Genomic DNA, 72,089 nt, shown 5'->3' with positions numbered 1-72,089 from the left:
TTATTTCTATCATATAGAACTTTAAACTTATTTAGCTTTTCAAAACATATTGTGACTCAATAAAGCATATAATAACATTTACTCCACGTTTTTGAATCTTCAATGTTAGTCATTACTAACATTGATTAGTATTTCGATAATGACAAGAATAAATAACATTTATTTAATTCTAGCCAATTACTAGGTGTAGACACCCAAATGTGTCTCCCCAAAACCAAACCTAGTGATGAATACCTTCCATGTCATTTGATTATCGAACGAGGTGAAAGTGTGAAAAGTCTAGTGATGAGAATGTTTTTATTAAAATATCTCTCTTTCTGTTTTTGAAAATATTTCTTCTTACTTTATTTTTGAAAATAGCCAGTCCAATTTGGTTTGGTCCATGATGAAGGTCTAATAATAGTGTAGTTGGTTTAGGCTCGAAAAGAGCTTTCCAATGATATATTACAAGCCCAATTCCGATGAATAATGAGGAAGTTATGGATTAAATTAAATTGGGTTCGAAATGATTTTTACATGTGGCGCAATGATCTAGAGGAGGGCCTATTAATTATTATTCCTAAAGTTGTTAGGATTGATTTTGATCTTCTAGAAGGTTCCTTTTAATTCTAATGGAATTAGGATTAATAATTATATTTTAAAGAGTTTTATTTGGAATAAAATAAGTGTTTTATGATAAACCTGATTTTAATTTGATAAACACGGAATTTGCTGCTTAATTATATTAAGAAGAGGATTTCGTACAAAAGCGCGTTTTATCTTTTAATTAGCGCCAAACGACAAAGCATGTCGCCTGGCGCTGCTCTTGTCGCCTGGCGACAGATTCCAGTTTTATTCAGTATAGAACTTGAACTATTTTCTATTGTTTCCGAACTGTTTTCTTATAAATAGGGGTCGTATCTCATCCATTTTTATCAATATCGATCAACAATAAGTCTCTCTCTCTCTCTCTATTCTTTATCTAAACCTTCCCTCTTACAAAATTCCTCGTACATTAGTTCTAGACACACCTAGCCAAGTTCGAGGTTGCATTCTCCCTAGACGTGAAAGGTTGATAATTTTGGTCCTAAATTCCTATTTCAATTATTTAATTTAATAGTTTGATTTATTATTTTTCCTTGAAGTTACTAACGTGTGTATTTTGTTATTAGAAAGAGATACGAGGTATCGAACTAAGTATTTTAATGGATTATAGACATAGAAATCATGTTTTGATAATTTTGTTAATTCCTATTATCATGTTAGGATGCTTTCTAATGTCATCTATGATGCTTCCTATTTCTTTCCTAATATCATGTTAGTATCATGCTAGGGATAAAACTTTGATTTTTAATGTTTAGTGACATGCTAGGGTTTGTTATTAATTTTGTTAGTATCATTCCTAGGATCTTGCTATTATTATTATGCTTTATTGAGATTATTATGATTATGCTTGTTTATTATGTTGCTTGATATATTGTTGTTATTGCTTGATCACGCCCTCTTGCAGGATTAAAGGGAATTTGTACTTGTAATCACGCTTAATAAAATAATTAATAATCTTGTTTAGGCTAATATGATTATAATTCAGGTGAACGCCAATAATAGATTTGTTGTGCATTAATATTCAACCAACATAGCTTAAGCAGGTTTAGGGTTAATTTATTGGTTGTATGTTAGTCAGAAAGCGCACATGAATATGAGAAGAATAAAGTAGAGGCCTATTTTTAGGGCAGGTTCAATCTCTTTTAGATTGGATTTGTACCTTCATCCCTGAACTTCTAGTCATGGTTCCAGACCTATTAGAGTTAACGATCTCCTGGATCGTTAAGGGGTGTAACCTTCACCTTGTGAACGGTTTACAAGTTCCTAAAACTTGTTGGCGACTCTTTTACTCTAACTTCCTTCTCTTTGGACGCCACCATGCTTAAGTGTATGATCACAGTGGGGCTCAAGTGTGGGATGTTTGAAATATTCCCTACAGTTTTTTGGCGACTCCACTGGGGGCGGATTTCTATTTTAATTCCTAAAATTTATTTTGGCAATGATTTAGAATGAGTGGATGAGACTCGAAAAGTTCTAAGTATTTCATGTGCGTAATTTTGATTAACATTGTGGCATATGCATAAAAAGGTCCGCATTGGAAAGACCATCTGTAATGCGTCAAAAACATAGGATTTTTACACATAGAAAATTAGGGAAATATCTTTCACAACTAAAGTCGAAATAACGCTACGAAAAAAACTGGAAAATTCAAGAACAGAAAGCTGCCGAGGCATGTAGAAATTAGCGCTGAGAAAACAGCGTCAGCGCCAAACGATGGCGCTTTCTCCTGGCGACAGTCTTGTCGTTTGGCGACAGTGCCAATGTCTGGCGATAGACGCTACTTTCTCGCGCCGAATTCTTCCAATATCGAGCCAGAAATCTACCTTCTTGTTTCGACTAGTTTTCTAGTACTGTTTGCTCGGTTTTACTTCCTAATTGAGATTTCCCTTTTTTCTGAAACCCATATGTGTTCTACATATGGCCATAACCCTTTGGGGATTCACGCTCCATCTACCCAATCGAACTCTCCTGGCAATGGAGGGTACATCCGAGTTTGTTGAATTCACCAAACCATGGAAGCGAGTTTAACTCGCTGGGTCCTATCCACTCGAACCAACCCTTCCAAAGGTAAGGCTTCCGCGCGGTGTATTCGGACTCATAACCATGTACCCTTTTTTACTAACCCATATCCTGAAATTTAGAGAACTAAAGCCATGGTTAGGTTGCAAACTCATTGCATCATATCGTGACTATATGACTACTTGTGCATTATTTGTTGTGCATATCTTATATGTGTTTCCACTAACTGTTTGTTTAACTTGTGAATGAGTTTAAATAAACTAATTAATGACTAAAGGACTTTGCTAAATTAATTAATTAATTAACAAATGATTAAAGTCTAATTAAATTGATCAAACTTGACTTAGTACGGCTTTTAGGCTTGTCCCTTTAGAGTAAAATACTAGAAACAGTCTTAGATCGATGTTCTAGTAATGGCGTAGAGATCTGGAATGTGGAGCCATGCGCTAGTGATTAGCGCCAGGCGACAATATTGTCGTTTGGCGCTGACCTTAAGCGTCTGGAGACAGTTCTGTCGTCTGACGACAACCCGTATTTTTGCTCGAGTCCCCGCGATGAGTCTGACTAATCAATTTGCTAAAACGGTTTAATCGATTTATTAATGACAATAATCATGTTCAGTCTTAAATTGAGTCTAGGCACATAGTCTCATGGTCTCACACAAGAGTCAAAGTATGTCACTCACATTCACCAATAAAGCACACACATAATATGTCACATTTTGACCATGTCTAGAGAATGTTGTAAGCGCGTATTTTCCGTCATTTTTTGAGGGGGGTAAGTTGGATATTATAATCCTCCAATTAAACCATACTTGTTTAAACCCTTACTTGATCCTCAAAAAAATCAATAAAGTCAAAGTCAAAATTGAGTCAAGTCATTAAAACAAATAAATGGTTTAATTTACAGCACTTGGTCAAGAAATAAGGAAGGGCGGTTAATCAAAGACAATACATTTGTTCAGATACTCCTTTTTGACAAACCCATCAATCGGAAAAGAAAAGCCAAGAAGATAATGGCGTCTCAAGAAGAAGTTAATGATATCAAGAAGGACGTGGCCAACCTAACTGAATTGATGAATAGCATAGCTCTTCAAGTCAATGACCCTGTGAGGCAACAGCAAATGGAGCTCATGCAAGAAACCTTGAGCAAAATATCCAATGACTAAAGATTCCAGGGCATTAGCTCACAAGGTGTCTCAATGGACAAAGAACTTCTTCCACAGAAGTTCAATTCCAGTGACATCCCTAGGTTCAAGGCAACAGATAATCCTTAGTTCCACTTAAGAGCGTTCGAGACAATAATGAACAATAAGGGGATAGATAAGAAAATTTTTCATTCACTGTTTTCTTTATCACTCGAAACCGTTTGTCAATAATGGTTCTTTTCCCTTGACAAAGAAAAAATATCTACTTGGGATGCCATTGTAAATGCTTTTATTGATAGGTACAAGTGTAATATTCAAATTGAAACTGATCATAGGGAACTTGAGATACTTAAACAAAAAGAGAATGAAGGTTTTACTTCTTTCTTTAATTAGTGGAGGGAAACCTCTGCTAAGATGATTGAAATACCTACTGAAAAGGAATCTGTGAGATTGTTCATAAAGAATCTGTAGGAAAAATATTCTAAACATCTCAAGTATCAAAGCAACTTGAGTACTTTCAAGGTCGTCTATGACATTGGAATTAATATTGAAGATGACCTAGCAAAACTAAAAGCAGCTAACACTAACTCCAACAGTGGCTGGAAAGGAAAGAAGAACGACAATCCTTCTTCTTCCAAAACCACCCACTCAAATAATGTTAGCACCTTTAATCTGAATGAAGTCCTCACCATGAATAATCAAGGACAAAAGAAACCATTTAGGAGAAACTTTACTCCAATTGGTATGAGTTATGACACCGCATTTAACCGTCTTCATGCAAAAGGTCTTATAACTCCAATTGGACCATTTCGGGATCCACCAGTCGAAAAGAGAACGGCTAATTGGAACCCCAATGCACACTTTAAGTACCATCAAGGTAGGGGCCATCTTACTGAGAATTGCTGGAAGCTAAAGGAAGCTATTCAGGACTTGATCGACAACAATAAACTCCCAGTGCCTCCTGCAAGCAAGAAGTCAAGCATCGACAGTGCGCCACTTTCTGACTCCTTGGCTATCTCTGATGAGGAAAGTTGTGTTGATCCCTAATCTTTAATCAAACCAGTCGAAAAAACTCTTGCCCTTGAAGAAGAAGAAGAAGAAGTATTCTTCGACGCCATGAGTGAATTGTCCCCAATGCAACGACTGCCCACTAAAGAAGATAGGTTGATCCTCGTATATTCGGTAGAGAGAATGATAGGCATGTGTAGAAGAGTCCTTGAATGCACAGAACAAGAACAAAATAAACATGTCAATAGAGAAGTAACACCTATAAAGACTATTATGAAGAAACCATTAACAGGGTAAAGTCGTATCCCCTAATCAAAAGTAATTCCTAAAACCACTAACTAAATATAGATAGGGAAGTAGGGTCGAATCCACAGGGAAACAAGTCTTTCTATTCCTAACTAATTATTATAATCTAAATTATCAAGGTAACCAATATTGTTATTGTAAAAAGGAATTAAACTACGGAGATCAAGTTCAGGGAGAAAAACAATAATAAGAAGGCCTAGGGTCACAGGTTCACCAATAATTAATATTCTGGGATAAAAAATGACAATCAATAATAAACATTGCACAAATAACATGATTAATAGGCTCTCGCAATTTATAAATCAACATAGATCTAACAGGCTCTCGCAATTTACTAGATATAAGTTCCCATTGAAAATAGCCTTTAATATTAAATTAACATCTGCTCGATTCATCAATTCAATATTGCTAAACATTCACAATCAAATTACATCTGCTCGATTCATAATCCAATTGCAAAGAATTAAAACAATTCAATAAGAAATTATCATGCAATATCAATAATCAATAATAACAAATTATCCCTTCATATTAATTATGGATCCCCATAAACCCTATAATTAAACTACTCAGACATAATTAAATCTAAACTAAACGAAGCAATAAAAGCAGTCATGATAGAGTAAAGAAATAAAATAAATAACTGAGATTAAAAGAGAAGAAATCGTTACCAAAGTTAAAAGGAACAAGAGTTGTAGACAGAGAAAATAATACTAAGAGTTTAAGAGAAGAGAGAAAGAGAAAAGTTAGAGAGAGAAAAGAGAGAGTAAGGAAAGGGAGAAAAGAATTCCCCCCCTAAATTCGCTTAACAAAAGCGTATTTATACTAAGCTAGAAAATCCTAAGTTAAAACAAATTAAACGACGCTTAAAACGTCCTCCAGAAACACGCGCCCGATCGGGCGAGGCACCGCCCGATCGGGCGCGCCTTTTTGATCGGACGAAGGGCTGCTGCGATATAAGTCTTCTTTGCCCGATCGGGCGCGCTATCGGGCAGATCATCGGGCGGACACCTTTGGGCCGCTTGGACTCCTCGTTTGGGCTCGTAACTTGGCCCAAACCAAATATTCTCTTTGGGGCTTAAATCATTCGGTCCAAATGCCTCGTCTTCACACAAGTCGAGCCCTTATTCACCGACTTGATTACTCTAACCGATCTTGGGCTATGAAAGATGGTTGTGCTCCTCCAATGCTCGTAGTTGCTCCATAAAATCCCGGGAAAATGCTCCAAAGGTGCAATTCCCTACAAAACTCAACCAAAACTACGAAAACACTAGAAAACACATATTAGTAATAAAAGTGGCTCTAAAGAGCCAAAAACACTACTAATTATGACCAAGGGACGGGGGTAAAATACTATATAAAATAGACATATCAACCATTCTCTTTTCAAGTAGTCGAAACACCCAAAGGAGCCATAAGTCCTACACTCCAATTAGGACCACCTATGCGAATATGTTCAAAATGCTCTCCAAGAGTGGCAAGATTAAACTTCTCGAACCGAGACCATTTGAATCACTAAAGAGGACGGATAGGTTCTACTGTCCATATCATCAGTCAGGAGGACATACAATAGAACACTGTTTTAAATTTAAGGATTTAATTCAGAAACTAATTGATGATAAAAAGATAGTCCAAATTCCACAAGAGAAAGACGCTACTATTAATGGAGTTTGGGACAGTGACGATGAGGATGTCTACCTTAAGGATATGGAAGAGACCCCACTCTCCACAATATATCCAGTGGACGACATTTGGTATGAAGAAGATTCGCCCTAGATGTCCTCACAATATCCGGGAGAATGCAACCTCCCATTACTGTGAAGCAACCTATTCCTACCACTCAGCAAGTTCCTATACCCATCATAGAAGACAACGATGTTGTCAAGAAATTAAAGAAGACTAAAGACGATATGAACTTATGGAAACTCTTAGCAACATCCCATCAACATAGATTGGCAGAGATGAATGCTTTGGACAAAATAGGAATAGATTCTGAAACCACTCTTGAGGGGTTGGCTAACTTTCTCATGAGTGATCTTCCTAGTCCCATCAATTTGATCACCTTTTTTGACAAGGACCTACCTCCAGAGGGTGATAAACATAACAAAGCATTAAACCTCACAATAATCTGCAAGAGGATGAATGTCCTAATGACCCTTGTAGATAATGAATCAGCAATTAACGTTTATCCACTTCGAACTGTGAGAATGTTAGGGATAAAAGATGAAGATTTGTCTCCGTCTACACAGGGAATAAGAGCCTATCCATAAGGAGAATCAAGGCTATCGAGAATCCCATCATAAATGTGGAGCACGATGAAGACGACGAAGACTTGTGGGGCTTTAACGAAGAGGTCTCATTAATTGAGGAGGATGAAAGGACCCCTCTTCACTACGACCTCCACTCTAACATGACGGTAAATGCTATCCTCAATAAATAGGGATATTTTCCTGGAATGACCCTTGGAAAGAAGAAAGGGATAGCAAAGCAAATGGGACTACCTGGACTCCCTAAATTGGACACTTTTGGACTTGGTTTCGAACCGACTCCGGAATACCTTAAGCGAGCCCGGGAAAAAGAAAATGCGTGTAGGAACGCTCGTACCCAAAAGAAAGAAATCCCAATAGATCATTATTCTCTTACCCTAAATGGACAATTCATAAAAGAGGGAGAGGACCATCAATGCCATGAATTTCCTGAACCTTTTCTCAAGAACGGGATAAGATAAACTGGTTTGAAATATTTTTAGACTGTAACTTTCTAGATGATGTCCCAACTCCCATCCATAAGGAGAAAGAACCCCCATGCTTTGACTTTAATGTCATGGGACTTTTTTTTGGGTATGAAAAGAATGAGCCAACTTATATTGAGGACAATTATTTGCTCATTCAAACGGTACTACAGAGTGATAACTTTGATCCTTTCAAACTTATCACTCCAGCAGAGGGTCTAGTTCAAGGATGGCGAAAGACTGTGAAGGTGACTACTTCAAGTGGAAGAAAGATCTCCATAACAACAGGACAAGGACCAATGTTCGAAGAATCGTCTGAGTTAGAGTCCGAGTCAGAGTCTTCCCCTATCAAGTCTTCTAATTCCTTAGTTATAGCACCTTCTCCTAGTTCTTCTATCTTAGCACCTTTTCCTAAAATAGTTTGTAATCAAGTCCCAACGGACATAACTTTATTTGATGTAATGGTTTCTGAATTCAATAACACGTCCTCTTTTGCTTACTCCTCGTGTCATTCTTTAACCCAAAATGATGAGCATTGCTTGACTAACAATGAAAGTGACAAAGAAATAATTAAAACAATGGAAACACTTGAAAACAAAACACCGATAATTAAAGATACAGAAACGGTTGATATCTCAAAAGATCCAACCATTAAAAGAGAAGTGAAAATCGGACTAACACTTAATAAAGATGAAAGAACCGATTTTATTAATCTATTAAAAGAATTTATCAATATATTCGCTTGGTCATATGAAGATATGCCAGGCATTAATAGAGAAATAGCTTAACACACAATTCCACTAATTCCAGGAATGAAACCTGTAAAACAAAAGTTATGTCGAATGAAACCCGACGTAGCCCTTAAAATAAAAGAAGAAGTACAAAAATGGATAACAGCAGGTTTTATCAGGGTATCCAAATAACAAGACAAATATTATACAATAAATTTAAATGTACTAAAAGACAACTGAAACTTAAACCCTCCAAACACTAAAACCTTACAAATTGAAACTTAAACCCTCTCAGCCCTAAACCCTAAACATCCAAACCCTAAACCCATACAAACCCTCTAAACCCTAAACCCTAAAAACCTTCCAAACCCTAAACCTCTCCATATGCACTTAAACCTAAACCTTTGTAACCCTAAACCCTAAAAACCATTCAAACCCTAAACCTCTCCATAAGCACTTAAACCAAAACCCTTGAAACCCTAAACCCTTATTGACACTTAACCCTTAAATATGATCTTAATCATTTGAATTTAATTCCTATTCAATTATGTGCTTTGTGCTATAATTTATTAAATTATTCTAAGATGTATTGTAAATTGTACATTTAGTAATTGACAATATGTTGTGGAAATAAATCCTATTGTCCTTTATTGACAATTCGGTAAGTTACCCTTGAGGTTTTAATTAACCGAGACAAATTCTTATAAAATTTGAATGGGAGTAACATTCCGGATTAAATAAATCCAGGCGATAAGATGGTTACCTGTTAATTTAATCGTACTCAATTAAATTTTAAAAAATTGCAGTATAAGGTTTAAAGCAACTGTCTACCCGTCTGTTATTGGTACATCATTAGATTCGGGTTAAATTATTAATTGGAATACATTAGGGGTTAAGTGTTAAAATAATAAAAGCAACCGTCTAACCGTTTGTTATTGGTACATCATTAGCCTTTGTGATATTTATTTCTAGTTGTATAATATTAGTTTTATTGAAAAGCAAATCTTAAATTTAAACTAAAAATTACCTAAGACCAAAAATTCTTAATCGTATTGAGTTTTTTTATTTTAAGAATCGTTAGTCCGGGCTAAAATATTAAATGTAATCAAGTTCCGCCTAAGTGACGAAACTACAAGGGAAGTTATCCTACCATACAAAAGTCGACTCATTAGTACTATATCTTGCTACGAGATAATGAAATATCATTATGTACATATATTTAATTTATGTTAAATTTTTATATGCATAACCGAGTAATTAGTATGACTTTATTTATTATCATTATCGAACATTATCATAGTTCCTCATAATTTGAAAAATTACCTTAATTTGTTGTTTTACATTATTATTTTTCTCTAGAATATATGTCTTTATTATTTGCTAACAAAATTGACTATACCTGATTGGTTTTTTATTTGCTTACAAAATTGACTCTTTCTGATTGATTTTTTATGTGCATACAAAATTGATTATACCTGAGTGATTTTTTTGTGTTATCTGAGTGACCTTAGTGTGGGCCATTTCTAAGCTATTTTAGGCATTGCCTAAATACTTCTTATTAGTCTTTGGAAATTCCATTCATACTTTAATTTCAACATATTATGTAGTTTAAGTGGCTTAGCTAGCTAGCTAGCTAGCCTAAGTTATGGGTCTAGATAAGATTTCTTATCCTTAATTTCTAATTAAAGTAGGGTTTATTAGTTTTTATTCTTTTAAAGGGAAAGGTCTTGTTACAACTTACAAATCATAATACAAGTATACAACTAGTGGTGGACCATCAATATTAATAATAATCGTTAAATCAATTAATTTTTATAGTGATTTTTTGTTTTATCTGAGTGATTTTTTTGTTTTATCTGTGTGATTTTTTTGATTTTTATTTTTTTACTGAGTGATTTTTTTGCTTCATTAACATTCCGTTGTTTTTTCATCAAATACATGGACGTTATGTAGCGTGGTTGTGAGTTATAATCCTTTAAAAAAAACAATAAAGTAAACTTTTAATCCTTACCTAATCATGCGAGAGGAATAACATTGAGTTTGAGGAACAACTAATAATTTGTACGTGACACAAAAATCAATTACCTGCCAATCACTTGCTCAAATTCATAGACAACTACATCACAAATTACATCCAACAACATCCCAAAATATTTAATCAACAAACCACATTAAAGCTTCATCAAGTTTGGCTACCAAAATACTACATAAGACACCAACTTTGAGTTCAAACTCCAACCACAATACCTAATAAGATGTGCAAATTGTCCAACCACTACTACGCATAACATTAGCATTAGCATCCTAAGTAGTTAAGTAATATATTACAAACAAAAGACGTGGTGGCAATTATGGAAATTCTCAACCAAATTTTCTGTTTCATACTCCACATACTTCCATCCAAAAGCACATCTCTACCAACGGCCTCAACATCACCCGATCTTGTGTGGGGCTACATACACCTTGTCGTCATTCTTGATTCCAACTTCCCTTATGGTTTCAAGAGTGCATATCATCTGGTCCTCATGATAAAACACCAGATCCGTCGGATCAACAACGAACTTGTCACCCCAGATGTGGAAAAGGCGACACAGCGGGGAGTCCAACTTCCCTTGAACTCTGAGCTTCTTCTTGTTGCGATGTCCAGTGTTCTTCAAGTAGAACCTCTTGGTCTAGTGTACGTGTTCACCACCCCATTCTGCATACAAATGCCATGCCAACAGGAAGTACCATCGAATACTAATGATGAATTAATTTGACATCTAGTCGAATACTAATGATGAATTAAATTGACATCTAACTCTAATTATTTAAAAGTCAAATTACAAATATTACGATATATTAATTCCATATGTAATTCTTAATATCACATAATTTAGACTCCGTCATTAATCAATCTATTGTTAACACGTCATGTTAATTTATTTCATACATACATATGCCATTGTTAATAATTACTGAAAGATATTTTTTGATACGATTAACATCATTTTTATTGTAATTTAATAATTTTGATAGGTAATTTAAAATTGCGGTTTATAAAATATATGTTAAACGATAATAATGATACTTAATTGCTTTTGAGATTTTTTGTTGTAAATTTACCTAAAAAATGTTTAATGATAATGACTAATTTCACTGTTCCATTTACATACTCTAATTATAAATTGCCGCGACCGTTTACAAAGTATAATCATAAATTCGACATCGAATTACATAACAATTTAACAACAAACAGAGGTGTACTATATGTAAATTACACACACATGCACATAATTCATAGATAAGTCATGTTACGAAAGTAATGATAATCTAACAACTCAGACATGAAATAGAGTAAAGCCATATCATCATTCAAATATTCAATTTGTCAATATACTAAAATCAATAAAAAAAATTGCAACATACGAGTCATATAGGTAGACAATGAGAGAAGAGGTTTACCATTCCTTGCACGTATAGGACACTCCCAGTTTCCACACCAAATGGCTCAGGATAGGCAGTGTATGGAACGTAGGTACTTCTATCGTAGAACTTGATTTTGTCATGTGTCACGTCAATGCGAGAAGCGTAATCCTTGTAGATAGCCTCGAAAGTCTGGTGAGTTTGAATGTTGTACATCACACCAACATCACCAAGTGTGTAGCTTCTCACAACGACAGACAGGACCATAGCTTGACCATTTTCAGTAGGTATGGTCTCGTGAAGGTCAACATTTGAACCCTTATCCTCCTTCATGATTGGAATTAGTGGAGGAGGAGGTGCAGCCATGTTATCCCCCACAGTAGGAGCAGTTGGGTGAACTGGAACCCCCTGACTGGGCTCACCTTTAGGCACGAGTGCTACCATAGCAGGTGTGACGCGTAGATTTTCAAGGCGAGTCTTCTTTGGTTCAGGTTGTGGAACTAGCATATCCATCCCGTGGGTGGTTGTGGCCCCCCAGAATTGGCGCCATTTGTTCCATCACCCATTGAGGCAACAGGTGGTGGGTTCTCAACACGAAATGGGATACTCTCAAGTATCTTGACTAGCAAGGCACGTTGACGCTTCATTTTTGAAATTTCTTTTTTAGGTCTTGGTTGAGGGGTTGAGGGATACCAGGACGGCGACGACCACCCTCGCGGTGGTCGTCTCCATCTCCGGCATTGGAGTGTTGAGGATTAAGGTGGCTTGCCATAAAGTCGAGTTAAGAACTTCTAGTGTTGTTAGGGTTTGAAGTTATAGAATTACACAAGTGAAGAAGTTGTTCTTATATAGGGTCAGCCATACCCCATTTACACGTGGCAAAATATAGGAAATTTCAACTAATAATTACTATTTTATTAAGTACTGATATATACCAAAACTTGATATAATTATTTCATCTCTGTGTCAAATATTTTACTAATTTCTTTGCTGAATTCTAATCTAATTTATGTTATACTATATTTATTTGATTTAATTTTATTTATAAAAAATAAATTTTTTATGAATTATAAAATCATACTACCAACTCGGTATTGAGGATTAAAATTTAAGATAGTAGATCACTGGATATTAAATTTATTACATAGTGATATTTCATTATCTCATGGAAAGATATAATAGTAAATTTAGTAGTGATGAGTCGATCTTTGTATGGTTGGATAATTTTCGTCAAGGTTTGATTTAATTTAATAATATGGCCCGACTAACGTTTCTTTTTAAATAATTGTAAAGGGTAAATATTTTTAATATAATATTTTCCATAATATTGATTTTATACATCAAGAAACAAATATCAAAAATTCACTACCACTCTACGTTGTTTAATTTAACACTTAATTCTTACTGTACTCCAATTACCAAATAATAGTTTAACCCTTTAATCGTCCAATCACAAAACTAATTGAGTCGTAGTTGTATGTTAACATCAATAATTGAATTGCATTTGTGACATTATTCAATGCACTTTGTATATTAGATAAATCATTATGTGTACATAGTTTATAACCAAACAGGATTGTATGCTTTTTATAAAATTTTGACTTCACGAATTTTATGATTTTCTTATTCAATGTAATTTAGACTGCAGATGTCGTTGTTTTGGCAAGGGGTGACCATTGTTTTTTTAGTGTAATATTTGTTTGTAATGCATGGTAAGCGTGCCCTTATTTTAAGGATTTTCACCCATGGGATCAGTTGGTTATTGACTAATGGAAATCACACATAACATTGCTACTTTCATGAATCAAATCAAGTTGCTTTATAACCTAAGAAGTCATAGCATGCTATATCTAGCTCATAGGCTTCATCATAGCTCGTAGATGACTTAATCCTATTCATAATGTCTTAGATACACACATCATAGATGAAATGAATTCTTTGGAAACGGGATTAGACCAAAAACTATATTGTTTATATAATAAAGTATACGTATGATAATATCCCTTATTTTTCGAAAATAATTCCAGTAACCCTCTTTTTTATAATTAGTGATCAATATAACTTGTTAATAAAGATCTGTTGTTTTTTTTCAGTAGATCATTATTTTGAACTGATATCATTACTATTTAAAAATTAGTCTAATATCATTATTTGAAGGTTACAATTATTGTTCCCTAATATAATTAGATGATGGTTATAATTATGGTTAGATTTATTCTATTATTTCATTCAATAATCTATTGTCAACTAATATCATTAGATGATGTTTATAATTATGGTTAGATTTATTCTATTATTTCATTAAAAACTCTATTGACAACTAATATGAGCAAAACTCTTACGTATAGTAATTGTTATATTTGCTCCCTTATGTTTTCCCCCAAACATTGCTTACTCAAAATCAGTCATCCAATTTCATTATACGTAGTGAAATTATGTCGTTTAAAATGAGCTATTACTATAATTATAATTCTTGTAGATGATTAAAAATGTTAATAATCCTTTTGTATTTTTGTGAGTTTTCCCCTATTTCATTATACTAGTGCTGTCTAAATATCAATGTATCAAAACATCATTGACTCGACATACCTATAACGGTAAGGTGAGAGTCGGTAACTGATCTTAATGTATCTTACATTTTTCCTTAAATCCGACTAACCTTATCTAACCTAGTACAACAAATGCGCCGAATGACTGTGACTACTGCCCTTTACGGAATCTCTTTGCAAGGATTCTATCAGACAAAGATGATTGGTGTTTCATACAATTGAACATTCATTTATTGATTAGGGTACGACCACTCTTTGGGGTTCAGATAGGGTTGTGTTCTCATCTGTTTATACTTTAACATATCAACTTGGAAAAAATTTGAATTACTATGATATTTTTATTACAATATATATCATTAGAAACATAATATAAAATTCTGAGTCTTTGTTTGGACATTACGATTTTCGATTAAGTCATTAACTTATTCAAATCACTAAAAAATGCAAAGATTTTCTATTACTCATTTTATTATTTCATAAGTATTAAATGGTTAACTACTAATTATTTACTTTCCTCTCTAAAAGATAACAATATTTGTGAAAATTATTGAGTGTAAGTACACTTAAGAGTTAATTAAGTACTAATTTTACACATGTACATTTATTCGTTAATTATTTTCAGTGTACGTACACTTATGAGTTTCATTCTACTAAGAACGTATGATTTTTGTCTTATAAAATTTAAAGGTATGTGTTATTACTACAATGATCATGCCTTGTCAAATCAATTGGTGTATTTGACTGAGTGTACAATTTTTAGCTTAGAGCACCAAAATTAGGATATTGTATACTTTAATCTTTTCATGTTAATTACAGTTTTGTACATTTTATTTTTGTTTTTAGTCTAACCCAAATTTTTTCCATATATAATAAAACATATGGACTATTAGGGGTGCTAATTGAGTTGACCAGGTCGCGAGCGACTCAAACTCGACTCGGTCAACCCTCGGTCAAAAGTGGACTCAAGTTAGCTCGACTTGAATTTGACTGGACTCAAGATGTTAATGAGCAAGAGGTGAGCAAAGCTCTAACTCGACTCGATAAGCTCGTGAGCAACTCAACAATATAATTTTTTAATATAGAATTTACTAACAAAGTTATCATGTTTAAACAAATTTGACACTTATTAAGTTTTAATTTAAATTATAAAAAAATGAAAGAGTAACTCTTTACTAATAAATATATATATATAAAAAATAAAACAATATAAAGTGAATAAAAAAATAAAGACATATAATTATAGAATGGCCAAAACTTTAACGAGCAGATTGTGAGCTACTCGACTCGACTCGAAACTTTAACGAGCGAGCACGAGTCGACCAACTTTTATATGCTGGAAACTTTTGCGAGGACAAGTTGAGCACATGTAAAACAAATTCGAGTCGAGTCGACCACCCCTCAGCTCGTGATCAACTCGCTGGATAAGCACCCCTATTGACTATTGTTAAGGGACAAATATATTGTTAAGGGGCCTGGAAATGAAGGGATGTTTGTATTTTTTACAATACAAACTTTATTAATATTGTATACTGATAAATTTCAAACCAAATTACTCTCATATATTACAAGGGTACTTAAATTTTTTACGGGTTTAATGTATTTATTGGTGTCATGTTCTAAATATAATTAACATTATATTATAGTTACATCATTATTGTACTCTATTATAGTTACGGGTTATTATACTCTATTATAATAACATTATATTATAGTTACATCATTATTATAGTTACAGGTTTAATGTATTTATTTGTTAATACCTCGTACAGTAATGGAAGAACATTTGAGTTATTATGGGAGAACATATACGTTCTACTGCTAGCTCATTTTTACAAATGTCACAAAACAACAGTTCGATTTATTCAATTTTCAAGTTAAAAATAGTACTTGTGCAGTCTAAGGTGTAACCTATGATAAATGAGTAGAGTGGGAGTGCATTTGATATGTATTGAGTTGTCAACAATAACATAGTACAACATCCTCGTGAACTATGTTGAACTTCCTTCTAATGGGTAACCCCATCTTCAAGCGACGAACTGAGTACATGTTTGTTTACTTTGTAAATTATCTTTTTGCAGAGAGAATCTCTTAAATAAATCAGCTTTATTTAAACAAAAATGAAGTTACGGATTGCATGTTAAGAGGAGTGTTAGCGTAGTAGTTGTGTTAATGTTTTGTTCTTTTTAAAAACTTGTGTGAGTGAAATATGTTTTAATCAAATTCATTTATATGTATTATCTATTTTTGAGATAACAACAAAAAAAAAAATTAAATTCGTCAGTTGAACGTAGTTAAATAACATCACGAAAATAAAATTACGAATATAAGTAAGACATTGGGTGGTATTTATTTATTAAAATCATATAAGTGTATAATCATATATTAAGGTAAAAATAAAAACAACCCAATATTCTATTCCTCTTATTTTGGACATCACTACTAATGTTACTAAAAATAATTAGATAAAGAGTATTGAAATTTTTGTGATTTTATAAATTTTGCATAATAGTTGCCGTTGCAAAATATGTGTTAACAAATATTGGAATAATAACTCCCCGCCCTAATTAGGGCTGCACATGATCTAGGCCGAGTCGAGTTTTATTTTATAGAAAAAGGTTATGACGGAGTGTTCCTGATTTTAAATGATAAAATAATTAGTAATTTTTACAAATATGAAATCAACGAAAATAGTTAGCTTAACAAACGAGTGTTGACCACACTTTGACCTGCATTGGGTTAAGGGTTAAGGGTTTGGGGAAATGAAGGTTTTAGGGTTAAGGGTTTAGAGAAATGGAGGTTTTAGGTTATGGGTTTGGGGTAATGGAGGTTTTAGGGTTATGGGTTTAGTGGTTGAGGGTTTAGGGTTAAGGGTTACGGATTAGGGGATTATGGTTTAGGGTTTAGGGTTTAGGGTTAAGGGTTAGGGGATTATGGTTTAGGGTTTAGGGTTAGGTGATCATGGTTTAGAGTTTAGGGAAAGGGTTTAGTGTTTAGGGTTTAGGTTTTAGGGTTAGGGGATTATGGTTTAGGGTTTAGGGTTTAGGGGATTATGGTTTAGGGTTTAGGGGATTATGGTTTAGGGTTTAGGGTTTTAGGGTTTGGGGAAATAGAGGGTTTAAGGTTAAGGGTTTAGGGTGCATTATTATTACACTCTTTACCCCAAATTACTTATTAAGATTTAGTCAATTAAAGGGTGAGTTGCTACTAAAAGCGTAGTTGTTACAGAACTCTGTTTCGATTTTGCAATTCAAGATTATGTTATATAGTTCGGATCTTTGACCGGATGTTACGATTTCACAATTACAATTCGGGTTTTCGGTCCAGATCTTTGTTAAGACATCCAAGTATTTTATATGTTACGATCCGACTCTGACATTAGGATCCAAAAACGATAAAACGTTATACTACACGATCGTACAATGTAGCCCAACACATTTCAGACTTAAATTGATACATTTACTTTACTTTCTCAAAATTTGTATAAATTAGGTTATGGGATCGTACAATATATATCGCGTTGCGGGTTAAGTTTCATTATACAAATTCATAGTTGACAAATTTGATTTGCACTAATAGTGTATTGTGACCTTGCGCAAGTCCCTTATATTGATTTGAGTCGAACTCTCGTTATTTATTTGTGACCCGAAATCTCGTTATTTATTTGTATAGCGAAATATTATTTCAAAAATGTGTAATATATTGATTCTTTCTACATATTTTATATCATCGGGATCGATTACATTACTAGTGGCATCTGAATAAAATATTTTGTTTTTAAATATACAGTTTCTGAAACTCAATTCAAAATGTAAATTACAAAAGTATTTTACACCCGTATTATATTTATACCTTGAATTGGAATCAAATATTGAAATATTTTAAATATTTTTTAACTTGTGAAAAATGAACTATGTTAATATGGTTGTTACTTATGTATCCAAATAATGTCAAATATAATTTAATTATGTTTAATTATCGTTAAATATTTTTAATAACCCATTTTTTAAAAAAACCTTTTAATCTTAACTTATACATAAGATGAAGCTTGAGGCTACACTTCGTTTTCATATTTCAAATAAAACGTGATAAAACTCCTAATCAGTTTTCAGTACCTTGAAAACGTGACATCCTTATATTTTCATTAACTTGTACTTTGATAAGGACAAACAACTTTATCAAAATGTACTCATATTTTATGCAACAGTTGTCCTCATTTGTCAGATCAATTTGTTTCATGTAAGGAAGCTCCTTCTACCTTTACCCCTACACAACTCCACCTTAACCTCTCTTTCATTTTCCCTTTCAGAACATCCATGGCTAACGGCCAACCCCCAAAATTTGTGTTAACCGTTGCAAGTGATGCTCGACGCTGAGTACGTGACACAATCCTCCTTCACCCCGATCAACCCCTTATGTACTTCACACCTTTTAGTCCTACAACTATGCCCGAACTTGATTTCAATAGCATTACTTATTACGAAAACCAAAAAGACTTGAATGAAGACAAAAAGGTTGACCCCGACGACATCCGCGCTGAGCTGGTAATGGATGATGTCCATAAGTTTGCTGCTAACAAGGTGTCGCGTATGATGAAGCTTCCCTATGGCAAAACAAAGCCAGCATACCTGCCTCTTTTGTCGGACATCCACGGTTATCTCCAGCACCAAGGTGCTTCGGTATTTGTGAAATGGTTTTACAAACATCACCATTTTGAAGAGGGTGAGGTTGTGCCAAAGGAAATTGTTCCTATCTTCGACCTTGTTCCTACTTTCGACGCAGAGAAAACGTACACATATGCTTACCCAATTTCGGAAAGGCATATTTTCATTGGGGTGAAAACGAATTCAATTCATGTCACCAAGATTGTAGCCCAATTGTCTACATTACACATCTCTATCTTCTCAGGGGTGACTAAAAAAAAGGGGATACATTACCACCATGTCTCAATTTCTGGGGAGGTTCCATGGAGGGGAAAGATCGAGTGTTTCATGAAGGGTCGTACGTGCTTATATGGAATATGAAGGACCTTCTCAGGACATCCTTTGTCCACAATTTTGGGATGTTGTTTGCTAGTTATGAACCAATTCTAGTCATTATCACTAAAGCTTGGCCTAAATATCTTCAATATGGGAGCTGATTCCACAACTACCAGGATAATCAGTATTCATCTAGTGGGCATGGGGCTATAGGTGGTGTTGTGTTATTTTGGACCAAAGCGTCTGAGCCGTATTTCACAAGGCGTAGCTCGTGTTTGACTGGCGATGTTATGGGCGTTAATTATTTTAATATATCGTTACTTAATTAATACATAATTATTTAATATGTTACTTCATATTTACTTTGATTAATTATGTTTATATTCCTCAAAAAAAAAAAAAAAAAATACTTCGAGTCATAAATCGTTACTTAATTAATTATGTTATTATACGGTTACTTACGTTTATTGGTATTTATTATGGTAATAATTGTTTGTCAAATTTATTTCCATTATTATTATGCTGCACAATTAAATTGAGTAAAATTATGACATCCCAAATTATTTCGTTATATCTAATAATGCCAGTGAATTATGACATCACGAGGTTAATGTTGATTAAACGTTGTGAAGTTGATCATATTTAACGTTTGAATTTAATCGTCATTATGATAATTCTTTTTTTTTGGTTTAATTTAAATTATTGTTTATTTATTTGACACTTTTAGAAATATTGCAATAAGTGTTGGGCGAATTTCAGTAGCTTAGTCCAATTTCATTAACTTGGTTGAATTTCATTTGTTTGATCGAATTTCATTTGTTCTTTAATTTACATGTATTAATTACAGCCTGGCATTCACCCCCCTTCTCACGTGTGGGATGGTGTCGAAGAGGTTAATATCAAGGATGTGCATGATCACATACGATCTTAGTTATCTGATTCAGGGCTTGACATGGATCCATCCATCCATGATGAAGGATGGTGCTGAAGGAGTTGGCCTCAATTTGGGGAACTGTGTGAGTAATGTTGTTGGAATGATGATGTTGGTTTAATTTTTCTATTACTGCATTATGAACTTATGTTGGTTAATGTTGTTGTTACTGTTGTTGGTTAATTTCCTTGTTGGTGGACTAATTAATGTATTAGTGTCTTGTGAGGTTATCATGTGAACTTATTTGATAGTTGCTTTGGGCGATTATGTGAACTTGTTATGTTTATGAAGCTTCTATGTTAACTTTTCTACAATTACAAAAGGGCAAGGATCATTACTTACATAATATACGGCTTAATAACCAAACAAAGCAAGAAAAAATCATCAAATGTAAAATTAGAAAGGGCGAGGGCAAAGGCAAAATCACCAAATTGAAAATACTTATTAGCTTTATTCTCCCTTTTATTTACTAATGTCCAACAACCAAGTTTTCAAAAAAAAAAATACAAGACTTATCAGAACATCAAAGAAACACTATTTGTGGTTTTCAAAAAAAAAAAAAAAAAAAAGACACACTATTTGTAACACAATTGAATCATTACTCAATGAAACTTTGAAGCGGTTCAATAGAACTAAACCTTTCTACCATTGATGATGAAAATATCCTCATGAAAAAAGTCCTATTCCCACCATAATAGATTTTAAGCAATCAATTCGCCTTCACGAATTTCATTATCGTTAACAAAAGCTTCCCACCCAAAATCTAAAGAAATGTAATCCCTGGTTTACTCTATGACTTTCAGCAATTGCACAGTCCATATTCGACTATTGCTCCCACATACAACTTCCACTGGACTAGATAAACTGCCTAACATAGAAGTCCAGCTGTCCGGTAACTCCTACAACATGCATTTCAGACATCAACAACAGTTGTGGGCACAAAAAAACACCTAACAGAATTGAATATTGCCTCGACAAATATACAACAATTGATACTATATAGAATATACAAAAAACTGTTGCTTACCAACTTCTCTCGAAATTCATCTTGGAAAGCCACCGAATAGCTAGGCAAATCCTTGTACAAACTCATAATTCCTATAATCAATACATTATATCAATTAGACACATAAAATCTAACAACTTAAAATCCAATTCAATAACAATCAATTACTAATCAATTTTTTTAACATATATGTAATTATGGGAAGCCATAACTATAAAAAATAGAAATAAACAGCACACTGTATAAATATTTCAAAAGAGCAACAATAACTATAAGAAGTACACTTAGATACCTTGGTAGAACACTTTCCTTTAATTACTTTAACAATACAAGCTCTATAGCAAATTGTTGAAAAACTAATCAAAACTTTGCTTATATAGTACATCACTACATTAATTTGTTTTAGGGAGAATTTTGGTAACAACAACAACTATTAAACTTTCCATTGATGAAAACCGACAATATTAAAGTTTACATTGACTATAACTTATAAATGTGATGAGATAGAGTCATCAACTTATAATGTCCACATTATAAGTCAATGGAATCATCAAATGAAATCATCATATTTAGCTAAATGGAAACAATAAGTCATCAAATGGAGTTAATGTTTTCACATTATAAGTCAATGGAGTCATCAAATGAAGTTCACATTAATGTCCATCAAATGGAGTCATCAACTTATAATGCCCACCTTGACTATAACTTACAAGCATTCAATCGGCCAGATATATGAATTGACTTTAACTTATAAACATTGATTGTGACTTGGTCATAAGCATTGACTATAACTTATAATGTCCACAAGAAGCATTAATAGTAAGAAGAGCAATGGGATAAATGTTTGTTAAAGCTATGTTGCATAACAATTAAAAAAGCTTAACATCATTTTCTTAAGAAAGATTTATAAATAGTAGTGACACTAAAAAAGAATTAAGATTGACATTAAAATAGTATGAAGTGAAGAAGATTAATGAATATAATGATACATACTAATATACTTTTAAAAAGTATATAATATTTAACATATGAATTATGATCTAACCCCGTAAAAAAATTTCCTTTTACGCGCTATATATTATTGAAGATTTTCTCCAAAAAACAAAAGAAAAAAAATGAATTACGACCTCTCTGAGATATAAGGTTTATGTCGAAAAGGTATGCAGTTGGACTAATTTGGAAACATTGGGTGCTTGAGTTGGACTAAGTTGGAAATTTATCCAACATTTTATTAGAATCGTTTCAAAATGTAGTTGTATCTTATTATAAGTATCAATTTTTTAAATAGGAGTTAAGTATACAAATTGTCCTTTATGTTTAGGGTTTGTTTGAATTTAGTCCCTAATGTTTAAAATGGTTGAATTTAGTCCCTCAATTACCACTAAGGGTGGTGTAAATGATGACATGGACAAACGTGAGGGAAATGTTTGATGATTTGAATCTGAAACATCAAACTTGAGGGACCTGTAATAGATGACTAGGCAAAACATAAAAGACCTTAACTCATTTATCTGATTTAATTGCTGAGTGGACTAAACTTAAAGGACTTTGGTTGATTTCTTCAGCAAATATAACAAAATAAGTTGCTAAAACATTAAGGACTTAAATAAATGCAAAAAAAAGATTTATAAGCATGAATGTTTTACAAAAAAAAAAAATTAAAAAAAAAATAAAATAAAAATCAGAATTACCTCCTAATAAAATTCATTCTTCATCCGAACCGCATTAATTAGCCTAGACTAAATTAATGATACTCCGTAGTATTGAATTAATAAGCATGAATGTCTTGAAAAAAAAATTCCAAAACAAATTATTTTCAATCCAACATTCAATGTGTTGATCAATGTCTCTTATTCTTAAAAAAAAAAAAAAAACTTTACCACACATACACATATAGTTTTATATTTAGATGATTAATTGATTACTTAGCTAATTATCTGTTGGATTTAAAAATCTAAATCATGAAGTATAAATAAAAATAAGTAGTGATATCTCGTATGCATGACAATACGAGAACAAGACAAGCTAGCTGAGTAAACTTTGTCTTCGATCAATTATAATTTACAAGTCTAAGCTACCTTTCATTTAATAATTGGGCTTAAGGTATAGCAATAAGTACGCATTTAGTTAATTCATTATTTGCCTAAAAAAAAAAGTTAATTCATTATTTCCAAAATTTCAACAATCAATCGATAGCATTAGTGACATTAGTGTAATATTTTATAGCATGCAATTAAAAAAAACAAAGCAAGTGCAATATTAAATAAGCCTAAAATGAGGGCATCATCTTTTATAAAAACAAAATCTAAACATATTCACTACTACAAATACAAGCTATTAAGGCGCTTAAGTAGGGGCGCAATATAAAAATAAAGCTGAAAAATTCAATATCCGTGTAAAATTGAAGCGCAAATTATAAGCACTGCAACATAGCGCTGTTAAAGCTAAAATTAAGGCGCCTTCTTAAATTTTTAATTGAGTGAATTGTTTCAAAACTCCCACTACACCCACCGACCCACAGTCCCACTGGCCACTACCCCCTGATACTACGTGCAAAACCCTAACTTCTGGCCCATAAAATTTCTTCAATCTCTCTAACTTCTGTCCATGTTAATCTCTTCAATAGAGTTTTTGATGAACCCTAGTCTTTGAATTCGTTGTTCGTTTGCTTAATTTTTCTTTGTTCCAATTTTTTTATGAATTTTAATCAATATTTCAACCTATATGTTTGCCGAATGTCTCATTCTTAGGTAAAGTTTTTCTCATTATTATATTTTCCTTTTGTTGAATTAGCACTATTAATTAATTTAAATAATTTTCTTTGTTTCAATTTTGATTGTGACTTTCAATTGATTTTGGCAACCCATCTCATACTCTGATTTTCGCTATATATGTTGCAAAATTTATAACTTTATTCCATAATGATTTGGGTTTGGTTTTAATTAACATGTTGATTCATTTATTTTTCTTCAATTTGGTATTTTTAGTCGAAGCTATATTTCAATACTATTAGCGGCACTTGAAGAACTAACAGTTAATAAGAGAGCGAAAATGTGGTTGAATTGTGGTATATAATTTAATCAGGTATGATTGCTAACTTTTTGTCCTTTAGAAATTCTTTCCCCTGTACATTAATTTTAAAAGAAAATGGGATGTTGTTTGAATGGGTTAGATTGGTTGATTTATAGAGGTAAACAATCCTAAGAATACTGAAAATTTGATGAAGTTAATTGATCTAGAAATTTCAGGTGTTTTAAGAAATTTTAAGGTTTGCTATCCTCAATCCTCATTGCTCTTATTTACAATTGAGGTTTATAGCTAATAATTTTGTGGGCTATAAGTGACTTTTGTTTTTTTGCATATAGTTTCGAATTCTTAATTTTAGGAATATGATCCTTGAGATTAATTTTAGTATATGAAGTTTGAATCTGACTATAGGTTTGTAGACTTGTGTAGGAAATATTCGATTACATATATATATTTCTAGCAATGAATATGAAGGACATGCTCAATTTGGATATTTATCATACGACAATTATAGTGATTTGTTGTGGTTAAACTAAGGCATTTGTTACATAAATGTTAGCCTATAAGTGTAACTTATGCTAGGTAGAATACAACATATGGTAATACAATGGCTAAAAAGGAAGGTATGCATACTATTTGGGAGCAATTGCATTACAATGTGTTTCAGTTAACTTAAGGATAGTAGTTCTTACAAGTTTTCAATGGTATATATTTTCTTAATTTCATTTGTAGTAACTAGTTGAAGTGATGAATTTATCATGCTTGACTTGTCATATGAGACATATGAATCTTGCATTTGTATGGCTGACAGAGTAGTCCAAGTAAGCCCTTCTTTTAAGGTTTTCTTAAGGCTTAATATAGTTCACTACTCCTTAATTATTAAATAGAAGATGGCTAAAACATATATCATTTGATACGAACTCTGTGGTATTTTATCCAGGTCTTCGTGCCCTTGGACCCCTTTTATTAGACTCTGCACCAGAGCACTCATGAAGTCTTGTACTTCTAGGCCAAACACTATAGTATTAGACCCTTTTTATAATGAAAAGCACATATCCCTCACTTTTCTTTTAGTATTGCAAGAGCATACCATTATTATCACTTCCTCTTTGTCAAAAACATATTGTTTGACATGTGATCACCAACTACCTCCCTATGATATGCAATCATTTTTAATATTTGGCCCTCTCTTATACAAGGATGGATCATATCTTCATTTTTCATCTTTGGATTAAAGTAAATATGATGTAAGTTGTGGCTTCTCATAGGTTTTTATTTGTGTATTTTACTAACAGATCGAATCATATGCATGTAACAAACTCTTTTCTTTTGTTGTCTTGTCAGGTTGTTGAAGCTTCTCCCACACCTCCAACAATGACACTTGAATGAATTAGTTAAATCTTCAATTCAAGGTTAGTATGTTTATTTGTGTGTTACATATATTTCATATTGTACTCCTTAGGTACCTCATATATATGATTGTTTTTCATTACATAATTGTAAGGATTATTATTAATTCTAAATTTAGTTGTTGATCACTTTGTTTAACTAATGCAAGGTATACTTTGGCACTTGAAACTTGGAATTTGAAGACAATTTCAAGGCATGTTCTTGTCTATACCTTATAGTGAACTAGTTTTTTTTAGGCGTGAAGTAGACAAATTCTGTACAAATTTAGATGATTGTTTGATTGAATGACTTTTAAGTAATTTAATATTTTTCGATGTACCTTACTGCATGACATTTTGTGATAATAATTCATTTTTGATAAAATTTATAGTATATGCAATTTTATTATGAAAAAACATGTTAACAACACTAAATGCTTGTAATGTTAAAAAGAGTGCCTTATAAGTTGTAGAAAAATGCTCTTATGACGCTAATAGGTGCCATTATAGGGCATAAAGAAGTGCATTATACTAACAATGCAGGCGCTTAAAAGTGCCGCCATAGGTATAGAAAAGTGCACTTCGAACTAGTAAGTAGCGACGCTTATAAGTGCCTCTATAAGTTACTCAAAAGCGCGTCAAGCTTGCAGTGCTTTTTTGGATACTATACAGACGCTTGTAAACTGTGTCGCAATAGAGTCTTGCGGCATCTACTTAAGCGACACTTTTGCTAGCGTTGGTATAGGTGTAGCAACGCTTTTTTGTGCCGCGAGAGCCCTTTTTATAGCGTCGCAATAACCCTTTTCTATACTATTAATTGTATACCATGTCACAAATTATGTTAACAATATATTTTTTAGGCTATAATTGTCAATATTTTTTGAGGAAAGATATGTGAAATCCCTTTACCTTAATTATAATATATAATTACTACATAAAAATATGGAATATACAAAAAAAAAAAAAAAAATTAATTATTTTTGTAAGAGATTTTTTTTCCTTAATTATTAGATTAATTTTTATAAAAGGAAAAAAAAGACAAACCAGTAGCTGACACGTGTCATTGCTGGTGTGTCTTTTAGTATATTGTTATTGATTCTATTTTGCCAAAACAAGGTAATAGAAGATAAAAAAATTATTCTATACACGTAATATATTTTATTAAAAATAAATTATTAAAATAAAAACCACATGTCCTAATTAACATAAACATATATAGGATGAAACAAAATCAATTCACCCTATCCACCCATTAAATCACATGCAAAGGGAGGATCAAAAGCAATTCCCCCTATCCACCCATTTATACAACGTGTAAAGGGAGGATTGAAAATGAAATTTGATTTTGTATTTTTATTTTTTAATTTACTCACTTCCCTTTAAACCAAAACTCTACCTTCCTTCACCCCAGATTTGAAAAATCACTATTTTACTTCCCCTTTGTCGGCCGAGCACAGATCCGGGTAACATCATCTCCGATCAGGTATGTATGACCTCCATTACGTTCCTCATCTATAAATGTAGTTCCAAGACTGTATTATTCTTGTATTTAAAAACTTAATTGTGTTGAATTTTGATAATCAATTTGTTTTTTATGTTAATTGATATCGAGGGTAGCTTTCGTGGTTTATAATGCTTCCTACATTAGTTGCACCTTGTTCTTCAATTATGAGTGTCAATTGCTTGTCGAATTCTTCAAATTTAGTGCACTAATCTCTTGTTTGATGTGCCTGCTTTATTTGAAGATTGCTAGTTATTGTTAATGGAAAATTGGGGGTTAAGAAGGGATAGTTTACCTGAAAATTAAGAAAAGATAAATCAAAAGGATAAATCATAACCCTCTGTTTTTAAAGGGTTTATGGCGATTTGGTATGTTTCTCTTATTCTTTTATTGGTTTAAATACATGAATAAAAAAGGATAAATTGTTTTATATGTACGATAGTTATCTGTTAATTTGGGATCATTAGCCTACAATAAAATATCGAATTACTGTGTTGGCTTGCTCAATTAGAATTTTGTTGGCTTGCTATCTTGAAACTTGCAATATATATTTCTTAATATGGCAAATAAATGGCTTTATTCATCATATGTCAGTAAACTATTAATTAAGTCTTGCTACTGTTGACAAAAATAGCAACAAGATGTGCTTATTGGGGGTGAATGTTGTCCTATATTTGGATTCATTTGGGAAATTGTGCTTCATAGTACCTGTAACATTCGTATTCCTTAGTCCTACCATTTTGAGCTATTAGTAAATCATTATCAATTACCATATTATTATAATAAACTTATTACTTGTTTTTATGTATTGTTAATATTTTGTACATTCACAATGGTGCAAGTGCTATAGGAAAACAATGTCAGCTTGGCGATTTGAATTCACACTCGATACTCATCGAATGTTTACAAATGTGGTGAGTTTTACAAGTGTATTTTTGGATTTGAACATTGGAGATTTATTTTAAGCCTTGCACATTGCTAATACTGAACGGGGCTAATATTAATTGTTACCAGCGTATTCCAAATCGTATGAATAAGGAGGTGCAAGAAATATGGACTAAGAAGGATGTTGTAGATGGTGTGTTATGCCTTCACCACGGTACTGAGACCAAAGTGTACCTCGTGCGGTTTAGACATGTTTTTACGGGTCTAGGGAAGTTCGAAACTTTTTTAAGTGAAGGATGGAGGGAGTTTGTCACCTCAAAAAATTTACGCATGGAAGACCGCATTCAGTTCCTATTAAAGGACAAGGATGAAATGCAGTATCGGGTTAGGATTTGGCGTGACGAGAAAGAAATTACAGTAGTTGACCCTTGTGTAATCATAGAGAATGATGGTTCAATAACTGACGTCGACTCAACGAAGTATGTGCCCATGGAGGTTTTTTATGAACCACCCTTTTTCAAATTCACATTCACCAAATGTTACATGCACAAACCTGGAATCGTAAGTTAATTGATATTATTCTTCTTGGTTGCTTTTATTTGTTAGTGTTTATCTTATCGTATCTAAATTTAATGTTTAATGTGATTCAGAACATTCCGTTAACCTTTTCCCGTGCACATTTCCAAGGTCTTAAAGACCCGATTGCAGTATAACTGTATGTCAGTCGGAGGTGGCGAGCAACAATGCGCATTAAGTTTGACATAAACAATAAGATTGTAACTTGCACCGTCAAGAAAGGAGTTTCGGAAATGATTGCGGGTGAAGGGGTTGAACTCGGTGAAAAGGCTCTAGTTGAGTTAGAAGGTATGGAACCCCCAGTATTAAGCATTACATTCACTTGATCCTTCTAAGTTAACAAGATGGTGTGTTTGTGTAATTCGGCTATTACTCGTCTCAATGGATCATGGGCTTTTGTTTGTGCATATTAAGACATGATCGATTGTTGCAATTGTTATTATTATTAATCTCTAACTTAATGTAAAGAATTCTACTGCTGGTTGGAGGCTCTTGTTTGTGAATTTTAAGACATGATCCTTCCAATTTGTGTTTGACTTATTTGACTTATTTATGGTCTTTCATGCTACTAAATTTGTGTTTGACAACAAATATATGATACTATAGTATATAAGTCCAATAAAACAAACATTTCACAAACCTTATCAAACATCTATATGATAAATTAAGTACAACCTTAATCAATTACATCTTTAACGACATAGCTAATGACAAAAAAATAGAATTCACATGGAAATAAGGATTTCACATGACAACAAACTCTAGAAGGCAATATAACACGTCACAAAAATAAGAACGTACTTGTTAAGTATTTGCCTGAATATCCACCTTGGCTAGTGGACAAAATATTTGGCAACTAAAAAGTTCTTCACATGTGTATTAGAACAAGGACATAAGGTTCAATATTGGTGCATGACCTCGCCCAAAATATCAAAAATTTCCCCCAAAAAATTGTTTCATTTCCCCCTAAAATTTAGTGTTTTCCCGCCAACTGGTAGTATGTTTCTTGAATATGTATAAATCATCAACCACATCACAACCTATGACCCTTTCACTCAAACATTGTTACTGCATCACTGAAAAAAATGGGTAAGAAAAAAATAGCACTCCATGTTAGTATAATTAAACCATTCAACCCTAAATCCTCTACACAAGAGTTGTTACTCCGGCCATGTTCACAAATTGTTAAAACAAAGGGGTTGAAAATGGTACGAGCTTGTACTCCCATATCTTCCATTCAATCAAGGAAACAAAAGGGTGTCCTTGGGGTTATTGACTCCCCGGTGGTTTCAGGGGATGGAAAGGTCACAATAACTTTCCTTGAAGTTGCATCAGTGGCACAAATTATCGCAGGAAATAGGAAGCTGAAGGGGGACCTTTTAGTCATCACTTCTGACAATAAGGTAAGGCCTATACACTTGTCGGACTTATCTGATATGGCTTTGCTACCAATATGGGTTAAGCAATTTGTAAGATGGGTGATCTCTACCCACAGTGGTAAGGAAGGATGTGATTCTGAACATGACATACCGAAATCAGTGATGAGCATGGTAGATCCTCCTTCGGATATACCGGCTGTTGTTGAATGTTGTAATTTGTCATATGGTGATCATCACTTAAGCATCCCAAGTTATAGGAATGATGTTAAAATTTTTACTATTCCATTTCCTATGTTTGTGTCTCAAATTTCTATGGAGTGTAAAACATACTCCTCAAACTTACTAGATGGAAGAGATGTGGAGGTCAGTATCCAAGTGCTTGCAAATGAAGATTTAGGGTTTTGGAATGGAATTGGCGAAAAAGGCATATGTTGCCTAGTTTGGAATTGCCGTCATTTGGGAAGGGAAACATTTCTACGATTAATGAGGTCTACATTAGAAATGCATATGCCTCATTTGATAATTTTAACTGAAACTCGAGTTTCTATTCATATGGCACGGCTTATTTGTGGGTATTTGAAACCGTTCGTTGTGTATGGAATATCACAAACTAACACCGTAGGCGGTATTGCCATGCTCACCTTCTCCAAGCATATGAAGATGAAGTTGATTAGTTCTTTTGCTAATTATTATTGTTGGGGTTTAGATGTCCAGTAGAGTGCTATCAAATACGTCCTATATTTTATGGTTGTAAGCAAGGCTAGTAAATGAAAATGTTCCAGTTTCTAACTTTTGAATTATGTGGTGTAATTGTTTGTAATGGAACTTTAATTGTACTATGCGTTTTTTCATCACGAGTATCTTATGGAGTATCTTATGTTTGCCCTTATTTTTTGGCAATTATAACTTATATTTTCATACAAAAATCATCAAAAAATTATTATTACAATGATTAAAATTTTACAAATAAAAATTTCATACCGAAAACTATGACTTGTGATTTAAAATATTTCACCACATAATTTGAAGCTCTTTCATGATCTTTCATGATATTGAAATATTAATTTAACTTGTAATCTAGGAGATGAGTAATTGATTATCCTTCACTGTTACAATATTAATGTGAAAATTAAATTGGGTATGGGGTACACACGTATTTGGCGGCCCATATAAATAAACAACCGATTATTACACCCAAATGTATAACCAAACATCCAATAGTTTAATGGCCCAGAAATAAGTTTTTTTTTTCCGACCCAATAGAATGATGCTTTTAAATCAATACATCTCACCCATTTAGATTTGAATCGTATATCTCTATATAAGGTCCAGTTTTTCGTCCTTCTAATAGGCCCAATACATTAGACTCATTTCCAATATCCAAATACATATGAAAATTATTTGGGCTAATAAAGCCCATTTATATTTGAGTCTTTTAAACAACCTATTATTCACATCTCACATAAAATGACAAGTTACAGTTAGCCCAACTCACAACAAACTGATGAATGGCCTAGAAAACTACTTGCATCATGTATTCAAGTCTATGCTGCACTTCACATCTTTACTTATGATGACATTGCTGTTGATATCAGTGTAGGATGATACGCCATTGTGGATAGCAGATTCAAGTTCCAACCTGGATATATAAGGGTCAGTAACCTTAGTAAGCAAGTTGGGGATAAACAACAGTAACCAATTAGAACATTAGCAGCACATTTCTAAGTTAAAATAACTTTTGCTTGTGTTATACCTCTTACGCTTACATTTGGGGATCTGTTTTCGTGCACCCTTAATCCTATAACAAACACTACCACTGCCCAATCTCTCAACCTGTCAGAAAAATTTGCAAAAGTCAAAATTAAATGTACTCGATATTAGCAGCAAATTTTAATTTAAGTATAAAGATTTTATCAATCACCACCTTGGATGTGCCTCAGGCCCATTAGTATCCCTTGCCTCCGTAGGATGCATTTCACCGTATGTCACATCAAGAATCTAATAAGCAAACCAAAGACTAATAAGCAACCTCACAATTAATAGACCTAACACTTTTGACATATTTATCCAAAAACAATTTATAGTATCTTACCCCGAGCTGTCCAAAGTCACCACCATTTGGAAGACGATCTTCTCTAATAGCCATACGTATCTCTTCCATGTTCCAAACCTCCATCCTGGGGAAGTAGCCCCAATGGACCGGATGTCTATTTAGTTGATCTAAATACATAACTTGTGCATAACCATAATGCTATAATCAATGCGCTGGGTATAATAAAATAACTTTATGGAAATGTTGTACAAGATAGACTAACCAATCACATACCACAATAAAGATGAGGCAACCAGCGCATCCACTAGCCACGCCAGATGCGTAAAACCACCGTGCAAACATTGCTACACTTTCCATGAGCTTCTTTAACACAAGGGAACACCAATCATATTCAACAGCTCTTGAAGCACACGTTAAAGCGGGCACCAAATCTGCGGCCAACCTCGACGACTGATTAGGGCATATCAACATCTTAAGCGTTAACAACAAGAAAATTGTCTTGAACTCTTCCGCTTGATCTTCCTCCCATTTCCCCTCCAGCCTACCAATCAGGTCACTATTCAATGGATACCCTCATATATGTACTCCCGACCAGTTTTTATTGACTTATTATTCCAAGATTTACCATAAGTCTTCATAATCATTTTGACGTTTTCGGACATATCATTATCCAACGACTTGTATGTCGGGACAGGTAGACCCCCATTAGAAATACCTAACACCCAATGAACCTAGTTTTGAGACAGCTTATAAACTTTCCCATCTAGGCTTGTTAGAGTACAGTTAAAAGGATCAATTCAAGTCATCAACCAATACGCCAACTGTCTTGGAAGGTTCATATAACCACCAATTTTTAATAGCTCTGCAAACCCCATTTCACCAACCCGTCGCCTATGTTGCTTATCAAACTTTTTGCATATTCTCCCAAAAGACTCTATCTGACAACTTGTATTTGTCGGCTAACCATCACCTTACAGGAAATCAAATCAAACAAACTTATGGTTTTATGCAATTTCAACACATAATCAAACAAACTTCTATCCTATATCACATATAATCCACATCAACACATACTAGAAACCAAATCACTTACCCTACTTTGCGCCTTTAAATGTTGCACCAACACTTCACCTTTCCTTTTCACCTCCCCACCAACACTTAAAGAGTCATCCTACAATAAATTGCAACTTTGTTAGCGATTTACTTATTCTGACTAAATCTTTTTTTGAGAACAACATTTCTAAATACCTTGAATATCTTTGGATAAATCTTCTTCATGTGACCTGATATTCCATCCTGACAAAGGCAAATTTATTCTTGTTACTTGATTACACACATTCCCATAAACATTTGAATATAGTTGGATTTATAAACAAATTAATTTGCTGTAGCATAATATGCATATAATGAGTTATACCTCAGAAAAATTTGCAGTTCTGCACCTTTTGCAGTTATGGTTTTTACTCTCCAATGAATCCATTCTTTCTCCCAACCAAAAAATCCTAAAAATTCATATCCAAAATTACAACAAGGTTATTCTATTGATAATTCATATACCATGATCTAGTTCAATCCCAAGTCCTGCCACACTCAAATTCATTTCAAGTCCAACAACATTACTGTGCCTTGACACAATTAACTACACTATCAACATAATATTTCACTCCCAATTGAAACAACACTTACTGCCCCATAATCATCCGTGGAATCCCTTTACACCAATTGAATTGATATCAATAAATTGCGCATTCTAAACTATGAATTGCACAAATTACACACTAAGTACCAGAACAATTAACTAGCCCCTATGAATTCAATTAAAACCAGAATTCAAACACGATACAAACACAATTGAGGCAATATCAAATCAATTAAGCAATCATCATACAATTCAAACACGAGAATCAATAAATTGCGCAATCTAAACTATTGTAGGGAATATTTCAAGCATCCCACACTTGAGCCCCACTGTGATCATACACTTAAGAATGGTGGTGTCCAAAGGGAAGGAAGCTAGAGTAAAAGAGTCGCCAACAAGTTTTAGGAACTTGTAAACCGTTCACATGGTGAAGGTTACACCCCTTCACAATCCATGAGATCACTAACTCCATAGCGGTCTGGAACCATAACTGGATATTCGGGGATGAAGGTACAAATCCAACCTAAAAGAGATTGAACTTGCCCAAAAAATAGGCCTCTACTTTATTCTTCTCATATTCATGTGCGCTTTCTGACTAACATACATCAATATATTAATCCTAAACCTGTTTAGTCCATGTTGGTTGAATATTAATGCACAACAAAACTATTATTGGCGATCACTTGAATTATAATCATATTAGCCTAAACAAGATTATTAATTATCTTATTAAGCGTGATTACAAGTACAAATTCCCTTTAATTCCTGCAAGAAAGGGCGTGATCAAGCATTAACAATAATAATATCAAGCAACATAATAATAATAACAACAAATCATCATAACAATCTCAATCTCATTAAAGCGTATTAGCAAGATCCTAAGCATGACACTAACAAGATTAATAACAAATCCTAGCATGTCACTAAACAATAAAAATTAAAGCTTTAACCCTAACATGATACTAGCATGATAGAAGAAATAAGAAGCAACATAGAAACATACGTAATATTAGGAATCATAAAGACATCCTAACATGATATTAGAAATTAATATAATATAAGCATGCTTTCTAAAGGAATAATTAAGCAATTAAATTACTTACTCGATGCCTCGTATCTCTTTCTAATAACAAAATACACGCGTTAGTAACTTCAAGGAAAATATCAAATCAAACAATTAATTTAAATAATTGAAATAGGGATTTGGGACCAAACCCTCAGAAATTATCAACCTTTCACATCTAGGGCGAAGGCAACTTCGAACTTGGCTAGGTGTGTATAGAACTTGTGAATGCGGAATTTTGTAAAAGGGAAAGGTTTAGAAAGAGGGAGAAGAATAAGCTGCTATTGCTTGAGAAAATTAAGGATGATTATTGATGATTGTCCATGATTAAAAACGGGGAAATACGACCCTATTTATAAACAAAATAGTCCGGAAAAAATAGAAAAGAATCAGAATTTGAATCGAAATAAAACTGGCTCCTGTCGCCAGCGACTGGATCCAGCGCGAAATGACAAGCATCATGCATGGCGACAGGCTCTGTCGTCTGGCGACAGACTTGTCGTTTGGCGCTAATTAAAAGATAAAATGCGCTTTTGTACGGAATCCTTTTCTTAATATAATTAAGCAATTAAACTCCATGTTTATCAGTTTAAATCAGATTTTATCATAATAAAACACTTGTATTATTTCAAATCAAATTCATTATTTTTCTAAAAGATATATATCAATCCTAACTCTATTAGAACTCAAAATAACGTTCTAGACTATTTTAGAAAATTAGAATCAATCCTAATAACTTTAGGAATAATAATTAATGGGCCCTCCACTAGATCATTGGGCCATAAAACCATTTCAGACCTAATTTAGTATTTTGGCCATAATTTCCTCATTATTTATCAGAATTGGGCTTATAATATATCATTTGAAAGCTCTTTGTGAGCTCGACCCAACTACACTATTATTGGACCCTTGTTATGGACTAAGCTAAATTGGACTAGTTATTTTCATAAAATAGAGTAGATTTTCGAAAACAGAAAGAAAGATTTTTATTAAAACGACCGCACCACAAGACTTTTCACACTTTCACCTCATTCGATAATCAAATGACGTGAAAGATATTCATCAATGGGTTTGGTTTTTGGGGAGACACATTTGGGTGTCTACAACTATGAATTGCACAAATTAATTACCTAAGTACCAACAACAATTAAACCGCCAGTATGAATTTGATTTAAACCATAATTCAAAAACGATAAAAACACCAATATCAATTCAATTGCACAATTCAAACACGATAAACAAAAAATTCCACACAGAAAAGAGGAAACACGGCGTAACACGGTGTTCCCGAGACATACCTTTCGAAACCCTACCTATACATTCCACAGTCGCGGCCAATTTAAATGCAGTTATTTACCGGAATTGTAGTCGCCTCCATGTCGATGCCCCGCCACCACCTCCTCATCACTTTATCATCCGTGTACAACAATGTGTAAAGCCTAAGAAATTTCAGACAAATTCCTCAAACAGTTCCCCCAGTTGCAAAATCCTGCTCAAGCTTACTGAAGTAGGAAGGGGTGAGCAACGGGGTCATAATTTTCCAGAACGGGATGTCACATTTCGAATATGGCCGTTTAAATGGCTAAGACTAACGGCGTTAGTTTGAAGTTAAGAGCCATGTTTCATTTTGACGACTTTACCCTTACCCAACCTAGCGAAATAACGTGCATACCCTCTTATAAATAGCCATTTAAATGGCTAAGACTAACGGCGTTAGTTTGAAGTTAAGAGTCATGTTTTATTTTGACGACTTTACCCTTACCCAACCTGGCAAAATGACGCGCATACCCTCTTATAAACACAGGTCGTTTATATGGCTTATGAACGAGTATTTTCTCCACTACAGAGTACAATTTTTGTAAATTAACAACACACATTGTGTTTTTCACCTTCTCGGCTCCTCCCGCCTCCCGGTTCTCTTTTCTCCATTGAAGCGACTACTCTGAATTTTCCGTTGGAAGCGAATTGTGAGCTTTCTCTCCTCCATTGAAGCTTAGGTAAGATGTTTTCTCTTAATCAATGAACATCAGTTTCACAATCTAGTATTATTCCTTAATTTAATTCAATCTAGGGTTCTTCTAAGGTGGATCGAATGTTGAACCATGTTTTAGTTACAAGTATAATTTAATCACTGCACAAAGAAGAATTAAATTTGATAATTGAGTCAAATTTGGTTGCTATGATGCTGCAAAACTCTTAAATGTTAAGACTGAATTATGAATTAGGAATTTTTCTCACTGCCTCTGCCAACATACCCTACTCCAGATTTTGTATAACTCCAGATTTTCACTTTATTATGCCAAAATTTAGGATTTGGGTTCAGTTACAATTGTCTTTGCTGAATTGGGTATTCCTCATACTTACTCTTTGACCACTTTGTTTTCAGCATTTACTAAGTTGGGTCAGGTTAATTATGCCTGCCAACTGCTTGATGAAATGCCTCTGAGAAATGTTAAGCCTTAGAATGCTGTAATTATTTGTTTTTCTGAAATTGGGTATGATGATAATGCATTTGACTTGTTTATGAGAATGAATATGTTGGGTGTGAGCCATGACAATTATGCTTTTGCTTGCGTTCTTATTCCTCCTGCCCTGGCTCAGGGATGGGCCTGATAATGAAGTGTGGATTCCCTTGGTTGATGGGGTTTGGGCGAGGCAAGTCTTTTAAAATTACTGATGCTAATTATTTCTGGGGTGGGATAAATGGCTTTAGCTTTGTTAATTAAAGTTGGCAAGGTGAATTTGTTGCCTTAGGTGTGGACGTATGGTGCAACGACAGTTTCAGTTTGATTTGGAGTTTTACGAGGCCAGGGTTTAACTCTTTGGCTTCAACAAAGCTGGGACTCTAGGAGGTTGGATGTTGGAGTTTAGCTGCTGATCTGATTGCTTTGATTTCAGCAAAATTGAAACACATTTAGTTCCTACTTTATATTCGCTTGGTGATCGATACTATAATGTCTTGGTCATAAGATATGATTTTGTCTTTGGTCCTTTGTTATGGAGGGGAAAAATCTAGGTCATCCCAAAGCTAGATTTCTGTCTTTCATGTTAAAAGAAAAAAAAATATTGCTCTGATGCTGTGCTAATTCATTTAATTGATTTGATGTCTCTGGACTACTGCATGTATATAGCTGGAATGCCTGTAACCTGTAAACAATAAATTTCCTTGGTTCTTGCTATGTTTCAAAATATGTTTCTCTCTATATGTAACTATGTTTACGATCTTGAATTGAAGGCCAAATTCTTAAATTAGGGATTGTTTCTTTTTGTCATCCCCATTTTTGATAGGACTTGATGGGTTATTACTTATTTGTTTGCTTCTTGGATGTTTTGCTAGCAATTGCTAATAAGTTTTCAAATTCACTTGCTTCTTACATGACAAGTCAGCAGTAGTGTAGTGCCAAAAGTAAAGGCTTTTTGATGGGTACTAGCACAATTTGTCTGGGAAATATAGAGATTTCATGCCTTATTTATTTAAGTTTTAAAATCGCAGTGGGTGGAAGCCTTAATGGAAGGTGAAGCGGCTGATGCCAAAGGGGGGACCGAAAGCTTTCCATCAACGGTGTATGGTGATGGTGTATCTGTGCAAGAGTGTCAAAAGATGATCCAGAGAAGCTTGCGAACTCCCATGGTGAAATTTCTGATGGAGAATTTGGAAAAATCAGGGTGTAGCATTGGAGATGGCTTCATAAAAGCTGTTGATTGTAAGCGGAAAATTAGTGGTGGTTATGTTCGTGGTGGAGGGATAATGGTATGTAGCAATTATATGAACATGCAAGATGAGGTCAACCAAGTTCTGATTCATGAGCTCATTCATGCTTATGATGATTGTACAGCAAAAAACTTAAATTGGGCTAATTGTGCTCATCATGCTTGTAGTGAGATTCGCGCTGGCCATTTGAGTGGTGATTGCCACTTCAAACGAGAGCTATTGCGTGGCTATATGAAGCTCCGAGGTCATGAACAAGATTGTGTGAAGAGAAGAGTAATGAAATCAGTGATGGCCAATCCTCACTGCTCTGAAACAGCTGCCAAGGATGCAATGGAAGCTGTATGGGAGACTTGTTACAATGATACACGACCCTTCGATAGAGCTCCTTGAGATACACTAGTTTTCTTATAAGTGGCTTATGTGTAATGTTTGAAGCTGGTTGCACAAAATTTTGTTTCCATAACTTTATAACATTTGTTTACTTTTCTCTGAAACAATCTTGATTGTTGCACGACTTTATAGTGGATCTATTTGATAGGCAGTTCAATTCAAAACAATTATACTGGAATTGTACGGGCATGAATCAAACAAATAAATCTGAAATTTGTTTAGCATGATTTCAATCTTTCATCCATTTGCTTCTCTCCTCCCTTCAAATTTCAATGAAACAGAATCTGCAGCTGGTGCCACTTGTGGTCTCACCTCTTTCGGATATGTATCAATAATTTTCTTGTGAAGTGTTTTGTTCTCTTTTGTTATTGAGAATTAACCTTAAAAAAGATCTGTTATTTGTTAGCTTAGCTATACTGAAATACTGAATTTCTTAAGTGACTCAATGAATGGTCTATGAGCTGCATTGTGAAAAAAATAAATAAAAATCCCCTCAGAAACACAGAATTGCTATATGTGACTATGTGAGTAGGGTAGCTAGTTGGTTACAACGGATATGATATGATTCTTGCAACCCATGCTCAGGTCCGATGGCTATCAGGAAATGTGCACTCCTGCAATAGAAAACCCTGGTTTTCACTATTCTGTAGTTCCGTACCATTTGGTATTTATGTTGGTTTATGTAGTACAATAATGGTGTGAAATTACATGTAGCAGTTCCACGTCCCGTGCTCAACAAATTCAGTCTTCAGGTGCTTGATACCCTTGTGGTAGAAAGTGTTCAGGTGCTTGATACCCTTGTGGTAGAAAGAAGTGAAAGTTAAATGATTATTATGATATAGGACAATAGGAGAGCCATCCCCAAAATCTATTTCAAGGGGAGGAAAACGCATTGTCCTGTATAAACCCCACATCAGCCCTACATATGACCGATGAGGGACTCAAGTCTCATACCTTGCAATGTACGGTCCTATAACATTGGTCCCTCCTTAAGGACCAACGTCCTCATTGGTCACGGCTTGCTTCCTCTAGGCCACCAACTCTGAGGTTGGCTCTGATACTATTCATGTAGGACAGTAGGAGAATTATCCCCAAAAGCTAGCTTAAGGAGAGGAGAGCCTATTGTTCTATATAAACCCCACATTAGCCTCTTATATGACCTATATGGGACTTAAGTCTCATACCTTGCAATGGATAAGTCAATTGTCCTATATAAAACCCACATTAGCCCTCATATGACTGATGTGGGACTTAAGTCCCATATTTTGCAATGGACAGTTCTACAACATATTATCAGTACTGCTTAAAATGTTGTGTATTTATCTATGGACAATGTATTTTACCTTTTTTTTAAAAAAAAAATATGTTAATTTGTAATGACCTTTTTTTTTGACATATTAAAGGTAGTACCTGCTGTCTGTTGACAACTTACCTATTGGTAATTTGTTTCGTGAAAAGAGAGAAATAAATTATTTCAATAAAATTATTTAAAGTTAAAATTGTAAATGTCTGTTGAAAACAATTAAAAATTCTTAAATAAATCTGGTCTACAATAACGTGTGTTTAGTAGGTGTGCTACTGTGCTTAATTATTTTGAAATCACACAAGCTACGGTAATAATTTTCACAAAATTTCTTTCTATCACCTTTTTCACCTCTTGCTTTTTCTCTCTCCTATGAACTTCCCAGCTCCATTTTCTCTCTTCAAAGCTCCATTTTCTCTCTCTTCGAAGCTCGCCCATAAGAGTCTTCTCTCTCTGCACTTTCAAGATCTCTTAACTTCTTCGTTAATGGTGAAAATGAGAGGCGGTGGAACGTCTAAGAGGAAAATTTCCCTTCGTTCTTCAACAAATTAAATTGCGATGATGAACAGCATAATCGTGGTAAAATTTCTTATTTTCGAGTTGGTTGTTGAACTTCTTAAGCTTATTATGTCGTTGTTCTTCTTGAATCGAAGCTCTTTTGGAGTTTTTGCTTGAATTTGTATAGTATTAACGATCTAGGGTTTCAATTTGTTCAATTCATATTTGATTTGTATTTAAGTTGAATTTCGTGTTTAATGTTTATACATTAGCTATTTAATTGGTTTTGATTTCGTATATCATAATTTTTTTCTCTCGTATTTGGTTTAATTTAGAGATCTTTGATATCAATATGTATCTCAACAAATAACGACTCGTGTTTTAGTCAAAATGCCAATTAGTTGAAATAAAGTAACTATGATTCAGAAAAGGTTACTATAATTGGAAAAGGGTGTTTTGCTTAATTACAATCAGGTCGATCACTGTGTGAATAAAAAAATCACCATATGTTACAGTATCTTCCTAATTTTGTGAGATATGATAACTCTTTAAGTAAAATAGGGTTAATATATAGATGGAAAAAAAGTTGTTCAATTTATTTAGGAGTCATTATACTCCAGAACTATTATTCACTTAGCTATACGTTTATATTGACTAGTGTTCATTGGTCATGCTAAAGTTGGCCTTTTATAATTGAATCCTTGTTAGCACTATGAGATTCTCTCTCAGATGGATGGTCAAGGGGAAGGGCAGAGCATTTGTATATAGGTTTACTTTATCAAGTTGGTGAGAGTATATGACTTGATTAATATCTTACCATATTATTAAGACTGATATGTTTAGCTTATTTGAGACCTACTTTAAACTATACTTGCAGAGTTATAATTAGAAGATGAGCTGAATTCAAGTACAGAGTTTCGACATGGAAACCACAAAGCTATTATAGTCTTATTTGGTACGACTTAATTCTACTACGTCTCACTTGAAATCAAGGGATTTTGTTTCTTCCTGTATGATTAGTCGTGCCAAGCGCCAACTTGTCATGTTGTAGGCTAGCAGCTACAAATTGTTTTTAAGCCATATGGGCATGATAAGTGACAATGGTGTGTGTTGGGTTGATTTACTTTGTTTTATTTCTGCTTAGTTTGATTTTAATTGTAGTACAGTATATGCTTTAATGTTTTATACTTTTATGAGATTTGTCGTGTTATATCTTGTTCTTTTGGAAAATTAGTGAAAATTGATTTTTAACTATAAAGCTTATTAGCTCAATTGGTAGAGCAGTGTGCAAATGCATAATGATATAGGTTCGAATCCTACATATGCTATGTAAAGATAAATACAATAATATGTTGTAAAAATACGATAACTATATATGACTATAGTTAAATAAGGGTCACTATATGCATGTCTAAATATGGATTGATAATATTTTTAAATAAGGGTCACTATATATTTAAATAAGGTCACTATATTTAAATAAAGGTCATTATGTATAACTAAGACTATATTTAAATAAGAGTCACTGACTCACTGTATACATGTATAAATATGGGTCACTATATATTTTAGTAAGGGTCACTATATATTTTAATAAGGGTCACTATGTTTAAATAAATGTCACTATATATAACCATGACCATATTTAAATAAGGGTCACTATCTATATAAGAGGTCACTATATATTTAAATAAGGGTCACAAGTCACAACACAATTGAGAACAATGACAACACTTTCTCAGAACTCAAAAGCTCATCACTCACGTCTGTTACATTATTGATTCTTTCACAATAACAGTCCTTTCAATTTTCAAACTCATCATATACGAAACACAATTAATTAGCTATGCATAGTGATCCTTAAGGTAATATAGCAACGTTAATGTTAAAATAGCCATAGAGACTTTTATTAGATTTATAATACTCCGTAGCTTTAATAGTAAAATTAGATCAATTACACAAATGTCTATCATCTTTCTCAGAAAAAAAAATAAAAAGTTGAATCAAATCATCAAGACCACAAAACAATATGTTGAATATCGTCATCCTAAATCTAATTGGATCAACCAAACACAATCAAATAGCATTCGATCACCATCAGTTACAGTAGAAATATCACTCAATTGAAGATTATCGTTATTCGATCCTCTGGGTCATCTTCTTCAAAATCATCAACGTCATAGTGTTCGGGTCCATTGTTTTTGAGATCTTCAATTGTAATTTGCGAATAATCTGAAATATATTGAATATAATCCATACTATTTACTCGATTTTTTTTGGCCAAAGCAAATCAAATTAAAAGCGTAATTGATACCTTTATTGTAATTTGTGTTGATTCAAATTCACGAATTGTTTTGTTGAGATTGATAGCAACAGAAAATTGTTGTTCCATTGATGAATTCAGCAATTCGTGAATTAATTTGTTGAGATCGATTCTTCCATTGATGAATTTTGCAGCTTTAGTGTGCTATGTTTTTCGTATAGGGGTTTATTTTTGGGTGGGAACAAGGTGGGTTGTTTGTATATGGACTGAGAAGTAAAACGGGTTGTCTGTGTTGTTGCTTGCTCGTGAGACCATAAGGTCAACAATAATTTATTGTGGACCAAGTCCACGCAAGATCTTTTAGAAAATAATAGGGCCTAATTTAGAATAATATTTTTTTATTATTATTATTTATAGAAAACTAACTCAAAATAAGTTAAGCAAAACAAGCATTCGTAACGTACTTAGGGGTGAAAGTTCGGTTTTCGGTTTGGTTTTTTGCCCAAACCGAAACCGAACCACTCTAGAAACCACACCGCTGCACTTTACTTTAAAAACCGAACCAAACCAAACCATTATTATTTTAGTGTCATAAAAAAAAAACGAACCAAACCGAATTTTCATATCAAGTACCATAAACATCAAATTTTGCAAAAAAAAACCGAATCAAACCACACCAATCAAAACCGAACCAAACAAAACCAAACCAAACCAATTCATACAAACATAATTAAACAAGTTTTCTAACATGATAAGAAAAAATTGGAATAAAAAGCACCGAAATATCAGAAAAAATTGGACATAAATTAGAAGTTTAGCATAAATTAGTAGAAAAAAAAAAACTCAAACCAAATTAAAAGAATGAAAAAGAGGACATACCTCACATTCCATCAAAAAAATATCGAATTTGGCTTTTAAAGGTCAAATTCGACCCTAGAGTTTTCATGGTCGAATTTGACATGAAAAACCTTTAGTTGATGGTGTTCTAAATCAAAACTTCGAATTTAGTTGACGGTGTTCATAGATGGTGAAGGGGGGCGAATTTGAAAGCAAATTCATGATGTGTTCATTAATGGTGGCGAGGAGAAAGACAAGAAAAAGATTGATGGTGTTCGTAGATAGTGAAGGCGTGAAGCGAAGAAGAGGAGAGGAGAGAGAATGGACGGAATCTGCAAGAGGAGAAGATCAGAAGAGGAAAGGAGAGTGAAAGGGTGGAGAGAGAGAGAGAGAGGCTGAGAGTGTTAGGGTTTTTTTTTTTTTTTTTTTTTGTATTATATACCTAGGGTAATTTAGAGTTGGGCTAGGGTTTAATTGGATTGGGCCTATATTTCAGTGTGGTTTAGTTTTGTTCGATTTATCATTTTCTCAAACCGAAACCGAACCACACACCGAATTTTTTTTTTAAAACCGAAACCGAACCACTTCTGAAAAAAAAACCGAACCAAATTTCTTATTCGGTTCGGTTTTCGATTTGGTTCGATTTTAAACCGAGTTTGTTTCACCCCTAAACGTACTCAAATGTTAAGGGTGTGCATGATGCCAGGACTTGAATCAAACAAGAATGGACAGTACCAAGACCGAGAGTTCCAATTTGATCTTCAATCCTCGAAAAAACATAGTTTTAATTTCGACATATGTAAACCTAAATAATGTCTAGTTCAAATTGGTGACATAATATCTTTTAAAACAATGAAATTCATAATGAATAATTTTCGAAGCTTATAGTTTAGGTGATAAGTTGTTTAATAAATAAACGGATGTGATTCGCAACACTACATCTTTTTTGTTCTCTTATTGTATGTGAGACACATGTATTTGAATCCTAATTTTTTTTTATTGGATAAAATGATTTATCAAAATAATACATTGATAAATTATGTTCAAGAATTCTTCTCTGTCAAGCTATTCAATACTAACGGCCACATACATATATTATAGCCTAGGTATACTTGGAGGCCAAGGCCAAGATATACCACAATATTCTGCAATATCTTTCACAATATACAATATTATCATATATAACAAAATATATTCACCAATATCCCATAATATCTCAATACCCCCCTTAAGTTGGAGCGTACGGATCTCGGACACCCAACTTGTGTAGTAAATTTCGAATTTATCTTTTCCCAAAGCCTTTGTAAAAATGTCGGCCAGTTGAACATTTGTAGACACATATGCCGGCTTGATAGTACCATCAGTAATCGCATCTCTCACAAAATGACAGTCGGCTTCAATATGTTTCGTCCGCTCATGAAAAACTGGGTTCTGCGCTATGTATAGTGCCGATTGACTATCACAATAAAGGTGCATCCCATTCTCATGATAAACACCTAAGTCACAAAGAATTCGTTTCAACCATTTTAATTCACAAGTCACTGCAGTCATCGAACGGTATTTCTGCCTCTGCTGAAAAAAGAGAAATAGTCGGTTGCTTTTTTGGTTTTCTATGACACTGGAGACAAACCAAGAAGCACAAACCAACCACTTAAAGATCGCCTGGAAAGTGGACCACCTGCCCAATCTGAATCACACATCCTTCTAATTGTAAAGCACTATCGGATCTCAATAAAATTTCCTGTCCCGGGCTCTTCTTCAAATATCTAACAACTCGCAGAGCTGCTTCCCAATGATCAATTCTGGGATTTTGCATAAATTGTGATAAGATATGCACAGAGTATGCTAAATCTGGTCTAGTAAGAGACAAATAAATTAGTCAGCCTATGAGCCGTCGATATTTCTCTACATCGCGGAAAAACTCACCCTGTGCCAAAGTCAACCCGTGATTTTGTTCCATAGGGAACTCTACAGGCTTGGCATCTGGTAAACCGGCCTCTGCAATGATATCCAATGCATATTTCCTCTGACAAATAAAAATTCTCTGTGCATTCCGGGCTACCTCTAGTCCCAAAAAATACTTCAACTCTCCAAGATCTTTCATTTTAAGGCAATTTCCCATATATGATTTAAAATTAAGCATAACAGATTTATTGTTGCCTGCAATAATTAAATCATCTACATATACCAACACATTGAGTTGCATTTTACCCTTTTTCAGAGTAAATAAGGAATAATCATAATATGACTGCTTAAAGCCATTAGTTTTCAATGTTGTAGCTAGCTTTGCAAATAGCATCTGGAGCTTGTTTAAGGCCATACAATGATTTCTTCATCCTACAAACTTTTTCAGAATTATTTTTCTCAAAACCAGGGGGAATTTTTATATACACCTCTTCTTCCAAATCTCCATGGAGAAACGCATTATGAACGTCCAATTTTTCACCGCCGCTACTGCAAGAAATGTTCGAACTGTCACCATTTTTGCTACCGGAGCAAATGTCTCATTGTAGTCGAATCCTTCAACCTGATGATGAAAAAAATGACTAATCTTGCTTTCAACCTCTGCAAATTTCCATGCTCATCATATTTTTCTTTGTACACCCACTTGCTCCCGAGTACCTTTTTACCAGGTGGTAATTTCTCTAGCACCCTGCCCTGTTCTTCTAGAGCATGTATCTCATCTGCCATTGCCTTTCTCCAACCCTCGTGTTTCATGGCCTCCCTGAAACTTTTGGGTTCATGTCCTCCTGTAATAGCTGCAATATATTTTCTATGTTTCACAGAAAATCAGCAAGAATCAACATAATGTGTTATTGGATAAACAGTACCTGAGGAAGTTGGCTCGAGTGAACTGAGAGATGTAGATGGACTTTTATTTCGTATGGTGTGAGTCACAAAATCACGAAGTTTAGTAGACGGGAACAACATTATAAAAATGATTCTTGTTAGATTCGTTTCATTATGAACTTTTCAAATATGTAATTTTCATAACTTTTTGTAATAAGAAATTAATGATATTTAGCAATAAGTATAAATAATTAACAGTTCTGATCTGGTTTGATATAAATGTTCTGAATTTATTAAGGAATATGTAATAAATACCTGAAATAAGTTGAAGAGAACATGTGTACTTTTTACTTATTTCAGAAAAAATAAGTTTAGATCAGATCATAAAATTTAAGTTCAGATCAGATCATCGTTTTATGTGCAATTTTTTATCGCTAAATATCTTTAATTTTGTAATAAAAAATTATGAAAATTACATATTAATAAAATACACATTATTACAAATATAATAAGATCGCACTTGAAATATTAATTTCTTATAGATTATCGTATAATTAAGGTCAAAGTTTAGTCAAATCGGACAATCAGATCAATTCATATAAGCAAAAATAAGGTGAATCAAACAAGCCTAAGTAATAGTATCAAGTTGAATAAAATTCCTTAATCTACTAAATGGATAATTTCGATCTTTTCCAACCTAATCCGACCCGATTTATGGCATATGTATAGAATTACTATAGACCCCTCATTCAAATGACTTACTGGTTGCACGAATTAAGTAACCATTATTTGTTTAAATAGTTGTCAAATTTATATTCGGAAAAAAAAATCATAATCTCATTAATTAATTTTGAAAGAAGCACTGTATTTATTTAGTTTTGGAATATAGGAGAAAAAAAAGTGGATGATGTAAAAAATAGTTTAGGCAGAAAATTTTTTAATAAGAAATTGACATGTGTCGTCCCTTAATGATATCAGCATATTTTGTTTTGATAATAGTTAATAGATTTTCACGCTTATAATTTTTGAATTTAGATTTTCTTAGAAAGATAAAATAATTTTGAAAAGATAAAAAAATTAGAAAGAAAATATAATATGATGTCATAAGCAATTTTAGAGGGAAAATTTTCAATGATAAATGACACCTGTACAAAGATGAGGTTAGCGATTTTTACTTTAATTTAATAATAGTTAAGATAGATATATAGATAAACCCCTCATTTATATGAGTTACAAGTGGCCCAACTATTAGTCTACAACTAACTTTTGGAACCCAAAAATTAAAAAAGAACACAGAGAAAGAAAGAAGCATGGTATTTGAAAGGTTTTTCTGGAACATTCCAGCATTCTCTGTACAACTAAGCAGAAAACCAAGCATTTTCCAGAACACACCACTTTAAATAATTAAACCCCTTTCACTTCTCATCTTCCACTGTTGTTGAATCATTTCTCTCGCTTTGTTTATCCTCTGAATTTTCTTAACATTTTATTTTCCGTTTTTCATAGTTTTCAAGTCTCTGTTTCTGCAACAATGAGGTAATTAATTGCCTTTTTTTTTTAAAAAAAAATTTCTAATTTTCACTATTGTCTTTATTCATGTTAAATATGCATGAATTTCTTCTTGTTATTTTTTTTTGTTGAATCATTATTGCTGAGTGGTGCTTTATTTTCTAGAAAGGGCAGTAAAATAAAAAAAAATAACCCAATTACTGCATATTACAAATGTTGTTAGACTCTAAACAAGTGCTTTTAATGTAAAACAATTTCCAATGAAGATTTCTTTGTTTACTTTACTAGAAAAATTGTAGAGGAAAGTTAAAGTAGAGTAAAGCACAGAAATTTTTTGTATAATTTTGTTTGAAAATCGAAACTATTTTCTTTCAAAATAAATGGAGCCTTAGTGAAGTTATAATGGTGGAAATGATTATGTTAAAGCAATTGTGAGCTTTGTGACTTAAGAATTATTAACATTTATTCAGAAATTTTTTGTGAAAAAATGGACTTACTGAATTTCCTGTTCTAAGTTGATTAAAATTTAGAGAATTATATTATGGCTAGTTTGTTAAGTCATAACTTGTGAAGTACTGAAGTATATGATAGTGTTATATGTTTGTATGTACTTTTGTAAGAACAACCCGCTTTCATTACCATGTTAAACTTCATTCCGATCTTGTATTGACGTGAGATTTTGTTATTAAAATTAAGTATGAAATTAATTCCATTACCATCATTATAATTATTTACCAAGCGAACCATTAAGGATTTGATGCAAATTATCCCAAGATTACCATTTTTATTTGGTTTGTACACTTTAATATGATTGCGATAGTGATGGTTGTTTGATTAGAATTGATAGGGTGATAAGAATTAAAAATTGGATACCTTATACCGGACCTTAAATGAGTATAGATCTTATATATGTTTGGTCTAATCATGTGTTTAAATGAAGCGTTGAGCATATTAGGCTCATTCTAATCACCTTGGGTTCTCTTTTAAGAAATATTTTTGTAAAAATTTATAGACAAGAATAATACAACATTAATTTTTCCTATACATCTTATTGGAAAAAGGTTGGTCTACTCTTTGTGTTTATTATCCATTACTTATATAGTATGGAGTATTTCATATACTCATCTTACTCTTATATTATTTTTTTAGTTTTCCTAGTTTTTAGTATATGCTTAGAAGTTAGGTGGTAAAAATTAGGGTAAAAATATTATAGGATTTTTTTTTGTAGAGGTTCCTTACGCACTGTAGGGGCCCGCGCGGGGGGTGGGGGGTAGGGGGGGAGGCCTTCGTTTAGTGTTGTAGGCGGTAACAATGTACATGGTATGGTCCAAAGATTCCTTAAGGAGGGTTAATATAGTGGCCGAATGTATCTTATTTAGTCAATAGCCTATGACTTTTCCTTGTAGTCTTCTTTACTCTAAATTTAAGCTTCTACAATACTTTGTATAAGATAAAAATTTGTATCATTTAAAGGTTGTCTGCAGTTGTCACCTTTGAAGGAATACTTTTGTGGGTTGCGTGTGTGTGCGTGTTGGGGGGGGGGGGGGGGGGGTAGTGTGAAATGTTGTAGGTCATTCTATTGCATCTGACTTCAATGCCGTGCTTAATCTCTGGCACTAATAATGTCAAAACTTTGACAAGCTCTAAAGATGCTAACATGTTTCATAATGTTTGTAGTCGACACCCAACTGTCAAGTGGGCTCAGACGTCTGACAAGATCTATATAACTGTTGAGTTACCTGATGCCAAAGATGTAAAGCTGAAGCTTGAGCCTGATGGAAAGTTCTTCTTTTCAGCTATGAAAGATGGCAATCCTTATGAGGTTGACATTGAGTTGTTGGATAAGATCAATGTAGAGGTATGTTATTTAGCGAGGCTTGTGCTATACTAACAGTGGAATACTGGTGTAGCTGACTCCGGCTTGTAAATTTCGATTTCAGGAGAGCAAATATAACATTGGGTTGAGGCAAATTGTGTATGTTATTCAAAAAGCAGAGAAGAAATGGTGGAGCAGGCTCTTAAAAGAAGAAGGGAAGCCACCGGTTTTCCTCAAGGTTGACTGGGATAAATGGGTTGATGAAGATGAGGAGAATGGTAAGCTTTGTTATTTACTCTAAGCTAATTGTATTACTTGGTATATCTTTAATTCTAATACTCATGGAAACATTTTGTATCTTTGCAACAGAGAAGAGTTTTGACTTCGGTGACATGGATTTCTCGGTAAGTTTTCATGTGTTTAAAGTGTTTCAGTTGTTGCTGTTATTTGTATTTGAAGTCTTATGGAGTGAAATATTAGAAAAATATCTAAACATGGCTCAGAATGTTATAATGCTGTTACATTTGATTAGTAATAGAGAGAATTTCTGCATCATGAATTTTAAGTGCTGCTTTCTAGGTGACAGTTGACAATAAAATTTATGCCTGTTTTTGTTCTTTCATTTCCTTTCTTATGTGGTGTATTTGAAATTGTTGTTGTTGCTGTTGATATTTTCCACTGCTTTGAACTCTCATATAAAAATTTTCCTTCTTATGTGCTAATTTACTGTTTTTTTTTTCAGTAGCTTTTCGAATGCTCTATTGACTTGTATTCTGTCAGACAAGTTATATTTTGCATGAATTAGTTAGTCCATGTAATTGTGGAGTTATAAGTCTATGATTGCTGATAAAAATCGATATTGTGCAGAAATTAGGCGTGGGTGGGGATGATGATTTTGATATGGATGATACAATGGACGAAGAAGGTTAGCATTGGAAGATGGCTTGAACAATTTCTCGGTCATCTTATCAACTTTAATTGATCAATTTGTGGTGTTTTTTCTTGTTTTTCTGCAAATTGTGAAGTTTTGGTGAATTACATGCATGCCCTTGTGTTGCTTTCTGTTTATTTGAACTCTGTATATATGCTTATATATATAGAGTAAGAAGGTGCTTTTTTTTGTCAAGTTAGTAATGATCTTTTGATATGGTAATTGACATTTTTGCATAACATATAGAAGAACCAAAAGAAAGTGAAGAAGCGGGGAAAGATGAATCTGTGGAAGCTGTCGCAATGGATAAAGCAAAGGAAGAACCCGTGGAAACAATGGCTGAAGATGCTAAGGCTTGACTGCATTAGAAACCAGTAGATGCATCTATGTAGATTAACTCTTTATTTTTATTTTTTAGTTTTTGGCGTATAATGGAAAAGAACCTAGGTATTGTTCATGTATGTTTTAATGTCTGTGTAAGAACTGTCAAAGACGACGATGTTATCTGTTGGAGATGGAATTTGAACATAGAACAGATTTTGGAAATACAATTATGTCTACACCATTTGACAAAAGATTGATTTTGTGCTGCCATTACTAGTTCTGTTGATGAAAATACCCTTGAAATTATAAAATTCTGTTTTTCAAGCTTATTGAGACAATGGAAACCCTCTTTCTCAACAATGGGAGACACATGAGAATGAAAGGACTTGGTTTTTAACTGATATAATCTTGCTCAAATGAACTTGTTGCTCCGTATTTTGTCAAGCTTTACTTGTTTTTGTAATTTTGTCCAGCTTATTGTTAATTAAATACAGTATTTGTTTAGAACAACAAGGGTGGTTTCCATTTCTTGCTGTGGGCAAAACTGAATGCTGAAGCTGGGATGAGTCGAATATATCCTAGAAATCACTAATAATCTGCTAAGACATAGCTGCTAGCCTGCAAGTGCCCTTAAATCGAACGGTGTTAATACTATTAATGTTGAAACAAGGGGAGAGTGGTTAAGCAAAATGGTTTCTTCCCCTGGGTAGTCAGATTGAGTTCAGACTGCTGTCATCTGAAACTAATTCACAATAACTCAATGAGCCAGTATTTTATCTAGGCCTAAAAAAGACGTAGCGAGCAAATACATTGTACAAAAACTATATGTGATTTGCTTCTGGCCTTCGGTACCTGTAACTCTGCAAGTATAACCTCTCTCTAGAACAAGGAGATACACTAAGGAAGTGGCATAGGTTAATCTCGAAGATAACCATCAATTCAAAGCGACTTACATCCTATGCTTTGTTTGGATAACAAGGTAGAAGGTTGAAGAACAGGAGACTAGGAGAGAAAGAGGAGAAACGCCAACTTTACTTTCCCTCCAATTTTAAGGAAATGATGATGTTTATTCAAATAAAGAAGGTTATTTCCCACCCTTTGTCCAAATATATTGTGAGTCCATAAATAAACAAAGAAAGCTTATTAGCTGTTCATCATGCTTCAAGCATTTCTGCAATTATGTCAGAAGTTAATCACATTATATTTATATTCTAACCAAACTCGAAAACTAATTTTGTGACATTATTTAATATAAGTGCAGAGACACAACAGCAAGCTAGTCCTTCACAGTAACAAAAACAACCTGCGATTATCCATAATAACGCACATTATAAACACAAATACCAGATAACATACTATTAAAGCTTCACCTTGTTCACAAGAGCCTTAACACAAATATAGGCTACCCAAAATAGACATCAAACTTAGTTCAAACACACATTATAAAGTTTTAACAGATACTTGGACATCTATCCTTATTATTAAACACACCAAAGCTTAAGAGTATTAGATTCACGCACAAACGCAACCTAAAGGTGCATGAGGCCAACACCCTTAGAAGCATGAACTGTGCGAGACTTCCTTGACCAATCCATGGAGCGGAAGTGTAGCATAGGAGAAACTAAGCCCGATCAGATGAAATACATGAAGTTTTTTATGTGAGAGTGAGCTGGATTTTCAACAGGCGGTGATTCTCCTGAACTACGCTGCGCTTCATAATACTCTCGTCCTCTGAAGGCTAACCGATCAGCATAGTAGATTGGAGGAACCAGTGAAACAGGCTTAGAACACTTAGCAAAGGTGAAGCACAGGTGATATATGAACTGCTGCAACTTCTCAGGAGAAAATTTGTGCTCATCCCACAGGACATGGTAGTGAGTTGGTTTGCTGGTACCCATGCTCCCATAGTGACTGCAGAGATAGAAATCAAACTGTGATGGATGAACAATACCTGTATCCACCACCGTGCCAGGACGTATGTTATTTTTATCATCACTTTGGGCCGCTGCTGGAAATAAGCGTGTCAGGTGCCTTTTCCGAGCAACAATAAGTGTTATGGTAGGGTGGTAATCTATTTTCTGCAATTCATCCTTCAGATCCTGAAGCTCTTTATTGAGTACCATATCAAACTGCCCTTCACTGACACCATCACGAAATATCACAAGTTTCTTTGGTTTGACTGTGTTTACGTTTTCATAACATTTTATCAGCTCTAGACATATAGATCCAAACCTTTCAATTTCCTCCAGACGATGTTCCTGATAGCATATTCTGGGAATATATTTGTTTGCAGCTGGCCAATTCATTGAAGCAACAGCAGCAGCTACTGATTTATTCGAGGAATCCGAGGGAGCTGGGTGATTAACATCAGCACCAATAAGCATCACATGGTCTGCAGCTTCACCAAATAAAGAAGGTTGATCATTAAGCTCAACAGTGCTACCCCCCAGCTTAGCATTTATCTTTATGCCAAGATTAGCCAGGTACTGGTCCTGCCCTCTTTTTGCCATCTCAAAAAGGCAACACTGGGTAAGAACTCCTATCATTGTCTCAGAAACCCACTTAATGATCCTATAACCATCATGCTTACGCGCCATCACACATAATACAAGCTGCAGGTTACTTTCATTAGTTTTGTGTGCCTCACGCTGAACCTGTTCCAGAACACGAGTTACTGAGTCTGTGCTTTCCAATTCATCCATGCTAGCCTGTATAGTACACAGAGGATCCTCCATATGCAACCCTAGTGCCTTGCAACGTCTAATAAGATTCTGAACAAAGCACGTCACCGCATATTCTTCCCGAGAATTCCGAAGGTTGAATACCACAACAGCCCAGTGCTTAAGGGATGTGCCTTCAACGACTAAATTTTTAACAAGATCCACTGGCATTTCTCTTTGTCCACATGTATAGCTCTTACATAGCCATCTAGATTTCTCAACTTCAATTTTGGCGGCTCCAGTACCCCCAAAGTCGACTGTTGTCATGCTTGTTGTGACATCAATTCCAAAATTTATTCTAATTTCACTCCTATAAAAATACAGAGAATCATGTCAAAAATAGCATTCATAAAAATGATACAATAAATTTGACTACCCAAAATAAATTTTTTGCATTGGAATAAAGTAGCATTGGCAAGACAACAAGTACATTGGTTATTAAATAATGCAATATAAAAACAGCCCAACAAATGCTCTTTCCGATTTTTGAATACCTTTTCGTAGCAGAGCCAACTTTCAGAGATAGAGGGAGCATTATATAAAATTCAGACAGTAGTGCACATATCCTGTATGTGGGTGCCTCATATGACTAGCATAATCTCTTATCATCGCAAACAAACATGATTAAAATAAGCATTTCATCACATAATGTCCATCTTCGTATCAGAATGTAGGTTCTAAACTTCTCATCAGTTGCATTTCTAAATTTAGTGTTTGACACTCACAGGAGACAGGACACAGTGTCCTAGACACATGCTTGATACCTTCAACCATTAAAGTATTTCAGAAGAAAAAAAAAACTGTTGATAAAATATTACAGAAGTAAGAAGACTAAAACCTTATAGATGGATTGTTACCTATAATTCTAATAATTGTTCACTAAAAAACCTGTAAACAAGTGTGTCAACCAATCAAGAAAAGCACACAGAATAAATGACAGCAGCAAATAGGGATCAGCAAAGTAAATAATCATGTATAATACTCCTACCATTTCTTTTTGTTGTTCTTGCTCTCGCTCTCATTTTAAAGTTCATTGCAAATGGAAGGTAATATTGTGTAAATAAATATTCTCTCCGTCACACAAAAGTTTCCCATTAAGACTAATACAACAACATTTATCTAGATAACATTTGTTGTTTATATTTTCATTTTACATGTCAGTAATAAATAGTGCCAAAAGTCATAGCGAAACTAAAAAGCTCCAGGTACATGTTTCATTTCTCAATGTGATCAATATTTTATATAACATGCATTTCAATATATTCAAGCTTAACTGTGTGCATAACAGACTACGAAAAATGTGAAACAAAAACCATATAGGAGTAACTGCATTAAACAAGGATTATAGCAACATACTCAAGAAGTCCATGCTTTTGTTCTACCATGGTGTCGATTTTACTTTTCCTTTCCCCAGGAAGTAAAACTGACATTTTCTTCAAGTCATGATCAGCTTGTTTGTCCTGTTTGGACAGTTTATCCTTAGGAAACCTCTGGCCTTCAACCAATTCGCAGAGCTCTATGGGAACATAATTTACTCTTTTGCCTTTCCCAAATATTAGGCAGGGTAAGTTCTCATGCTCTATGACTGCCTTACCTTTATGCTTTTCCCTATAATCTTTATCATACTTTTCCCGAAAATATTCAAGAACACTTACAGGTCTTGTAGGTTGCTGACCGCCAGGAGTTCCAACAGTGAAGGTAGTTTCACGGGCACTTTTGTCTGTCAACCCATTTACAACATATATTGATTTATCAGAACGATGGGTCACTCTAACTTTAAGACTTTTCAATGCCTCCTCAATTTCCTTCCCATTTCTACGGAATGTGTTAGGGCCGTTAACACTATCAAACTTCCAGTGACGAAAGTGCTTCGAAAGATATTCTAGTACGTCAATTGAATTATGAAATGCCATAATTGAGTAATCGAAGCATAATGCTAAGCCTTTTGAAGTTAGCTTCAGACTCTGCTGAAACCCATCTGATGGTACTACAACTCCACACCCAAGAGGGTCCTTTGGTTTTTTTTCGTAAAAGCTTTTGCCAATGCTGATCATTTTCCTCCTGGAATTCTCCTTCATGACAACATCCAACCCTTGCAATACTTCACGGGGAAGCTGCGGTTGATTTCCACCAAGATAAGCATTCAATCTAAATAGCTGCAGCTCATTCACAAGCTTGATACTGAGCTTGTATTTGCTGCCCCTCCCGCCATCCTCATGAGAAAGCTCCACTGTATAATTTCCAACTAGCGATGTAGCTGCAGCTGTACTGTATACGTTCTTCTTGCCATCAAAACCATACTTTTCTATGAGATCTGGTTTTTCTGTTTTAAAGAACTTTTCGATAATCAAACTCAGAATAGCCTTTGGTATCTTCACAGGGGAGGCACTGGTAGATGTGACTTCAGGCTTGACATCAATATCATAGTGTTGAATCACAATATTTGAATCAAATTTGACTTCAAAATGATTGGCGAGAAGTTTCACATTGCTTTCCTTTTGTGAGCTACCATTTTCAGGTCGTTTGATAGGCACTTTATCTCCACGATCAGAAGCTCCTTTCGACTCTGACGACTTCTTCCCTGAAGCAATATGATTGATTGAGAATGAAAAACGTATTAACACACTACATTATGAAGCAAAACAAAGCAAGAAAAAAAATAATGGACTGTAAGGCACATGCTCTTTGATTCAGAACATTAACAACCACATTACATAAACCAATTGTCTTCATTTCTTGAATTCTCACAACAATTAGATGCCACACAACTTATATATTGCAATCGAAGAAGAACAAATAAGTCATACCATCAAGAACAACAGCATCTGTAGAATAGTGTAATTACTACTTTTCAGCCAATTTAATCATCATACATAAAACCATAACTGACTACCAAAATAATATAAATCCCATTTTAAAAAAACCCTTAAACTATGTTAACTCACGAAACAGGCTTGTTAAACATCTCACGAAAAGGAGGAGAGTCTAGCCACATACAACCCCGGCAGTTAAAGCTAATTTAAGCCGATGAGGCTAGGCTAATCGTACATTTTTACACTTAGTATCAAGAATTATGCATAAAACACGAAGTAAGAGTTTGAGAAACAGAGGATCTAAGAAGCTAAATGCAATCAACAAAACATATACAACGAATTTCAAAGCAAATAATCCATATACTACTATTCACAAATCACATATCAATATTGTTAAAAATCACCCAGATGATCAACATTCATATTCGTACAAGGTAATAACAACTAATATTCAACCCAAACATCACCAAACGAAAGCAGAAAATCAATCCAACGAAATTTCCAGACAATTTATCAGCATTATATGGTAAATAATGAATAACGATGAAATTATAACATTATTAATTTATTATTATTATATGTTTAATGCAAATCATATAATATCAACAAAACATGTACGATGAATATTTTTCACAAATAATCCATATAAAATTCACAAAATCACACATCAATATTGTTGAAAATCATCCAGATGATCAAAATTCAAATTCGTATAAGATAATAATGGAACTAACTAAAATTCAACCCAAACAACACCATAACAAAAGCAGAAAATCAATCAGACAAAAATTCCAGACAATTTATCAATATTATATGGTAAATAACGCAAATAACGACGACATTATAACATTATTATTAAAATTTCTGTGAATTATAACAACGTTTAAAGAGATATACCAGAACCAGTACCAGGATCAGGAACAAACTTAGCACATTCTCGCAATTTAACAGCAAAAGCATCACCAACATACGCTAGTTGCTTGTTAGAAGAAGAAGAACCCTCGCCAGAATACCTCCTACGAGGCCCCATACTACCACCACTCGCCCGCTGCTGCTGCTGCTGCGGCGGCGGTGGCTGCTGGCAGTACTGCTGCCTCTGCTGCTGCTGCTGGTAATGCGGCGGTTGCTGCGGCCACTGCTGCTGGTAATACGGCGGTTGTTGCGGCCACTGCTGCTGCTGTTGCTGTGGCCGCGGTTGCTGAGGCAGGTGATGCAGGAACTGTGGCCGCGGTTGCTGAGGCTGCTGGTAATGTTGATTAGCACCACCACGACCAAACCCGCCTCTTCCGCCATGAGTAGCGCCTCTGCCTATTCCGCCATGACTACCAGCACCTCCGTCAGTTCCGCCATAGCCAGCACCTCTTCCACCACTACCACGGCCGCCGCCACCTTGAGCACCACCGCCATCTCCTCTTCCACCACGACCACGTCCTCTTCCATAACCACCTTCCATTTTTGTTTTTTTTACACAAACTTTTTTTTTTTGTTTTTTTGGTTTTGAGAAAATTGAAAATGTAAGTGATGAAAATGAGAAGTTCAACTGTTGAGTTTATATATAAGAGAGGAATTCTAGAAGGGTCGGAAGCTCAAATTTGTGATTGTGAATTTACAATGGTGTCCTTTTTTCTTGGCGGTTAAGCTTTTGATAATTTCATTCACCATTTTTATTTTTTTTGGTTTTAATTTTGTGTGCTTTGTATTTGGGAAGAAGAAGAAGGGTGAGTTAAGTCAACGTTTGTTATAGAATTAAAGGATTTGTTGCTGACGTGGAAAGAGAGAGTGTGTGAGGGGAGAAAAGTGACGAAAGCATGGGAGACATGGGGTGTGACGGTTATTAATGGAATATATTTGGAGTTTGTTTTGATTGCGATATGTAATTTTTTTTTTTTTTTTTTTTTTTTTTTTTTTTTTTTTTTTTTTTTTTACTGTAACGGCCGTCTTTGTCCACAACTAGGCACCCATATTTAGAGTTGTCAAAACTTAACCAACCTAAAAAAAACTATCCGTTTCAAATAGTAATCGATCTGATTTTATTCGAGAAATTCAACACCTAAACCCGATCTGTAACCGAACTGAACTCAACCCGAATCCGAACTTGATCCGATCTGAACTTAACTTGACACCGATTTGATCCGACCTGAACTCAACCCAAATCTAATTTGACCCGACCTGAACTCAAACTGGACCGATTTGACCCAATTTGAGCTCAATCCGATCCGAAATTGATCCGGCAAATAACCGATCTAATCCGATTTGTTTTGATCCGAACTAATATTAACCCGACTCGATTTTAACTCTATTTGATTTTTACCCGATTCGAATTTAACCCGACCATAATTAATTATTGACCTTTTTTATTCAAGTTCTTATACTACTATATTTACTAATTATTAATAAGTTAACTTACTACAAAGAAATAATGCGGAGTAACAAGTTTACTTCATGTACATACTAATTATATAAAATTATTTTCTAAGCTTTATATTTGTCTCATCGAAAATTTGCTACAATTAATTTGTAATACTTGAACATTAAACCTCTTCTTTCAACTCGATAAAAAAAAGATACATGAATGACTTGATAATAACCCAATAATAAGGTAAAAACTCAATAATAGCTCTAGTTTAAAAATAACCTTATTTGGATATGAATTGGATCAACTTAATTAAAATCCAGCCAAACACAAAAAGAAATTGACCAATTAATGAATCAAAGGATTAACCTTAATCAAATTGAACTTGACCGAACCGAAATCATCCGACCCAAATTCATCCGAGCCGAACTTAACCCTATTAAACCCGTTTTGAACCCGATCTGAATTTATCCAAACCAAACATGAACCGATCTGAAGTTGACCCGACCCATATTCGACCTGGACTCGATAGGCCATGACCCGAATTTGACCCGACCCGACTCGATCCGAGTAAAAAGAATAATTTTGACCCAAACAGACCCGACCCCGAACAGACCTAACCCAAACTCCATCTGATTATCCGAATTGACACCTCTACCCATATTGGTGGATTCGATTGGATTTTATGCGAGTTGCGGGTTAATAGCGAGTTGGCTGTGCTCCATAATTTTTCGAGATAAAAAGGAGTTAGAGAAAAAAAATGTGAAGAATGTGAGAAGCGCAAAACAAAATGGAAAAAAAATGGAAAATTTAGGAAGCAAGTGAGTTAAATGTGTGTGTTCATGTGATTATGATTTTTTACAAAAATTAGAAGGATTGAGACAATGTTGATTTATTAATATTTTATGTACAAGGGAGTATATATTATGTGCTAAAAATCTTATTTGGGGAATCAAATGTTATTGCAGTTTGGAATTACGACTGTTTTTATATGCATAAATGAGATGGCACGAATTTTGGACAAAATTGTTTGTGAGTGTTAAATGGTGAGGAAAATAGAGAGATTCAATGTGATGAGCAGATAAATAAAGAGAAATCTGGAATGACAACTTTATTTAACTCAATGCACATCTTTTCAATTCCTTACGTTTCTAAAGAGTATTGGGTTTGCGTCAATCCAACGGGGTTAGAACATTCTCACCTCTTAAATTAATATATTACTGGCTAATTTTTACAAATATCTTAATTTTTAAGCTTTGCTATTCATTTTTCAATTATATTATAATCGAATATTATCACCAATATTATTTTTAATCATTATATGTCTACTACAATTTTAATCTTAATCGTTACAAAAGTACATCAACTTTTAAATAATAAAAATTGTATTAAAATAAAATTATAATTTTTAAACATTACAAAAAAGGAAGAAGCCAACATAATTATACTACCTCCATTTTGCCGAGTCTTCCTTAATTACTGTAAGTCTATAACCACACAAACCAAAGAAAATTAGAAATGAGAACTATAATGTGGGTACTTTTGTATTATTAAGGAGAGAGACAGAGAAAAAAATATTAATAAAATAAAATTGGGCCTTATAAAGTGGGGTTGTGGATAATAAAATAAATAAAAAAAAAATTGTCATATAAATGGAATAAATTAAATGTAAGTACTTCGCATAATTTTAAAAAAAACGGATAAAAAGAAAAGTGAGAAAGTCTTAGGAAAATGAAGTTAGTATATGTTGAGTATGCTATCTCTTGACATATATAATTCTTATATTATTTAATTATCTCTTTAAATAGCATATTTGACAATGTTAATATCTAGGTGTATATTTATATTTTTTTTGATAAGAAGAAAAGGGATTTCATTAATAAAGTATAGTCTAACGACACTTACATATAATTCCTAAGAAATCAAGAATTTCAACACAAGCACACACCTTAAAACTAAATACATCGTAGATTTGGTTAATAATCGCCTTAATAAAAAACTTCATGTGAAGCAATACAATCTATGAGTTCACACTGATTCGGCTTGAAATCCACTGATGCGTAGCCGTTTGAGTGAAAATACTCATGTGGTTTTCCGGATTCCTGTAGAGATTATGAAACCCTAAATCTTTAATTCTCACCATATAAACATAAAAAGAAAATAAACTCACGAAAAAAATCATTATCTCAAGGATGAGATCTATTTATTGAAAGCAATTAAAAGGTTTTTGGGGCTTACCACCGGTAATAACACCAGTGGAAGCCCCGGCAAAGATTTACAATTGAGACCAAGAGGAAAGTGATGGTAGAGATGGAGAGAATAGGGAGAAGAAAGAAGGAAAACCTTCAAAAAAAAAAAAGTGAAAAAACCTAGCAATGGAGGCTAGGAAAATCCTCCTAAAGAAGAAACCATAGAAAGAACAAAAAAACCCTCCCAAGGAGAATATTCTCATAGAGTTGACTGTTAGAGCAACACTAATGATTGTAGATAGAAACTTGCTTGCAATTTTCAAAAGTCTCTAGCTACGAATTTGACCAGTCAAGAGTTAAAAATACAATTAGCTTAGGCCTTGTTCTTTTGAGCAACTTCTGGCAGAGCAGAGCAGAGCAGAGCAGATATTATTATTATTATTATTACTGCATTATTATTATTATTATTACTAATATTATTATGAAAATATTAATTATTATTATTAATAAATAATAATAATTATTATTATTAATTATTTATTATTATTATTAAATATTTATTATTTATTATTATTAAATATTAATTATATATTATTATTAAAAATTACTAATTATTATTATCTTTAAATATTACTCCCTCCATCCCAGAAAGAACAACCCTTTTGGGTTGATTTCGCGGGTATTAAGAAAGTTAAATAAAATGAAGTAAAATTATTTGGGAAAGATAAATTTACATGGGGTTTGTAAAAAAGTAGAGAGAGAAATTATTAAAAATACATGAAAAACAAAATTTTATATGGGGAAGCTAATTTTACACAAATATTGTTGTAAATTGGTGGGTATTTTAATGTAAATGGGTCGATCATTTTGGGACTAAAATTAGGCCAAAGGATCGAACTTTTGGGGACTGAGGGAGTATTATTATCTTTAAATATTAGTTTTTATTATAAAAAAAATCAATTATTATTAAAAATACTTATTATTAGTATTATCATTGTTATTATTACTATTATTATTAAATATTAATTATATATATAAATTATATTAATTATTATTGTCATTATAATTATTAATTAGTTATTATAATCAAATATTAATTATTATTATTATAATAATTCAATATTTATTATTATTTTTAAGAAGACAAAGCAGAGCAGCTCTAAAGAACAAGGCCTTAGTCAAGCAAACTTGCTTGAGAAAAAAGTTTACAAAATTTATAAAGATTAATATATTAAAATAATTAAATTTATAAAAGTAATTGAGAAAGTCAAGTTTATTTAGTTAACAAGCTAGTAGCTAATCACTAGGGCACAAAATAACTGTAAAGAAGGTTAGCTTAAGATCATATATGGCATAATTTAACAATTAGCTTACCATTGGAGATGCTCTTACCTTCTTTATCTAAATTAAAGCATTAAGTTTTATTAAAAAGAAAAATAGCATTGTGTCTTTTCACTAAATATAAGTGTAATATATATGAAGTATTCTATAAAAGTATAAAGTTTATTAATACAATACTATAATACCCAATATTTTTATACGTATTTTAATTTAAATAAATATTTTATCAAGTATTTAAATAATTCGAAATGAATTATTTATGGCATTTTAATTATTTATTTTAATAAGTTTTGGAAATATTTTTATAAAAGGAAAGTTTTATAAAAGGAAATTTTTATAAAAGTCAAAGTTTGAATGGGAAAGGGATTAGTAAGGATAGAAAGGGAATTTAAGTCTAGGAGGGTTTCTAGAGAAAAAAGGGGTATAAATATTCAACACATGTTAAACTTTGCCCAGAGTGGAGAATACTCAAGGTAATTTTCTCTCCATTGTCTCTTAGTTTTCTTTTCTTTCTTAATTCCCCTTCCCCTTTTTTTTTACATGGCCGTCACCACCACCACGTACCATCAGCCGACCACCACAGCCACCGGCGCAAGCGCTAGCAACCGCGGCGACACCGGCGGGTGTGGCAGTAACCCAGCCGTGTGTCGTGGTGGCTGTTGCTGCTTGCGGCTTTCCGAAAAAAAAATTATTTTTTTTAATTCTTTTGCTTTAATTCCTTAATCTAATTATTAATTTTTGGTTTTGTGAATTGTGATCATTTTCATGATGTTTGATTAAAGGTAGTATGTAAATAAATTTTCAAATTTGATTTTTAATTAAAAAGCCCCAAGTTGAAAACCTTAGGTTCCTAAATTATTGTAATATTAAAGGAATATGATTTAGGGTGGTTTAAATCTTTGATTTGAGGGTTTTAAAACATAATTACAGCAAGTTTTAATGATTTAATAAAGCTGGAAATTTTGTTAGTAAGCTATAATTGAGTTTCTTAAAGGAGTTTTTGACTACCCATTGATTGGGATTAAAGTAAGGGGTTTTAAATTAATTTTCAGCTTGTTTTAAATAGATTATGAGTGATTTAATGAGGGTATATATTGCTGGAAATTTGTGTGGAGTAGATTTTAATGCCTTGTTATAATTTTTTATTGTAGGAGACTTCCAAGTGAGTGATTTCATATTGTTGTGGCGATTTTAAGAGCGTATTCAAGGTACGTTCGCGTACTTGATATTTATTTGGTGATATAGGAACATGCTATGCTTTGAATAATTGATTCCAAATAGTATCATGATAGATTTTGATTAGAATTTATTATTTGGTTGATGTTGGTGATTAAATTATGAAGCATGAATTATTTGTGATGGATTAGTGAAGGAAAATAATTAATTTGGCATGTTGTATATGAATCACACTTTTATTATTGGCATGATAGTGAGCATGTTTAATTAAACTAAATGTTTAATTTGGTTTGGAATATTAAAAAGGAATTTTATTATAGTTCATATAATTTTTATTGATGCTATAAGCATGAGGAAAGAGCTATTTAAGTGTCTATGTACACGAGGAATCAATTAAATATTGGTGCCTTAGTGCACTTAAGGTGTTTTTAACATCGAGGGATAAGAATTTTGGCACATTATGCGTTTAAGGTGTCTTTGATATCGAGGTAAATTAAAAAGGGTTCAACATTAAATATTATGTGGTCACTAATTATTCAAGAGTTAAATTGTTATGTTTAATTGTTTGAATAATTATAATGTTTGATTGTGTTATGGTTTGAGAGTCATCACTAAGTCTAATAATATGTAAATAACGTAAAGTGAAAGAGATTACGCACTAAAACTCTTGGAATGTATATACCTTGAGTATGAACATATGGGGGGAGTTATGGGGTTTCATATTTAACCATAAATTCTAATGGGAGTACAGAATGCTGTATTTTCCTTTTATTATTATGTGCAGGAATTCCGCCACTTACGAGTAATTCTTTTATAATGGCACGATTAGCTCCCGTGTTAATACCCCTTTATTGGGGCAGGTTAGGGGGAAAACCCGTTTGATCCGTAATCAATGTTAAATGAATCAATTAGTCATTTAATTGAGGGTCATGTTGTATGTTGTATGCTTGTAAACAGGTGCAACAAGGTAAGTTGTGTGATGATAGGTGAAAGCATGTTAGTGTGTTTATTTATGCTTATGTACTCAACATTGCTGATTGTGCGTTTGTATGTTTGTTTGGCCTTGTCTTTACTTTGGTCCTACGATGACCCATTTCTAATGCAGAGTAGTGGGGATAAGTAGAGAGAAGCTATTCAGATGATGAAGCATATTCATGATGGGCATGAGTGAAGAGCGAATCACGTTTAGTTTCCATAAGTTTATAATGTGGCTTATTGCTTTGATTATTTTATTATATTATGCTTGTGAGACTAACTCAAATGTTTCTAAGTTGGTTTGATTTTGAATAAGGGGCTACAATGGTTCCAAGTTGTAGGTTGACTTTGTTTTACTTTGGTTTGACTTTATTTTCATTTGGTTGACTTTTAAAGTCGAATTGTTTTGAGCGTTTCTAAAGATAGTCTTCCGCTGTGTGTCTTTGATAGTTGCTTTAGCCGTTTTCACGGTAGCTATAATGTCTTAGATTTTCCTATTTTGAGTTTTAAAGAGAGCAAAACAGGTATTTTAAAGGAAAAGAATTTCTAGGGTGTTACAAATACACTTTAACAATTACTTACAAAATAAAGATATAGTGTTAAAGTAGTTGGTTATATATACAAAATTTAAACTATATATATATATAAAAAAAAAATAGCGATCAGTGGCAGTTAGTGTAGGTTATGTAATCAGTGGAATGATTGTGATGTCTGATGTGGGTTATGCGGATGCAATTGGTGTCGGTCAATGGTTGGTGACTTAATGTAGTAGGTGGTTGGTGCGGATTGAGAGAATTATATAAGATAGATGAGAAAGAGAATTGGATGTAGGATTGTGGACAAATTATCAAATTCAACTGAAAATCTATAGTAGATTTTCATTTTCAAATAAATGTATTTTCACAAATATAAAAAATAAAAAATAACAATAGGTCGAGGGCTCGGGTTTGGGGTTGAGTCTGATTTGAGTATTTGACCAGCAAATTTACGGGTGGTACGGTTTTGCAGCTCGGATTTGGGGTTGAGTGTTTGACCAGCAAATAACAATAGGTCGACGGCTCGGATTTGGAGATAGTAAAAAATTAACAACTCTAGGTTCAACAAATTGGTCGGAGGAAATAGTATTCGTTGTGCTTGAAAGATTTGATGCAAGTCCAAGTAAAATCTAGGAATTCCCTACATCTTCCACATTTCAATTCCATCTTAACAGACAATAGAAATGGTAATGCTTAAATCAATGCAAGAGAATTACCCCTTAATCGATTCCATCTTCCTCGAATTTTGCGGGTCTCGTGGCATTTTCACTGGTGATATTTTCTTCAATTTTCTCTCTCTTCAAAGTTATAAATTCATTGCTTAATTTGGTTTATTGCTACTAATATTACTAATTGGGTGTATATATAACACTGAAATTTTCCAACTAAACAAAACCCTTTATTAATTTTACCTTTTTAATATCCTTAATTAGTTGGAATTCTCCAATTTGCTGGGATTTTGTATTGCTATACATGTTCTGTGACACCCAGTTGGTTTCTTCAGTTGTTAATGGAATAATGGAGTTAGTAATGTGCTAGAAAAAACTGAAACTTCTGGGACCTGAGGTTTACGGTTTACCCGTTTCTGTATTAATGAAGCTCTGGAATATGTGGGGCTTGAGGTTTTCCAGTTTTTGAAACGTTTCTGTTTCCGAAACCCGAGTCGTTTCCGTGCTACATACTTACAGGCAGTTCATGTTAAAAGTGTATTGCTCTCCGTTTATTTTTTGTTGCAACGTTTTCATTTGTTTGGTCGATGCATAACTTCAACCATTTATAACATTATTTGGCAAATTAAGTAATACAAATAAATTGTAAAAGTTGATAACATAGTATGCATTGAGATGATCTAATAGGAACCCATATGACCATTTTTTTTCTTTGTAAACTATCAAAGATGGTCAAGTATGGTGTGTGAATAGCGAAAAAGTTGTGTTGCCATTGATAATAAACGGGTTGAAAGTGTTGATTAGAATCAGCCGATGTAATAGTTGGAAATTATGTTGCATTACACCTTGTCAACACTTATAAAAATCTTAATTTTGTTATTTGACAAATGCAACTTTCAATTTTTCTACAGTGGAAGATTTCCTAATTTATGATCTGAATTCTTTGATTTCCTTCACTGAAAAGAAACCAAATACAGAGAGATTGAAGAAGGTTTTGCTTCACCACATTAAAATAGCTTATATGCTTCAAACCGATGTGGGTTTTGTGCCTGTCTGTGATAGGATGTAATGTGGGTGTATAGGGAATTGATCAAGTGCTTTCAATAGTTGATGGTCTTCATAGACCCTGGTTGAACGGTGTGGAGTTACTGAAAGATGCTCAGAAAAGTAAACAAACATTCCTTGCTTATGAAGGGTAAGCTTTGAGCCTGAACACTCCCTTGTTATTCATTGTTGAAGAGGATGTTGCTTATTGGGGAGTCCTATTATTGTGTGTTTGTAGGATTGATCCTTTTCTACATGGAGTGCTAAGAGAGGGGTTTGTAACAGAACTAGTTGGACCGTCATCTTCAGGCAAAACACAGGTGAATCTTGCTAGCTTCCAATTTATTCTCAGTTGATTGTCTTGTTATTTTTTATACATTGCTAGGAGATATTTGGATGAGAGTACCTACTGTGAACATGTTGTAAACTTAACATTGGATTTAAACTTACTGCTAATGTTTAGGTATGTCTCCAAGCTGCTGCAACTGTTGCGAAGGAATACGCAAGTGGTGTTGTATTCTTAGACTCAGGAAATTCCTTTTCTGCACCACGAATTGCGCACCTTGTGAATCAGGCTTCGTTTTCTACTTCAAAGCAGGTTTCCTTCTTTTTTTTGTGTGCATTTTTTTGTTTTGGAAAGTTATCTTTTGCAGTTACATGGTTTTGTTTCAGTGTAAGGCTGTTTTTGTATATTATGTTTCCTTGGAATGGTTACTTTCTGCTGTTTCGAATGAGAAATAGGCAATGCCTATGATCTTGTAAAATGAAGGACTCCTTCCATCCTGATATTATTTTTTAATTTTCTTAATGCCAATCCGTATAAAATTGAGGATTTAACTATGATTTCACCAATATACCCGTTTTAATTATTGCGCCATTCACACCCTCTCTTCATGCAGCACTTGTATACTTGATTTAAGTAGATGTTTTTGGATATCTGATCATAAGCCTACCATTCTCTTAGGAAATGCGGTTTTCAAGCATCTCACAACAGTACCTATTTGACAATACTTCGTATGAGGGAATACTGTAGTAAAATTTGATGATCATTATATTTTTTTAGTCAGCATATTTGTGATATCGTTATCATTTGATACTAATTGCTAACATCTCAAACATTTATGATGTATCTAGCAGAAACACAGTGTATGACTGTTAGACAAATTTTAAGCTGATTTGCATCCTACATATGTTTTTATAGCATTGTTCTAGATATACTTGCTAACAGAGCTCAGATTCACTTTGTATTTGCTACCTTCTGGAATCAGTTGATTTTCTCCAACTTTCTTGTATGTACTTGGCTAATATCCTTGTGCTATTCCTCTGCATTAGGTACCAGAGCTCTTGAATTTCTAACATGTATAACATGCATGTATCTTTAGTTTAAAGCAACATATTTTAAATAGGATTACATATATACAAATTGGAGCTGAAATGTTATTGGTTAGTTTGCTTAGAATCTATCCACCTGAGAAAATTCATGATACTTATCAGTAAACTGAGTTAAGATAGAAGTATTAAAATCTGGTGGTTCACCCTGCCATGTGTAATGTTTTCGCATGTTTCTCTTGAAAGACAGACTTTAAAGGGTGGAATCGCGTTGATCCAGAAAGTGAATGAGCTATAGGGAAAATAGGCTGATAGAATGAGCAGATGAATTGGTTTGATTCTTTCAAGTCCAAAGTAACGGCATAGTTACCCCTTAAAGGAATTTGCTGCTAGAAGCACATTACCTGCTAAAATTGCAGCTTTCCCTCTATCTCTGTGTCAGGCCTGTCAGCTTTAGATTCATCTTCTTAATCTCGTCCAAATTTTCCAGGCTCAATGCTTGCCTTATACCTTTGATATTTTTGTTTCATCTGTTGGATAGACTGTCAGTATAGAAAAGTGTTATTTTTTCATATAAGACCTGAAAATCATTAGTCTTATTCTGGCTCAGTGTGGAAGCCTCTGATTTTGTGTTTCGCCAAGAGTGTCGAAGTACTTGACTGAATTCATTTTGCTCCTTTAATCAATGTTGTGGCCTCAGTGACATCGCTGTTACATTTTGTAATTTGTACAGTCTTAGGCTACTTCTTATTATTAGCTTTGATGATGCCTTTTAGTTTGAACTTTTTTTCTAAAAGTTAGATTTCCAATCCAATGACATCCCCCACATTCACTCTCTTTCTCTCCTATTCTGGAATTCAATTATTCCAAACGATCACCCTATATCTCTCCCTTCCTCCTTTTTATCTCTATGATCATCATATAAGTTACAAAGTAAGTAATTTCATACATGTGCAATTTTAAAGGTAATTAGTCTATTTCATACCAGTGGGTTTCCCGCTGCCAGTCCCAAGCCTGGATAAAGGAGGAGGGTTACGGTAGGCCAGTGACAGCCAGTATAAAACTTCGTCACATCCCATGACATGAGCCAAACAGATATTTTCGTGGGGGCGTTCCCTACTCAGCGACGCGCTGCACTTCCTAGACCCGGGTGTAGTGATAAGTATGCAAGGGTTGCTAGGTCGTCGCCCAGAAGCGACGCGCCACATTGCCCGAGTGTGGTGTCAAATGAGCAAGGGCGTGCCATTGGGGCGTTCCCTACTGAGCGACGCGCTGCACTTCCCAGACCCGGGTGCAGTGATAAGTATGTAAGGGTTGCTAGGTCGTCGCCCAGAAGCGACGCGCCATATTGCCCAATTGTGGTGTCAAATAATCAAGGGCTTGGAGTTGGGATCAGGAGGGAGCGTGGGAGAAAAGAATTTAGTTTGCGGATTGGTTCTTGGAATGTGGGGTCTCTTACGGGAAAATCAGCAGAATTGGTAGAAGTAATGAAAAGACGACGCGTGAACATCATGTGCCTCCAAGAGACAAGATGGACAGGAGAAGGAGCTCGAGGCTTGTTTTTGGGGTATAAGGTATGGTATGTTGGGCAAGAAACGAGCCACAGAACAAGGAATGGTGGAGCTAGGAACGGAGTTGGTGTGGTTCTCGATGAGAGGTTGGCAAAAGAGGTGATCGAGGTCTATCGGAAGAACGATAGGTTGATAAGGCTGAAGTTGCTATGTGGCAAGGAGATTGTGAATGTTATCAGTGCTTATGCTCCCCAAGTGGGTTTAGATGCAGAAGAGAAACGACAATTTTGGGAGGACCTAGACGAGGTGGTGCAGGGTGTCCACCACTCAGAGAAGTTATATATTGGAGGGGATCTAAATGGGCACGTTGGGGCGAGCCGAGATGGCTATGAGAGTGTCCATGGAGGCTTTGGGTATGGGCAGAGGGACGCCGGTGGTGAAGCTATTATGGATTTTGCCCAATCATATGATTTAATTTTGGCTAATACTTGGTTTAAGAAGAGGGATTCACACTTGATAACTTTTCGGAATGGAGCAAATGCAACTCAAATAGACTTCCTGCTCACAAGGAGCATAGATAGACAAAGTTGCATAAACTGTAAGGTTATCCCAGGGGAGAGTGTGGTCACCCAACACCGGCTATTGGTAATGACTATTCGTCTGAAAGAGAAGGCGAAGAAAAAAGTTAGACAAGAAGAACCAAGGATAAGATGGTGGACCCTAAGGGATGCAAAAGCTAAGGTTTTTACAGAAAAGGTAATTGAAGAAGCGGATTGGGATGGAGAGGTGGATCCGGACATGACTTGGTTACGAATGAAGAACTGTTTCCTAAGAGTGGCCAAAGAGGTCTTAGGGGAAGTAAGGGGAAGAACTTCGGTACAGAGAGATACTTCGTGGTGGAATGAAGAGGTGAAAGCAGTAATTAAGCAAAAAAGGGAATGCTATCAAGCCTTAGGAAAATGTAGGAGTGATGAAACCTTTGCAGCGTATAAGGAGGCTAAGAGTAAGGCAAAGGCAGCTGTTCGCCAAGCAAAAGAAAAGGCATATCAGGAGGTTTATGAAAAGCTTGATTCCAAGGAGGGAGAAAGGATCATTTATAAGATGGCAAAGAGAAGACAAGAGGCAAGGAAGGATATTGGCATGGTGAAGTGTGTCAAAGATAAGAACCAAATGGTCCTAGTGCAAGAGGAGGGCATCAAGGACAGGTGGAAGGGGTACTTCGATGAATTATTTAATGGAAGTAATGGAGTTGTGATAGGAGATACCTCTATGAGTGATGAAGAAATCAACATGGAGTATGTGCGAAGGATTAGGAGAGTAGAGGTGGAGATTGCACTGAGGAAGATGAAACCTAAGAAGGCGGTTGGCCCTGATGGGGTACCGATAGAGGTGTGGAGGTGTTTGGGTAAGATTGGTATTGATTGGTTAACAAACCTTTTCAACAAGATATGGACGGCTACAAGGATCCCACAAGATTGGAGGAAGAGCACCTTGGTCCCGGTTTATAAAAACAAAGGAGACGCTCAAGATTGTTCTAACTATCGAGGAATTAAGCTTATGAGCCATACTATGAAGTTGTGGGAAAGGGTGATTGAACAAAGGTTGAGGGCATGCACAAGCATTTCAGATAACCAATTTGGTTTTATGCCTGGGAGATCTACTATGGAGGCAATCCATTTGATAAGACAAATGATGGAGTTTTATAGGGTAAAGAAGAAAGATCTTCATATGGTCTTTATTGATTTAGAGAAGGCATATGACAAGGTGCCAAGAGAGATACTTTGGTGGGCAATGTTGAAGAAAGGTATCCCACGAAGGTATGTAGACCTAGTTAAGGATATGTATCGGGATGTGTCAACAAATGTGAGGACATGCGGAGGGTTGACAAAAGATTTCCCTATTACAACCGGATTGCATCAAGGGTCTGCATTAAGCCCTTTTCTTTTTGCAACGGTTCTAGATGAATTAACTAGACCAATTCAAGATGAGGTTCCATGGTGTATGCTGTTCGCAGATGATATCGTTTTGGTGGATGAGACTAAGGATGGGGTTAATGTCAAGTTGGAGCAATGGAGGCAAAGGTTGGAATCTAGAGGGTTTAAGCTAAGTCGGAGTAAGACTGAATATTTGGTATGTCGTTTTGGCACTCAGAGGGG

General features: G+C 34.0%; 3 protein-coding genes, 1 long non-coding RNA gene and 2 pseudogenes across 7 annotated transcripts in view; 4 read left to right on the top strand and 2 right to left on the bottom strand.

Annotated features, from left to right (window-relative positions):
* The first annotated feature begins 36,762 nt into the window (after positions 1-36,762).
* Positions 36,763-39,152, top strand: LOC145576462 (mitochondrial inner membrane protease ATP23 pseudogene; annotated as a pseudogene). The gene is made up of 2 exons (XR_014098394.1): positions 36,763-36,902; positions 38,399-39,152. The product of XR_014098394.1 is annotated as a mitochondrial inner membrane protease ATP23 pseudogene (transcript).
* Positions 39,153-40,624: 1,472 nt separating this feature from the next.
* Positions 40,625-42,006, top strand: LOC145576461 (uncharacterized). The gene is made up of 2 exons (XR_014098393.1): positions 40,625-40,889; positions 41,686-42,006. It is a non-coding gene; the product is annotated as an uncharacterized LOC145576461 (long non-coding RNA).
* Positions 42,007-48,013: 6,007 nt separating this feature from the next.
* LOC145576460 (co-chaperone protein p23-1-like) lies at positions 48,014-51,528 on the top strand. 3 transcript variants are annotated; one of them, XM_081634220.1, is made up of 6 exons: positions 48,015-48,234; positions 49,885-50,065; positions 50,148-50,301; positions 50,393-50,427; positions 50,891-50,948; positions 51,204-51,528. In XM_081634220.1, the coding sequence occupies exons 1-6, from the start codon at positions 48,230-48,232 to the stop codon at positions 51,311-51,313; spliced, it is 543 nt and encodes a 180-aa protein (XP_081490346.1). In that variant the 5' UTR covers positions 48,015-48,229; the 3' UTR covers positions 51,314-51,528. The 3 variants fall into 3 exon arrangements, with proteins under 3 accessions (XP_081490347.1, XP_081490346.1, XP_081490345.1); XM_081634219.1 differs by having other exon boundaries at positions 48,019-48,234; positions 51,201-51,528; XM_081634221.1 differs by lacking the exon at positions 50,891-50,948 and having other exon boundaries at positions 48,014-48,234; positions 51,201-51,528.
* A 1,101-nt stretch (positions 51,529-52,629) lies between these two features.
* Positions 52,630-57,234, bottom strand: LOC145575340 (protein argonaute 2-like; annotated as a pseudogene).
* A 460-nt stretch (positions 57,235-57,694) lies between these two features.
* On the bottom strand, positions 57,695-58,319 carry LOC145575339 (uncharacterized). The gene has a single exon (XM_081633222.1). The coding sequence runs from the start codon at positions 58,262-58,264 to the stop codon at positions 57,695-57,697; it is 570 nt and encodes a 189-aa protein (XP_081489348.1). The 5' UTR covers positions 58,265-58,319.
* Positions 58,320-65,697: 7,378 nt separating this feature from the next.
* LOC145576459 (DNA repair protein RAD51 homolog 4-like) overlaps positions 65,698-72,089 on the top strand; it is a 9,124-nt gene continuing 2,732 nt past the window's right edge. Inside the window, exons 1-5 of the mRNA XM_081634218.1 lie at positions 65,698-66,152; positions 66,961-67,040; positions 67,132-67,244; positions 67,332-67,413; positions 67,557-67,691. Of these exons, the coding sequence (XP_081490344.1) occupies positions 66,065-66,152; positions 66,961-67,040; positions 67,132-67,244; positions 67,332-67,413; positions 67,557-67,691 (498 nt within the window). The 5' untranslated portion in view covers positions 65,698-66,064. The remainder of the gene's footprint in view (positions 66,153-66,960; positions 67,041-67,131; positions 67,245-67,331; positions 67,414-67,556; positions 67,692-72,089) is intronic.

Source organism: Chenopodium album, chromosome 13 (genome assembly GCF_948465745.1).
Source record: "Chenopodium album chromosome 13, dcCheAlbu1.1, whole genome shotgun sequence".
Taxonomy (NCBI): domain Eukaryota; kingdom Viridiplantae; phylum Streptophyta; class Magnoliopsida; order Caryophyllales; family Amaranthaceae; genus Chenopodium; species Chenopodium album.
Note: the sequence above shows the minus strand (reverse complement) of the source record. Positions and strands in the feature narration are given on the sequence as shown.

Excerpts from the sequence above, each read along its gene's own strand:
- LOC145575339 (XM_081633222.1), bottom strand. The coding sequence starts at position 58,264 with ATGGAAGGTGGTTATGGAAGAGGACGTGGTCGTGGTGGAAGAGGAGAT.
- LOC145576460 (XM_081634219.1), top strand. Across the intron at positions 50,066-50,147 it reads TGGATAAGATCAATGTAGAG|GAGAGCAAATATAACATTGG; the intron begins GTATGTTATTTA and ends TTTCGATTTCAG. Across the intron at positions 50,949-51,200 it reads TGATACAATGGACGAAGAAG|AAGAACCAAAAGAAAGTGAA; the intron begins GTTAGCATTGGA and ends CATAACATATAG.